The sequence below is a fragment of the Ostrea edulis genome, chromosome 3, assembly GCF_947568905.1.
Source record: "Ostrea edulis chromosome 3, xbOstEdul1.1, whole genome shotgun sequence".
Taxonomy (NCBI): Eukaryota; Metazoa; Mollusca; class Bivalvia; order Ostreida; family Ostreidae; genus Ostrea; species Ostrea edulis.
In genome coordinates this window covers 5330942-5403030 of record NC_079166.1, presented here as the reverse complement: position 1 = coordinate 5403030, position 72089 = coordinate 5330942, and the positions used below count along the sequence as shown (strand labels likewise).

Below are 72089 nucleotides of genomic sequence, written 5' to 3'. Positions count from 1 at the left end.
GTTTAAACTAAAACATACTTAATTGTCTCAAAAACATCTTTAGTCTCGTCATTCAATTTGGTGCTTTTATTTTCAAACTTCCCAATCTACTCCTTTTTTTTTCTCGGAACATCCTTCCTTGAGGACGAGAAGTCGAGACATTCCCGCACATGTGTCAACAACGAAAAATGGCTATTTACGATTTAATTTATTCATTTGATACAGGCAACGAAATTAAGGGGAAATACTCGCTAAATGCGAGTTAAAAATTGAATTTGCAAGTAAAAAATCACAAGTGATCGCAACTTTTTGCGAGTGAAAAAACCCCAATCTTTTTCCCGGATTTCCTCGGTTTATTGGCTGTACTTTGAAGTTTACAATAATCTTGTCTTGTGCATAGAAACTCTTTACAGAATGAATATACAAGTATTGAAAAAGTAAACGTGGATCGAATAAATAACTAAGGCCAAGGTCATCTCAGTCGATGGCCTACTTCATACACACTTCGGATGTCTCAGAGACGTCTGATTTAAATAGCAAGCATATTGATCTCGTCCGTGTCTATATAAAACAACACATGACAGTGTGTCACCATTTCACGCGGTGTCCTTCTGTACTCTATAGTCAAACACTTCGAGTTCGCGGGGTTTTCTTTTCAACTAGAATTTTTTTAGATGAAATTTCCAAAAGTTTTGAACATATAGTTTAAATTGGCGCAAACAGTCTTCAAGATTTCAATCCACATGATGCTGTTAATAGGTGGTAGATCTCTGGACAGCGAGTACGCCGCACAAGTGTACCATATGACCCGCACCATGTATGTTGTCTGATAATTCATTGAATTTTAAATGAAAGAATTCGCAATCTTATTTTTATTATTGCACTTTAAAGGAGATTTTAAAAGATTTTCCCAAAATTTTGATAAAGAGACATGCTTGTTTTCTTAAATTCATGTAAAACAGTAATCGATTGAAAAATGCTAGTAAAAGCTCAATTTTGCTAGTTGGAAAATAATCCACTAGCTAAAATTTGCTAGTGGTGAAAAAAGTTAATTTCGATCCCTGTGATAGACACTTTCTTATATTCAATTAAAATAAACTGGGGTTTTTTTTCAAATGAAAATAAATTCAGTTTATATATATTTATCCGAAATATAACTTGACACCCATTAACAGAGTAAATGTCGTAAAACATCACTTCCGACAGCGACTATGTATTCGAACTAAAAATAGAGATTTTGTCATCACGCGGTTCAAAATTGCTCGCAAACTCTTTACAGTTATTTTTTAAAGTTAAAAATAAGATATCTTATTTGTTTAAAATAAAGTTTCTTGTTTATTTTATCAACATGACCAGTCGGACTAGTAAATCGACATTTTACCCGACCGGACCTATCATTTAGTAGACTCGGTCGGTCGGACGTGCCTTAGTGTCAAACCCTGGTTAGTTATGAGTAGAAGAGGATCCTTATTGTTTTTCAGGTCAAAAGGTCAAGGGTCAATCTACTCTGGACATAGGAATATAATGTCCGCTCAATATCTTGAGAACCCTTTGCTTGAAAGACATCAAACTTGGCACACTGGTACATCCTAAGAAGTAGATGACCCCTATTGATTTTAAGGTCATATGGTCAAAGGTCAAGGGTCAAACTGCGCATGGGAATATACTGACCATTCAATGTCTAGAGAACCCTTTGCTTGACAGACATCAAACTTGGTACACCAGTACATCTTCAGAAGAAGATGACCCCTATTGATTTTGAGGTCACATGGTCAAAGGTCAAGGGTCACACTGGACATAGGAATATATTGTCCATTTAATATCTTGAGAACCCTTTGCCTGACAGACATCAAACTTGTTACACTGGTACATCTTCAGGAGAAGATGACCCTTAATGATTTTGAGGTCACATGAGCAAAGGTCAAGGGTCAAACTGGACATAGGAATATACTGTCCGTTCAATATCTTGAGAACCCTTTGCTTGACAGACATCAAACTTGGTACACTGGTACATCTTCAGGAGAAGATGATCCCTATTGATTTTGAGGTCACATGTTTAAAGATCAAGGGTCAACCTGGACATTGGAATATACTGTCTGCTCAATATCTTCAGAACCCTTTGCTTGACAGACATCAAACTTTAAATAGTACACTGGTGTATATTCAGGAGAAGATGACTCCTATTGATTTTAAGGTCACATGGTCAAAGGTCAAGGGTCAAACTGGACATAGTAATATACTGTCCACTCAATATCTTGATAACCCTTTTACTTGACAGACATCAAACTTAGTACACTGGTACATCTTTAGGAGAGGATGACCCATATTGATTTTGAGGTCAAAAGTCAAAAGTTGAACTGGACATAGTAATATATTGTCTCCTATATTTTAAGAATTATTTGTTTGATTGACACGTACCAAACTTGGTACACTGGTACAGCATAAGGAGTAGGTGACCCCTATTGAATTTTAGGTCACATGGTCAATTCACTCTTGACATAGGAAGATATTGTCTGCTCAATATTTTGAATTGATGATAATACTATCAATTAAATGAGGTGTGTGTATAACCCTTTTCAATTTTGCACCATGAGGGGCATATGTGTTTTACAAACATCTCTTGTTTTTTTTTTTCAGAATATATATTTCACGTTCATTATTCTCACATGTTGCTGTAGAGTGTAGATTACATCATTTTTTTTACATTGTTTTCTTTGGACAGAAAATTTCCATACAGCAATATTATAATTGTTGTTGAGTGATTTTGAAGTACATTTTCATGTAACACTGAAGTTGAACATTCTTTTTCCCTGTTGTCCGTCTGTCTGTAAACTTTCACATTTCTGACTTCTTCTCAAGAACCACTGGGCCAATTTCAACCTAACTTGACAAAAAGCATCCTTGGTGAAGGGCTTTCAAGTTTGTTCAAATAAAGGGCCACACCCCCTTTCAAAGGGAAGATCTAATTACAAAATTGCAAAAATAGGGTGGGGTCATTTAAAAATCTTCTTCTAAAGAACCACTGGGCCAGATGATGTGAAAGTTACATGAAAGCTTCCGGACAAGTGTAGATTGAAGTTTGTTCAAATCATGACCCCCTGGAGTAGAATAGGGCCACACTAGGTGATCAAAGTTTTACATGTACAAATATATAGGGAAAATCTTCACAAGAAGTAGGAAAATAACAAGGCCAGTAAAATACAAATTTACGTAAAGGCTTCCTGAAATAGTGCAGATTCAAGTTTGTCATAATCATGCCTCCCAGGGAAGGTTGGCCGAGGCCACAATAGGAGATCAAAGTTTTACATTCAAATAAGTATAGAGAATTTTCAAGAACCATTAGGCCAGAGCAGTTTACATTTACATGAAAGCTTCCTGACATACAGCTCTGAAGTGCAGATTCAAGTTTGTAAAAATAAAATTTCCAAAAGGTGTCGATGTGTTTGGTGTAATTTTTGTTCGTTCTGCACAAACTAGCTCATTCAGCTTGACACAGCCTAGGTAATTTACAGCTGATCATTTGATAAACACTTACTTTGTAGAAATAGAAATTATGATTTTTATCTATTTATACATTTATTGCTATTTCTATGAAGACCTTTTACTAATCACTTCTCTAAATATTTTTGCAGATTTGTCAGAATGTTATGCATCATTATCAACAGAAAAGAACTTCATAGGTAGACCAAAGCTGACATGGGATGAGATCCTAGAACAAGACCTAGAGTTTACAGGATTGGATAGGATCAATCCACTGGGTCGCCAAGTGTGGAAGTACAAACTTCAACCTCGACAGGACAGCCAGGCCTCACCCTTGCAAAAAGATTAATTTGGCCCGGATAGTCAAAATGAGTGATGATGATTGATATCAAGGTCTGACACTGGAAGCTCAGTAAGGGTAGATGCTGGCAATGGAGCTGTTTAGCAATAAAACAAACAAGTTTAACATTAAACATGTTTGTATACTTTTTTGGCTCACCTGAGCCAAAGGCTCAAGTGAGCTTTTCTGATCACCTTTGCCTGTCGTCTGTCTGTTTATAAACTTTTCACATTTTCATTTTCTTCTCCAGAGTGAACCACTGGGCCAGTTTCAATCAAACTTGGTATGCATCATCAATAGATAAAGGGTATTCAAGTTTGTTCATATAAAGGGTCATGCACCCTTCAAAAAGGAAATAATCATGGAAATGCAAAAATAGGGTGGGGTCATTTAAAAAACCTTTTCAAGAACCACTGGACCAGGAAAGTTGAATTCACACGAAAGGTTCCTGTTTTGTGCAAATCATGGTCTCTGGGGGTAGGGTGGGGTCACAATAGAGAATCAAAGTTTTACATTCATATATAGTGCATATTCAAGTTTGTAAAAAGCTCACAGGGGTAGGGTGGGGGTCACAATAGGGGATTTAAGTTTTACATGTGAAATATATACAAGGAAAATCTTTTAAAATCTTCTCCTCAAAAACTAGATGCAGAACCGTAGCTCTTTGAAAAGAGAGCTTCAGATGAACCCCTTATAAAAAAAACTTCAATTTATGGCAGAGAAAAAAAGTGCATGTTTAAGTCCCTCTATCACTGCATTCCTGCATCGCTGTCTCATGAATTTAATATTAAATAATTCCCAACATATTTTCCCACTATACTTGTTTCCAAACATACTTTCAAATATTTTCTAAACCCACATATAACCCCAAAACAGCTTCAAGTGATTTCAATTTCTTTGTTGATGTATAGCCATGTTAAGTAGCCAGTCAATTTGAACCCCAGTTCATTTCCATACTCATACTCATTTTGAAACATAATGTCTGTGTGAACTAATATCCTCACAAATATTTTTAGTGAAATATTTAGGATGAAATCATCCCAGTTGGGTTAAATACTTATTATTCAAATACTGTAGGTTTGAATATTGAACTAATCTCACAGCTTTCTTAAGTTTGGTCCCCATCCCCACCAGTCTGTTTTTACGCTTAACTATTGAAATGGGGTGTAAGGGATCAGACTAGGCTTTTATAGCATTATCAATTTTCAAAAGCTTTAGAAAAATTATACAATTTTAGGTCACTTGAGTAAACTCAGATGACATATTGCTATTGATCTGCATCTGTTGTAGTCCGTCGACATTAACAATTGAACATTTTTAACTAAATTCTATAACTGAAAGATGAAGATACCGCACAGCGATCAATCTACGATTCAAATAATGGAATTCTTTTCAAATTTAGTATGAAGCACACAAATTTACATTAAACCTTCTTGACATAGTGCATATTCAAGTTTGTTCAAATCATTTCCCCGGGAGTTATGGTGTGGTAACAATAGGGGGTCAAAGTTTTATATGCTAGCTGATATAAAGGAAAATTCTTTAAAGATATCTCTTGAACTATTTAAGCTAGGTCTTTCATATCTTGTATATACAATTTTTATGGCAAAACAAATCTGACCTATTCAGTATGTCCTGAACTACATTGTGTTTAAGGTAGATCTTTCATATATATTATATATTATGAATTTCTTATGATAAAACCTTTCATCTTGTTGAGGAGCCTCTCACCTCTGGTTGGCGCGGGTTTGAATCCTGCTCGCACCGGTAATTGAGAAAGTTTCCCAGTTTACTCTCGGAAGGTCGGTGGTCTCTTCCCAGGTACATTGTATCTGGGTTCTCTCTTCCACCAATAAAAACTGGGCACCACCAGATAACTGAAAAATTGTTGAGTGTGGCGGAAAACAGTTAAAACAATCAATCATATTATGTTATTTGACCTTGTGACCCTGAACTCTGAGTTTGACATACTTTTAAGAAAGTATAACGTATTAAGTATATCCAGGACTATTTTAGATAGGGCTTTTATGTTTTGTATATTGATTACTTATGGCAAGGTCATTCATATCATACCAAGACCTACGACTTTTTACCTTGGTCTTATCCAGAACAGCAATATCATGCTAGTCATATCTTTGTCTTATATGATTTCATTTTAGTAATGTTGTGTTCTTTAGAGCTAGGTTTGGGTCACATTATTCATGAGAATAAAGATTGATAAAATAGCATTTAAAAATCAAAACAGCAGGGCCAAGATGACTCAGGTGAGCGATGTGGCCCATGGGCCTCTTGTTGATTTTGATATTTCTACCTATATCATTTGTATGAAAAATGGAACTCCTTTTTTTCTTTTACAAATACATGTATTATCATATGGATCCATCTTTGTTGATTATTTAATCAAAGGACATATTCAATTCATTCAATGTATTAAATGTAAATTTATGGATATGTCTGTGGTTGAATTACTTATGTATGTATGTATACATTTTTCTCGCACATGCAATTACATATATGATGTATATATATTTACTAATTGTACATGTAATATCCCCTGTTATATAATAAAATATATGACTGAGAATAAAAGACCTGCTGTTTTCATTGCTACCATGAAACATTAAAAGATTAGAATAATTCAAATATCTTAATGAATTCTATAACATATGAATTTGATATTTGTATATGATTGTCTCACTGGTGTTCAATGTGAACTTTGGTTTATTGTTTCAGTTTGCTCGATCTTTTTATCAAATTAAAATTTAAGACAAATAAGGAATTATTTCCGAAATTGGTTAATATGGTACATTGTAGTAAAATAATCAAGAGTTTATTCATATGAGATAGCTAAATTTCACATGAATAACCAGTGACTGATTCTTGATTGTCAACATTTTCACCGAACAGTTCAGAAATTATCATGGTACATGTACATACTATTAGGGGATCATAAAATTCCTTAAAGAGTGACAAATTTTTAAATATCACCTTTTCAAGGAGAAAAATCCTCTTACGTATATGAATACTATGAAGAGATTAAAAGAGAGGTGGCTAGATCACTTGTATGGTGAGATTCATTTGTGGCAAGAACTGGTATGATGTCTTGAGTCAGAAAGCACTGGAATCCACTAGGAATAGTTTTAGATCTATGGAGCGCCAAAATAACAAACTCAGATATTTGAAGATATCTTTAATTATTTGAAGATATTATTAATTCATTTCATGCACGCAACATTGCAATCAAAGATCTCTTCAAATAATTAATGATATCTTCATTTGAATTGAATTATTGATATCATTATTTATTCCGCTGAATTGATGCACACAATAACTTAATTGTTGCTCTCCTCAAATGAATTATAATTTAATGATACCAACAATAGAATTAATGCATGCTACAATTCAATTGAAGAGAGCAATAATTCATTAATGCTAACATCACTTAATGTGCGCAATAAATGGATTATTGCTCTCTTCTATTGAATTAATGATATCATTAATTAAATTGATGCGTGCAATAATTATGTTAGTGAGAGTAATTATCTAATTGAGATATAATCCTTAATTAATTCGACATATCCACAACTGAATGAATGATTTCTTTAATTGAATTGTTGCTCTCTTTTTAAAAACAAAACAACGATGTGCGCATTAATTACTTATGAAATAGCCCTGTATATATAATTAAAAAGATCTATTGAATTAAAAGAGATAATCAAGTCATTCATACAGAGCTCTAAATTAATTTTTGCAAGCAATATTTCCACCACATGGATATTATTGGACTTCAATTATTTGAGCTTATGTAAAACATTAAGATTTTAAAAATCATCCTGGTGAATTTGTATTACAAAAGTCATGAGAGGACACGTCCAGTTTTTGAACAAAAACAGAAAGTAATGTATTCCCTTGAATTTGGTCATCCCTGTCCTCAGTGTGTTTCAGACGTGTTTAGTGGGAGGGGGGGGGGGGGTCCAACACGTTTAGCGGATATTTAGTTGTTGGCATGTGGCGGGAGCGAAACCAGGAATTATCCAAGGGGAGGACGTAATGAGTGCCTAAAGCACGAAATCTCTAAACAAAAATATCTAAGATGAAGGAAAATCGTGATTTTTGGGGGTTTTCTATTACAATTTTGTCCTCATATTTCAAAGTGAGATGATAGTCAAAATTGACATAATTTCCATGTACATATCATAAACATGTAGATATTTTTGTAACAGTATATGAAGGAATCTGGAGCAAATCCTGATTCTGAAGTTATATAAACTGGTGTTATACACCGGATTTTCAAACAATTTATGGTTTTTGCAACGTTTGATTAAAGTTTTCTGTAAGGTCACATCTATGTAGTTACATTTACACAGAATGTTCATGAAAATGTTACCTTTTGGAGTGGAATTAAGATATCGCGTAACATTTTTTTTTTTTACAAAGATATCTAATTTTTATCTATATCAAAAGTCAACAAAAAACTTAAAAGTAATACAAAAAATGTATATAATTATTAATACTTGTTTTTAAATCTTTTAGGCACTGCATTATACAGAATTTTGATTTTATTTATCATACTTTTTGGTTGAATTACTACCGAGTCTGGCTCGTACAGCATGTATTGACAAACGAGGGAGTCTATAATCATAGAAGTGTATATATATATATATATATATATATATATATATATATATATATATATATCAGGGAAATCGTTGTGGCCGAGTAGACTTGCGCACTGGTTTGACAATCTTGCTTGGCGGTGGGTGCCGTACGTCGCTGGTTCGACCCCGGGCTGGGGCGAAAATTTTCAGTACCTAGTTGTGATTATTTAGTGTTTTATATATATATTATATATATATATATATAATGATAATTATTATAAGTTATTATTACAATTAAAGTTATCATTATGGACACTACTACCCCTCCCCCGACCGGTCGCGGTAGCTCAATGGTAGAGAGTTCGCTTCGTAACCGGGAGGTCGTGAGTTCAAGCACCGTTCATTCGCAAACCCAATTTTAAGACGTTGAAATTGGTAGTGATTGCTCCTTCACCAAACGCTCGACATTTAGAAGTGAGAATCACGGATCTTTTAGATGTGACCTTATAAACGTAGATCCCTGGTCGTACATGTAGTAGGTGTTCGCACGATATTTCAAAGAACCCTCACTGCTACGACCTTGAACCCTATGGATACATTGGATAGGTACTCCGCTTAAAGCTGGTTACGTCTCAATATGAATAAAATATTCTCGACGGGACGTAAATTATATAAGCAATCAATCATCCAATCAATACTATCCCCCCCCCCTTTTTGTTGTTGATTTTCTTAAGGCGATAATTTCAACGAAATGTGTGGATTCCCTGTCTATCCCATCCCAATTTCCATTTATGTAATCGTTTCACACTTTTTTGTAAGTTTTAGAGATTGGCCTTATGTATTTGGCGTGGTGAGAATGATTGTTTGGATGTTTCAAAGTGTTTGATTGCCCGTGTGTATCAGAGTGTTTAACTGGCCGCGTGTTTCAGAGTGTTCAATTGCCTGTGTGTAAAGGAAAGTGTTCAATTGACCGTGTGTAAAGGAAAGTGTTCAATTGACCGTGTGTAAAAGAAAGTGTTCAATCCCCTGTGTGTAAAGGAAAGTGTTCAATTGCCTGTGTGTAAAGGAAAGTGTTCAATTGACCGTGTGTAAAGGAAAGTGTTCAATTGCCTGTGTGTAAAGGAAAGTGTTCAATTGACCGTGTGTAAAGAAAAGTGTTCAATTGCCTGTGTGTAAAGGAAAGTGTTCAATTGACAGTGTGTAAAGGAAAGTGTTCAATTGACCGTGTGTAAAAGAAAGTGTTCAATCCCCTGTGTGTAAAGGAAAGTGTTCAATTGCCTGTGTGTAAAGGAAAGTGTTCAATTGACCGTGTGTAAAGGAAAGTGTTCAATTGCCTGTGTGTAAAGGAAAGTGTTCAATTGACCGTGTGTAAAGAAAAGTGTTCAATTGCCTGTGTGTAAAGGAAAGTGTTCAATTGACAGTGTGTAAAGGAAAGTGTTCACTTGATAAGCAAAAATTCAAGGAGTGAATAAAACTATATTTCACAAATTTCGACCGCAGCAATGTCTTCTATGTTGTTTTTAGTACCAAATAGTAAATTTTCGTACTAAAATACCAATAACTGTAGAAGTGTTCAGTTGCAGGTGGGGAGTTAAGGTGTTCATTTGACACGCGTTACACGTATGTGTGTGTGTGTGTGTGAGAGAGAGAGAGAGAGAGAGAAAGAGAGAGAGAGAGAGAGAGAGAGAGATCTGTATTTGCGTGTGTACATACACATATATAAATGTTCTTCGTGTGTTCTTTGTGGTTCTTGTTTTTCATTAAATATTGCCATTTTTGGTGAATATATATATGACCAGTAAAACACAATGTACAAAGCAGATACATGTAAGATTGTGAATGAATTACTATAGGATTAAACATTCTTTTTGAAGAATTTATCGATGTGTAAACTCCAGACATCAGTTTACTCACAAGCTAAATAAAAGTTTGTGAGTGAAATGTCCGGAGTTTACACATCTATAAATTCTTCAAAAAGAATATTTGAATCTTATAATTTCAATTCATTCAATTTATTAACAATTGCAAAAAATTGAATAGTTTCACCGCACTATGTTATTTGTTTTCAGGCGTGTATGAATACATCGCGTTTTCAGATTTATTGCTGTATAAACTCTTGTTCAGCTTTATTTTTGTCCAATCAAAATAATTGTAATAAATAACATTGGAATTATAATCTTATAAGCGCAAACAGATTAATTTTATTGTTAGAATCTATGTATCTTATGCATTCCTAAAATTTTGTAGTGTAAACTTTAATACGGTATATTGCGCTTTATAAGCTAAAATCAAATCTACTATTTTGATATTCTCAAAGTTCTCGGAATATCGTTCATATCAATCAAATAAAAGTCAGGATGGAATTCCAGTGTACTCCATTTCATGAGAAATTACATAGATGACGCTACGAACTTCGTATAACATTCGGTGATTTAAATGAGAGACCCTTTAATTTTATCGCCATTTATCTTCCGAATGCACGCAACAGTTACACAGTTAATGAAAATGTAAACAAAAATAAATCTTTTTAAAATTCCTTCATACAAACGAAATTTTAAGAGAGACAATAGAACTATATAGCTGTAAGATATGATTCTATAATTATTTCATTCATCTGATGGTCTAAACATTATACATTTGCTCCGTTTTAGCTTCACACAGTTAATCGCAACGTTGTTTTTGCCGTTGTGCGGCATTCCAGATTTTACTTTCATTATCATCAAATTCAGTATCAAAACAAAACCAATAATTTCAATATATTTTGAAAGTTGATACTCTTATGTGTAGTACAATTTTTCCCCCTACAATGCCGAACGTCACAAATTATTGCTTGACTATACATATATACATATAACTTTTGGGAAGAGCTTTCGTTTAAGTATAACGTCAAAATTAACGTCAAAGTGAGCGACGTCGCCAATTTGATATGGGGTTTTCCGTTGAATATATTAGAGCTGTTATTGAAGATAAAGGATAACAATGGTCATATTCATAAATGGCACATTCTCAAGTACCAGATTTAGCATTTTTGTGAGTTTCCAGGACAGGGCAGATTTTGACCAAAACCGTACCTTGTCCTTAGACGTTCCAAGTCAGTTGAATTAACTTGCCATTAACAGAGAATGAAAAGGATGACGAAAGCGAACAGTGGTCTATTTCCTATCTCAATCATACAGAGAACACCAAATATAGAGAAAAAGCAGATATAATAGCTCTAGATCAGGTGCCTTGGGGAGTATAACATCTACCGTCATTAAATGGTCCAACAATCGGTATGAAACATGCCAGACAATATTTGACCTTATGATGGGTTGTATTGACACACTGGATTATTATAACAACCATAAAATTTGCGAAATGTTGACTTTAAAGGAGACTCTTAATACCCCCGCACCGCTAACTTGTTTTTGCAATAGTCTCCTTCGATTTAAAAAAACTGACCATACGCAGAAAAAGCTCTTGCATATCGAATCAGTCGAGAAATATAAACAACATATGCAGGTGATAATGGAATATTGCAACATGAATATGCTCTGTTGACGATCAAATCTTACTCATATATACAATGTTCCAGGAAAGTGTATTAGATTAAGAGGTTTTGCTATATTTAAGGGCTCAAACAATATGTTAGTAGAGGTTTGGTTTCAGTTTGAATCAACAGTGTACATTGGTTTAAGTAGATGTGTTCGTATTACCATGTATACGCGAGATCCACTCAAAGTCCCTAATTGCGATGCAAAACGTTCTTCAAATTAAAGTTCATTTACTACAAATATCTGCCTCCCCAAATTGTTACTCACTCTGAGATATAATTGATTCAACGTAAGATAAAGATTTGATAGAGGTAATAAATGAATCAAAAATAGAATCCGAGTTATCAACTACAGCTCGCTAAAACAGACAACATCCGAGCTATAAATTACAGTTCTCTAACGATAGACAGAACCCGAACTATAAATCAAAATTCTCTAACAAAAGACAGAATCCGAGCTATAAATTACAGTTTTCTAACAATAGACAGAATCCGAGCTATGCATTACAGTTCACTTACTGTTTAATAGAAATGTGGAGGCAAGGAAATCTGATTCTTCCTTATCTCCGATCTCCACCAGATGAGAACATCTCTTCTCACACTCCAGCTGTAACATGTTTTGTTAAATATCAGTTCTATATAAAAATAAACAAACTACATATAAATACCAGAACAGTTCCTTGGAGGATTCCGCAATCTCTGCTGAATGGTAACACCAGCCGTGAGTCATATGTTTTATCTCGCGGTCTCCTGTTTTTCGATAAAATGTACACACTGATTTTGATTGCGTAAACTACATTAAGAATGGAAGATACCAAGTACAAATCTTCCAAATCCCATCAATAAAGTATTGAAGATACAATAATTTTAGAATGTTTCACTTAAAGTAAAATGAAAGTGAAGTTTCAGAAGGAAACACATGATTGCAGGAAATGTATACCTAAAAAATAATTTTGATAAGCGGATGTTGATTTAAGTTCATTTCACTCCTCTAATGAATTGAAATCGAAAGTGACAAGTTTTGAAATGATTTGATGATCAACAAATACACTTCTAACAAGGGTAGACATATTGTAAAAAATTTCTTTTACAACTGCTCTCTACATAATATATATATATATATATATATATATATATATATATATATATATATATACATATATATATATATATATATATATATATATATATATATATAAACAGCTTAGAAAGTTTAATTTTGTTTAAATTAATTTTCCTGGACCGCACACCAGAATTTTCTGCATGCCTACCAAAGTTTGTGTGACTCTTCCATAACGTATGGCATACAAAAACAGGACATTCGTATTTTCCGACAGTTTCTTCAATAACTGGTCTAGAAGAAGAATCTGTTCTTCCTCTGGATCCCAATTTCCAACCATTATATGCAAAAAAGAGCCCTTATGGCGGCGAATTTTTCTTCAGAGTAGTTGAACATTGTGCCATGTGTCGATGGGAAAATTACGCTTATGAATTTTCAACTGATTGTAAATAAGATTTCATTAATGTACGATGTATATAATTAATATGTGTAGCATAAAATTGATGCCCGTGTAAAATGTATTCAGCAATCCATGATAATTATTATCAATCATACCAATTCCTAAGCATAACCTACTATATTATAATATAGTTTGTGTAAGTGTATGAAAAATTTACTACTATTATTGTTTGGCTATCTCTACATGAAAAAAAAAAACCGTTTCCCTATCGAGCAGGTTTACGCAGTAAGCATCAAATGATTGCACGGACGCCTCGATCGCCAAATTAAGGATTATCTTCCTCATGCATAGCTCTTATCCTTGGACGAATTTGGCTTCACTTTTTTTGGCACGCTGTTTTTGGCTATATTTAGCTCTAAAACTCCATAGTTATCTCGGATTTCAAACATTTCGGTTGAGCATCACTGAAGAGACATTATTTGTCGAAATGCGCATCTGGTGCATCAAAATTGGTACCGTATAAGTTTTACATAGATAAGGTATACGCAAAGACTAGTAACCAAATGTCCATCAATGTCTAGCATCCAATCTGAAGCTTAATTTCTACTGATTGACATGGGTTCACATAGCAGGTAAATTTGAAGTTGGTGCTTATTTTCTCGGTCTTTAACTGAAAGAATCATTAATACGATATAACATGTATCATACTTTTTCTAATCCAAAAACAAAAATCAATCGCACAGTCTATTTCAAAACAACATATATTACAGATGTTTAAAGGTATAACCTTACCAAACAGTGTTTAGATAGCTATCCATGTAAACATTTACTCACATTTTCATCATCAGTCGCTTCACTCACTGTATTATTGGATATTTACATAGTCATGTGTATGCATTGGTGGTTAAAACGTATTGTATACGGTGGGATGATAAGACTTGATACGATTGCCACCTTCGAAATAAATGATGTCTGTGGTGAATAATAATTAATAAAAGTTGCGTGTTAAAGATATCTAACACTACTTTCACACTCAGCTGATCGAAAAAGGTAATATGCGACGTCCCTGTAGCACGTGGCTACCTAACTAATTAATGGGATCTTTTTTAAAGTCGGGCCTTAGGTTTAAATCTGTATTGCGATGACATATCGCAATGCCCCGGCGAACTAACTTTCAGAATCAATTCCTACATGCCTAAGAAAGATTCTTTATATGTACTGTAGAGTTATGTTTAATTGTTTTTGTTCTTTATAATTTGAGACGGTCCCTAAGTGCTAAATATTGAATTTAGTTGATTGTTCTTGTTTTATGGTTGTAAATTACAGGAAACCTACATTTTGCAATACTAAGTTATTCTCAGGTACTTCATTTTAGACTTTGATGGGTGTTATTCTATTTATTACTAGATTATTGAAATGACATGTTTTACGTATTAAGTGTATTGAGGAAATTCAGACTGAAATATCACACGTGCTTTACCTTTCACTGTTTAGTGTTACAAGTAAATATTGTTATTAATACACTTACTGATTCATTCAATGACTGTTTGATATACTTTTAGTATTGTTGAGGTAGATACATTACTTATTTCCATTCGTTTGTCAACTTTAGCATAAACCTGTATGTTATTATATAGATCGATAGTTTATGGGTTGACCTCTACTTCCGGGTCAAATTGCTGTTTTGGATTTCACCTCTATCAATAGTCATATCCTGTGAATTTCAGCACGTTGACATTGTAAGTAAACAAAACGCTATTTTTTTATGTTGATACATGAGATGTTGAATGAAAAGTAGTATTTAAATTGTATAATTGTAATTATATGTGAGATTTAACAATGTGACTATGTTGTATGAAACGTTTTCCGTTTACTGCAAACGAAATATGTCTTTAGTAAACGAAATTGTTGAGTGAATCGGTTAGACGGATTTTAACGGAGTATAAACAGAACGAATCCGTTAATTTTCGGTTTGTCTGCAAATTTGGGTTTTTAAAGAAACGTTTGGGATTTTCCTAAAGTTTTAAGATGTAAGTTTATTTAGTTATTTGGGAATGTAATTGAGTTAAAACTGACTGAAATATTGATAAGGATTTTGAAGGGATTAAGAGATCATATATTTCCATAATTTGGGAATCTGATCAATATAGATTTTGTTAATCAGTGTAAGTAATTGTATTAAAAGTCACATATTATGAGTTATCTTTGAATCAGACTTTACAAAAGTAAATTTTTGTGAATTTACTTGAGTTCTGAATTGATTTGGGGAGAAATTGAGAGGGAATGGATTAATTCATGCTATTTTGAGGAGGTTATATAATTCATCTATCTTGTAATAAAAGGGATATTGTAATCCAATACATTGTGCAACTTGAAGCAGACTCTTTATTTTTATTTTGGTACTTAAATAGTACCTGATGTCATCAAAACAATTTATCAATATTTGAACTGCACCATCCTGACAGATTGTTCAAAGCAGTTTAAAGTGTAGCGTCCGGACGTTACAGGACGTTGGAAACCTGCAATATGTCGTTTAAGTATGAAGTATTGTCATGTATTGAAGTTTCCATATTTTCATAATTAACATAAATAACATTTATGAATATATACTTTTTCTTTGGTTTCACCCTTTTCTGTTCGGTCTTTACAAAAAAAAATTGCAAAAACCGTTTGAGCTTGGATTTATGTTGTCGGTGTAATATCTATTGTGTTCATTGATATACTGATATTTAGGTTCTCTGATCTGTTGTTCGTGAACAGTCATACGCCATTTTAAGGTGTCCCCTGTCTGATGTAACTATCGCCGCATCCTGCACAGGTAATCAAATATGGTTGGTAATAACATATGTCGTTCCCATTTTATGTATATTGAAGAATAATTTTTGACCCTTGTGTTATGTTGCATAAGTCTGTAACATTAGTCCTCAACATCGTACCTTACTTTTGTCTATAAAGCATTTCATTAAAATCATAAACTTGTTCTCTAACATTATAAATTTTAAAATAGTATTTGTCCAACTTTCATTTTTATTCCTCATAAGCGTGTAATAAATCAGAAAAGATAAAAACAATTCGATAGGTTATATGAGGAATATGTTCTGGTTCCAGTTCACAAACATTATCTTTGTGTGGAAGGTTCATTATTCAACTGTATTCTAAACGAACTTGGCATTCATTACATATTTCGTAATCGTATTTATCGCCCAACTGCCCTTTCAAAAGACGAAATTCTTGAAAATGATACTTCAGGTTTACACACATTTAACACATCAGCCAATGGGATGGGTGGATATCAGTTACCATACCTATACTGGATTGCTAACATTCACAAAACACCGCGTCCTATCTTTGCTCCTCGCGAAAATATTAACAACTGTGAATAAATTCAAGTGTACTGTACCACAACATATGTTTGAAATTGTATAAATTCTTTGGATTATAAACAATTCTATACATATCAAATTTGAAATCGCTAAACTTTTTTCCAAATTAAGAGCATGAAAACATATTACTTTCTTTAACGTTTGACACAACCATTCCTCACGATAAATTAAATTCTGGACTATTTGGCACCAAACACAGTTGATTCTTCAGCAAAAGTGGAAAAAAGAAATCTTCATATCTAGTGATCAGTCATCCAAAGAATGAGTTTGTTAAGCACCACTCTGATTTTACCTACAAGTACTCTGAAACTGAACGGGGAGCGTACATTGAACAAACGAAAAGCGCACAGTGAATGCACAGAGAGCGCACGGTGAACGCATGATGTTCGAATGGATAAATGGTAAAGTAGAACGTTTCAGGGAATGTACCTGGTTCCAATGCAGACAGCGCTGCACTCTTGCATAATATACGTCAAACAACTTGGTTTTCTGTCTCATTTTTTTTCGAAACATGGTTCCAGAGTGTTGTGTTGTGTTGACCACTATTAAAACGTTGAAGGTCTGCACTTTTATAAAAACACTCTATGGATGAAATAGCGAACATTGATCAATGTCATAATCCCTATAAGTAATGCAAACTAGATAGTTGGGCAAACACGGACCCCTGGATATACCAGAGGTGGGATCAGGTGCCTAAGAGTAGTAAGCATACCCTGTCGACCGGTCACACCTGCTGTGAGCCCTATATTCTCATCAGGTTATCCATAGTTAAAACAGTGTGCCAAGAACAACCTAACAATTGGTAGGAAACACGTCAGAAATCATTTGACCCAATGATAGAATGTATTGACAAACTAGATCGTTATAACGAATAGAGAATTAGCGAAATGCTGACTTCAATCGACACTGTTCGTCATCATCACCTTGCATACTATTGAAACCTCTGTACCATCAACTTGTTTGCCAGTATCTTGCCTCGATTCAAAAACTGACCATACGCTGAACAAGCTCTTGTGTATCGAATCAGTTAAGAGATATAAACACCATATGCAGGTGATAATGGATTATTCCTACATAAATATGAGAAGTTGACAATGGAGAAGCTGAAATCACCCGGTTTGTCATACAGTTGAGTTGTTAGTTTGCCGTTAATGTCTACTTCCAATTGAATATCTAAGTATGAAGCAGAAGTGGACGACTCTGTTATGTCCTTTATTTCGAGCTCACAGGGATATATCGAATCGACATATAAATGATAGTTATTATTGTTAATAAACAAAACATCGATATATCTGAATGTCAAATTGAAATTGACAGGGAAAAAAATGTTTTTGTCACTTTGAAGAACATATGAAGAAATATTTGATTCCTTTATTTTTCACATGTATTTTTATATTTACAACCGAAACCCGGAGAACGAGGACGAGTTCTTGTATGCAAATTTCCCTTCACCACCATGTGTCCTTATCCAGAGTCTTTTGTGACCCGAATGGCATGTGCGTGTTACCATGGCAACAAAGTTGCATAGCAACCAAATTATGATGGTTTTACATTACTTATGCCAGATTAAGTCGATGTGCCAAATTCAACCGAAGTCAATGTTATAGTTGATAAAATATTAATACTGATAGATAATTTATATTGTATTGTTGCTATGGTAACAAAACAGCAAACTTGATGTTCACATTCTTTTCAAGTAAATCTCATTTTGTTATACATCATGCATGTTCTTCAATCATAAAAACTCTTAATTTGTAACAGATAATTAAATCAACGCATAGTTTTTGTTTTTTATTTTTTTTCAAATGTGCATGATTTCTATTTGTGTATTGTATATGTATCACAAATTGCATTGTATATCTTTAGAATTCATCAAAATAACTACCATATTTAAAAATGCATATTTGAATATTTTAAACTATCCTGTAAATGTTTTCACCTTGCCAATCGAATTAAGTGTGACATTGAAATTGAATCATTGATCTTAAAAATTGTTCAAGTTAAATAAACTAAATAGAATATATAAAGATTGTAATTAAAAACTATCATTGATTCATGAGGAATTACCACCCCTATGTTCGCCACTTAGATTACGGCCAGTGGGTTCCGATGATGAATATTTCATAATCGTATCCTATTATAAATGGTATACCTTTATTTTAGAATCATATATTACAAAATAGACAAGATAAGCACACACAATCTTTTTTAATTTTCTAATTTTGCCCATATATAGTCATCAGATATAGCTAATCGTCTTCTCAATAGCATAAAGGCAACTAAAATATAATGTGATATGCTGTCCTGATAGAAATTCTTTCCGGTTGAATGAACCACACCCTTTCATATCCTTTGAGGCAACATAAGCATCAAACATACACTGGTGCTTCTGACTTGGTCCCCACCAAAATGGCAATATGACACTTCCTACAAAATCAATAAATAGTATTCATTTTAAGAAAAGTACCAAGATGGATATATGCAAGCATACCAAAATCTCATGTCCCATCTAAAATGTATTACTTGTTCTCCCCATGTCATCTGCATCTACTACTACATGTAGTTTTAATATGTACTCCTTAAATTATATGTTTGAAATCTTATTCAAACCCTTTTCTAACGGTGGGTAATAACTTACTTAAATATATGTATTCTTATCTGGATTTAGTTTTATCTAAACTCTAAGGTAATTATATGACCTCAATTAATCAACACATGTTGAAATAAAAAAAAATATGCTAGAGTTCCTCATTGACAATATCTTCGTAGTCTTTGGTGATCAGGTCTTCCAACAGTCTGTTGGAATTCCCATGGACACGAATTGTGCTCCTTTGCTAGCTGACCTGTTTTTATATTCATATGAAGCAGAATTTGTTCAAAAACTTCTACGTGAGAAGAAAACATCTCTCGCTGTGACCTTCAATTCGACTTTTAGATATATCTATGACGTTTTGTCTATTAACAATGATAGCTTTCATTCATATATCGATTTGATATATCCCTGTGAGCTTGAAATAAAGGACACCACCTAGTCGTCCACTTCTGCTTGATACTTAGATTTCTTTTCATTTACATTTTAAAATACAAATATTTTACCTACTTATACTCAGTTGAGTCAGTTTTGACAAGAAATAGCTAGTCCAAAAGGCCTGTTATGAAAATGTTGGCAATCTGACTGTTTTGTCTCCATGTAAACATTAAATAGGAACTGTAGCAGCTACATGTAACTGTAGTATATCAATGATTGGGTATGCATTCTTGTCCCAGCATTTTCTTGACACTGATTTTTATCAGCTACCCACATACCTATGTATTAGCGATTTCTAAATTGTTTTATGTGTCAACTAAAGCTGCAAGGTACCAGAAAGATGATGCTACTTAGGTCATAATCTACTTACACCAGTAAATCACCCTTTCATTTCATTTCTTTATTTCTCGACTAATCCAACTTTAGTGGGGGGCCCAACTGAATATGGATGGCCTTTTGGCTTGTGTCAGTACTTTCTCCATAAGTACATAAGTGCATTTTTCTAATTACTTTGTTGCAAATAATTTCATTCATTTCCATGAATACAATATTATGTGATGATGGCATTAAAAAAGATTTGCAATGCAAAATCAATACCGATTAAAATTCCCAAAACATCCATTGTTTATAACAACACAATTTACAGGGGTGGGGTATTGCTGTTGTTAAAACAGGTTTTGGTTTTGTATCAAAATTATAATATGGGTTTATGTGTCATACATGTAGATGAATGACTTATAAGATGCATGCATTACAAAAAGTACTGCCCAAATTCCAATTCGGGGTGGGGGTGGGGTATTATTTTGTTTTTAAAAGCAAATTGTGTGTCCATCTTGGTTATATTAAGAATATGAATTTAAAGTTGTCTTCTTTCTGTCAGACTTATCCTGATTGTTTTCTATTAGATTAAAATTGTACATTTTAAATTGCAGTCTGTGAAGCTCTCAGTCAGTGCAGAAAATAAATTAAACAATCTTCAATTATATGTTCAAACTTTATCTAAAAATGAGTTTGTAAACAATGACTAACACACTATATTTGTGTTTGCATATATATCAGTATTTTTCTGTAAACTATGGGCATGTACAGTTGAATTGTTCAGTTGAGTACAGTTCGTTCCATGAAAGGGGATGAGAAATTTAAAAAAAACAGGTCATCAAATATTCTCCAACAGTTTCAGCCTCTGTGATTTTCTCGGTGGACACATTCCAGCTCAACAATCTTTAAACAAGTTCCAGCCATGTTGGATCCACTTAAATTTTAATGATCCACAACTGTGTTGTCATAATGATGATGCTGAGTCTTGTACATGTCTCAAAGAAAACATTTCTGTCTTAATTTCATATAGAACATCCAATCTTGAATCTTCACCCCTGACTGTCAGAGCTACAAATGTATATTAACAATAAGAAATATTTCTTGCTGATTAATAAGTTTAAATAACATCAGAACTTCAAAATGAAATTAAATTGACAGATTTATGAATATTTACAAACGTTAATGTTAATGTGATAAATCTTATTCACAAACACCTATCGGCACAGGCATATTTTGCTTGAAGTTTATATTCAACGGTGAATTGCATGTGGAATTGGATATATCTATATATTTGTTTACTGTCTAGTTATTTTACAAACTGAGGCAAAATAATTATAGTAAAGTACTTACGGATCTGAATTGTTATGACAACAGCATTGAACGCATTTAATAACACCTGTGCGTTTGAGGGCATATATTTCATGTTAAGGCGTTGCAGCAAATTAATTCTATTTTTAAAAATTACACACAGCATAGCTTAATTAAATAGAAATGAAAATTAGATGAAAAATGAACATGCAAGGTGAAGATAACGAACAGTGATCAATCTCATAACTCCTACAAGCAATAGCGAAAATTTTAAAATCAATTTATTTTCTTAAATGAAATATGACATCTCTAATTTTTTGATATGTTATTCTAGTAGATACGATACACATCAATGTAAGAACAACTCACCAGTGGTAGTGTTTCTGCACAAAATTGAAACATTTTTCTCTCATTTTCAGTGGGATTTTGGGGTATTTGAGGGCATATGTTTCATGTTAAGGCGTTGCAGCAAATTAATTCTATTTTTAAAAATTACACACAGCATAGCTTAATTAAATAGCAATGAAAATTAGATGAAAAATGAATATGCAAGGTGAAGATAACGAACAGTGATCAATCTCATAACTCCTACAAGCAATACAAAATAGATAGTTGGGAAAACACGGACCCCTGGACACACCAGAGGTGGGATCAGGTGCCTAGGAGGAGTAAGCATCCCCTGTTGACCGGTAACACCCGCCGTGAGCCCCATATCTTGATCAGGTAAACGGCGTTATCCGCAGTCAAAATCAGTGTGCCAAGAACGGCTTAACAATCGGTATGAAACACGTCAGGCAGCATTTGACCCAATGCGAGGTTGTATTGACGAACTAGATCGTTATAACGACCATAGAATCTGGGAAATGCTGACTTCAATCGAGACTGTTGAAATCCCTGTACCATCAACTTGTTTGTCAGTAGCTTATCTCGATTTAAAAACTGACTATACCCAGAACAAGCTCTTGCATATCGAATCAGTTGAGATATATAAACACCATATGCGGGTGATAATGGAATATTGCTAAATAAATGTGGGAAGTTGACGATGGAGAAGCTGAAATCATCCGGTTTGTCATACAGATGAGTTGTCAGTTTGCCGTTAATGTCTACTTTCAATAAAATATCTCAGTATGAAGCAGAAGTGGAAGACTCTGTGGTGTCCTTTATTTCGAGCTCACAGGGATATATCAAATCGACATATGAATGAAAGCTATCATTGTTAATAGACAAAACGTCATAGATATATCTAAAAGTCGAATTGAAGGTCACAGCGAGAGATTGTTTCTTCTCATGTAGAAGTTTTTGAATAAATTCTGCTTCATATGAATGGAAAATTGAATATTTACTGAGGGGCACGTCTTTGCAAAAAAAAAATTGGATGTGTTGTTGCCATGGAAACACGAGTCAGAGCCCATTTTTAAAGGTGTCATGATTAAAGGACTGAAGTATGTATACTTTGTTTAAAATTTTGTCAAAATCCGTGTCGGTCGTTTTCCACATGTTCTGATGCTTACTGAGAATCGCTCTTAAATACACTGCTTTATAGGTACCTATACAATATTAAACTGACCTGATAGCAGACGTAATTTTAGAATTATCCAATTAAATTCATATCGTTTGTTACAATGTTTTGATTTTCATTCAGACTAACCGCTTATGATGGAATATTATGAAACCCGATGTTTAAAAGTATTTCTAAAGTCATTTATAAGCAAAACATGAACATTACAAACGAACTACAATTGATTTTATTGAACTTGGTGGCTTTGATTTGCATATTGTTATATGCTATGTTCTATGTTATGTTTATTATGGTTATATTGGTATAACGTTATTAAGTAGTATTTACAAATTTAACGCGCTAACTTACATAAACGTATGACGTTATCAGTTTGAGACGTTACTACGTCATCACAACAACAATAAATAAAAGACAGCTGTTTTGAGAGAGAAGATCAGTCAACTACAAAGAGAGAGACTCGTTACACTTCAGAAATAAGACAGTGGTAGGTACCAAATAATACTAAGTCTAGGTTGCATGTAACCACATATTCATTAAGAGTGACATAACGTTTTATAGTAATTTACAAGCCCTTTTAGTGGTAGGAACGTCCTGGATTGGTTCGTCACTGTATACTTAACTAAATAGCGTTGTATCAACCAAACGAGTTACCATTGTATGTGTATATACAATTTGACCACGGGATCGCCGCAATAAATGTTATAAACTTTATATAGAATATCATTCTTATACTTATAACTATCAAGTGAAGATATTATTTCAAATTGGACTATCAATTGGTCATCGTTCGTCATATAAATTGTGGTCAACAAAGGCAACCATTTCTACCTTGACAATTTATTAGAATATAAACAGCGGCCCATGATTACATGATTATGTAAGTACCCCCATACCCTTGGTTTCGTTACAATACATATGATAAATGTATATCTAAGTATATTCACAGTCACATATTAATAACTTCTTCAATATTTCATTGTAGCTCTATTTTAAGAGAGAAAGAAAGATCAGATTTAAGTATGGTTCCATGTAAAAATCAGGCAGAGGGTGAAAAGTCGATCGTCAGAGATTGAGCCGATACTTATATATATAGTAACATTGTTTATAGGAAATCATTTGGTGATAATATTTTTTCATATGACGCACCTTCACAGAGCTGTGTTACTAAAAATATGATACCCATGTTTTGACCAAAATTTACCCATAAAAATGCTATATATTCTTAAAAGTTTTGTTAAATGAAAAGATCATACATTTTCAAATGGCTTATTTAAAATGAAGAAGAAGGCTACTGTTTACTAATTTCTGTTGTCGCAGTGAGTGTGTGTTATGTGTTATCATGGTAACCGTTGCTGTAGTTAACGAAAGGATTTTCTAACGGAAAAACATTCCAACTTTAAGACCATTTTTCTCGAAACAGCAAACACTTTCAAAAACGTTTTATAATTAGACGGATAAAGTAAATGCTATTGAATAATTTTTAATCAATATTTTTTTGAAAGTTTTTACTGTATTCGGAATAAAATATATGAAGATTGTGAAAAATGACGGGAAAATAATATATTTTCATGTTTTTAAGTTTTCTTCTACTTACAAACTATTCAACAAGTACACTTTTCTGTCATGTTCTAGTAATTATCATATCTTAATATCTAAAATGATCTTCTTTATGTGTTTACATACCATAATGATATGTCTATAGATGTAAATGCTAGAAACGATGCATAGCATTTTGGGTCGGAATCGAAAGTCCGTTTATTATTAACCCATTTCTTTCAGATTTCCTCAGGTTATTGTAAACAACTTATTAGACCGGCCTTTATAGGATATTTTGCACTGAATGACGAGTTCAACTTGCAAATATTTTTGGCTGGATAGTTTGGAGTGGGTGGATAATTGGCAGATTAAAGAACAAAATGCTTGATTGGCAATTGTTTTTCATTTTGAAATTCACCTATCAACAACTGTTGTGAGGCTGGTCAACGACGTATGTTGTAAGTTGCTCGAATGACAAAAGATTGGTATTATAGTTCCCAGTATAAAGAGAATGAATGTCCATGCTCTTTCAAAACGCATATCTTCAGAAAACAAAACTGAAAATACATTCAACATGTTCAAGGGAATCCTTTATGATAAAACAAAGATATAATTTATCAACTTTTGTGTTTTACCCTAAATAATTCATTGAAAATATCTTTTATTTGAAAAATCATTTTGAATTCATTTTTGCTCTACGTAATATGAAATTTAAAACATTTATTTCAAAGCATCTGGACATTCAAAACTTTGGCTAACAATTCTAGAAACGTGATATGGCTCAAATTTTAAAATAAACTTTAGCACTTGATTTCCTTATGAATCCTTTGTAAGAGTGGAACAAGAACTTTTAGTGAAATGTACGTTTTTACAGTCGTATACTTTATATGGTTGTTCAGGAAAAAATAAATATGAGAACAGAAACTGCAGACATTTGTGTAATTAATATTGCAAAATTTAGACAGTTTATATTGGCTTTATATAATTTTATGAAAATACATGCAAGGTGAAGATAACGAACAGTGATCAATCTCATAACTCCTACAAGCAAGACAAAATATATAGTTGGGCAAACACGGACCCCTGGACACACCAGAGGTGGGATCAGGTGCCTAGGAGTAGTAAGCATCCCCTGTTGACCGGTCACACATGTAATGTAGAAATGGGATTTTTTTTAAATTCAATAATGTAGTTTAAAAAATGTAAGTTGACTCATTTATCATGTTTATGGCAATATATTTTACCAAGTATGATTACAGGTTGCTTTCAGATGACAAAACAACCGTGTTGTACATAATCCATGTAGACATTAGTGTCTGTAAAGTGAATTGAAAATGAATTCTTAATCATTTCATCAATACATTCCATTATATATAAGATTTTTTAGCAGTTGCAACTTTTAAGTTTAGATCCTTTATAAGCTGTATACTGATAAATGTACACGGAAGAGTTATTTGAAGCTTAACATTTTTATTTCAAAATCATACTTTTTTAAAAGTGTAACCCCAAACAAGGCATAAACATGATAAAGGAGTAAATGAGCACAGAAATATATTTGTTACGAACATATTTACAAAGCAGAGGCAGATCCAGAAAAAAATATAAGGGTGGGAATGGAGGGGTTGTGACTCATGTCTGTACCTTCTCCATCCAGAAAGGGGTGGGTGAAGAGCCCAAAAATTGCATGAAAATAGAACATTTGAGCTATTCTATGATGCATCACATTATACATGTATTTTTGCATGTCAACACAACGTTCAACCCATTGGTGTTTAATTTTTTCATAAGTTGTTTCCCTTTCGAATTTAGGTACATTAGGAATTTCAGTTGAAATAATTTGAATAAACACCATATATAAGAATGCTTTCATGTTTATTTCACAATTTGTTGTTTATTTCTTCATAAAGTTTTGATATTTTGTTTGGCTTCTATTTTTTTTAAACTGTCTTGATGTTCAACATTGAATTTAAGGACTCCTTTGCTTTCCTTTTGTAATATTGTCATGTACTTTCACTTGGTTTGATTGATTTTCCTCCTGTCACCACTTTAAGTATGTCCTTGGCCTTTGCAGAGACCTATAATATAAGATATATATTGATTTTCAGGACACAAGAATTTACTTATTGTTCTCTCCTCAATATATAATGTATATTTCTTTAGTTTTTGAGAATGTTTGAACATTTTATATCATAAAACTTTAAAGTACACACCTCAGAGCCTAGTAATCATAGTACACATTGATATTTAAATTATACATTCTTCACAAAAAATGCATAAATTTGTATCGGCTTTACCTATTTTATACCGGAAATTATTGGTAGTAGAGATATCGTGATTAAGTCTGTATTGACACCATTGTAATGTGTTGTCATTGGTCACCAGGAATGAAGGATAGTAAATCTATTTCCATTGTACGTCAATTATTTCAAAATATTTAGCCCACTTTTGCTTACCCTTAGGATTTACTACTGATTTATTTAAGATCTCATCATATGTTTGTATCATTTTCTAATAAGAGCAAAGACTTTGATATTACAAGGAATCAATTGACATAATAAAACTCCATTCCTACTAAAGTTACATTTTTTAAAAATCAGATATGATAGTTTGTTTTACACCGTTGCATGTTACATAATTTGTTTTGATATCAAATTTAGTTTGAAGATTATCTAGTGACAAAAAATTCATTTTCATCCAGTAAGTCCAATAAATGTGTATGCCTTATTAATACCCAGCCTTATGGAAGACAGAAAAAAGTTCATTTTTGTACGATTGAATATAAGTAACAAAGTAAGATTTTTCACCCCTATGGAAGCCTCTAGGAAAAGGAGACGCATTCGATCAAGTCATTGCTGATTATTGACAACAGGGAAGATGTATCAATTGAAATTACGATTATCATCTTTGCGGAAACGACATCCATGAATTGATTTAGGTACGTTTCCGGGCGATTCATATTTTACATAATATAATGTTGTACCGAAATACGACTGATGGAATCAACATTTCCTACATAAATCGTTTTTGTCTTACCCAACTTTAGTATTCCTTATACGAATTGTGAAATCAATTACTCATTGTTGTCTCCACATTTTCATCCCATCAAATGGGTAGTTGGGCCACCACGGAACCTTGGACAAACCAGAAATACAGTAAGTTACCTAGGAGGAGTAGATATCCAATGTTGACCGGTCACACCCCCTGCTTTGAGCCCTATTTCTTGTATTTTGATTGAAATATTGCAGACTGTTTAACACCCAGAAACGTGATTTACAGTCTATTGAAATGATATGCATTAAGTTTTAAAAGTGGTGTTTTAGCAACGACACAACTGCTAGACCAAAACATTGAACGTTTTCTTGCTATAAAAATCAAATAATCAATGTTCGTTGGATCTATAAAGCGTAACTATTTGTTCTACACATAGCTATTAAACTACTGCAAGATTCTCAATCATTAATGTCATGTACTCATGACAATATTTACATGACAGGGAGCGGTCTAGAACATATTCAAACGTGGGTTGCGACCCAAATGGGGTTGTGACCCCAAAATGGGAAAATGATTTTTGTTAAGAGTTATTCAACAATCGGAGGCGTAACCCCCTTTACATTCGCCACTTCATTACTTGATATACAGGGTATATACCTTTCTATAATGCATTAATTTAAACATATGAAGAGACATTTTATTCCTTTATTTTTACCACACATTTTTTATTTACAATTGAAACCCAGAGAAGGACGACCAGCTCGCGTATGCATATTTCCCATCTTGACCATGTGTCCTTATCCAGACTCTGTCCTTCTTCATTCTAATCACTGCTGTTGCTGAGGAAGACTCGTGCTGGGAACTGCCAGATTTACCGTCAGCAAGATTGTAACCAACTAGTTTTCCATTAATGACAATTTGTGTGTTAAAATATGACCCAATGTTCGTCAAAATAGTCCATGTAAAAGAGTAGCTACCATCTGTTGGTGCTGTAAATATCCCTGTGTTACTGTTATACGCAGATCCAGAGTTTAGAGTTATTTTCCCGAACACAACTACAGCCTGGCTACCGAGAGTTTGAAGAGAGGACGAAGTTCGGGCATGGAAAGCAACGATTCCTGTTTATAAACATATTTAACTGTGTAAAAAATTAAGTTATAAAATTACATAGAATGGCTCAAAGGAAAATGATTCATTAAATTGCATTAGAAATACGTGTTTAATTGCTTGCCTGCATAGTTCAGTCAGGAATCCAAACAAACCAAGAGAAAAATAGATAATAAAGATATAAGCAAATGTATGTGTTCTTCTAATAATAATCAGATGCATACCATGATCTCTTCCTTTGCAACTTTTTGTTTTGTATCCCATTCCTCGACAGACAGTGTTGTATTTGTTGTATTTACTGATGAAATCCTGTGTGGTTTCTTTTGCATACAGTTCAGTCAATATAACCACTAAGACTAATATCAGCCTGAGCATAACCATGGGAATCCTGTAGAAATAATTGAAATATAAGATATAGTCGTTTCACGATTTATTTAAATAATTGTTAGGCGAGTGCAGTATGTAATTGTTTGACGCATCTAGAATGTATCTTGGAATGTGCATCGTATCTCATTTACACTTGTATATAATTTACAGAAGGACAATCAACCTACAGAGTTTCAAGCAAGAAATATAACAGAATGATCCAAGTTAAGGAAATATGCAAAGGTACATTAGTTAGGTATACATGTGATATATAATGTTATGCTTTAAAATATAAATTGTTTTATTTTTGGGTTTTTTTTTTTTTGTATACAAAGGCAAATAAACATTAAATAATAAGTAAGTGTAAATTATATCGTGCTATCAAATTAGATATACAATCATCTTACATGATTTTGACACAATCTCTACTCTACAGCAAAGTAATGATAAGGAATATCATGTCTCCCAAAGTAGGAGTTGGATATTCCAAAAGTTCCCACAACACAGGCTGCTTATAAACCACTTCATTTGCAGTGTTTAGATTGTGTAAAATTGTAAATTGATAACAGGTGTGTATAATTTTTGAATTGTAATGGGTATACCCGTGAAGTGAAATATTCATGAAGGACAACAATAAAGAACGAGGTCCGATTATAGCTGTACTCCATCCTGAAATCCTCACATTCGCGTTTGTTTCCCTATAAAGTAAAAGTTCGAGGACAGACAAGTGTAAGCATTTAAAATGTATATTTTATGCAAGAAAAAAAAAAGAAGAAAACGAACAATACTCAACAAAAAAGTTTTGATTATGAATAGTCATCAATCTCATAAATGATTACCGTCAAGCGAAAACCACCCTTAAGTGCATTGTGACGTTTATCGAGAAATCAAGCGGTAAAGTCGACGTCACGTTTTTACGATATGACGGCATGATTTTCTGCAACGTTGTTTTTTCAATCACATGTTAGGCGCTTCCTTGAGTAGTCATGGAACTGTCAGTATGCACTTTAAAACACACAAGTTTCATTTATCTGTTATATATATAATTATTATATATTATATCGGTTTAAGTGTTTAGTATTGATGTTAATTAGTGCTATGCATATACTGGATTTTCGTCGAAAATAAAAAATATATTTACAGGTATTTCCCTTTCTTCGGGAAATACAGGTAAAATGAAAGTCTATAGAAATGAAAATATTTCACCTGACATCCTAAATTTATGTGTGACATATACCAAACAGTCATATTTTTAAACAGACATATTTTTAAAGCAACGTTTATATGGGTTTACGCCCCCCCCCCCTCCTTCCCCTATTTGAAATATTAGATCGATACAATATGAATTGCATGTATATAAAACAGCCGTCCGATTGTTGTGCTACCTGTTGGTTTACTTTCTGCGGTGTTTACAAGTTTTACAATATGTACTATTCCTTGATTGTGAACGTACATATGTATCTTACAATGCTGTAAATATGTACAAAATAGCATCGAATCCTAAAAATAGCCGATAAAGTTTACCATTGCGTAGCTATACAGCGATACGTTTAGTAATAATTATGTCGCTCACCTTTTGTTCGTACGTAAAAAAAATGTTAACAATTGTATTTTGGCAACACTAACCTGAAATTATAAAATGTTTTGCAAATACTAATTTATTTCCGAAATTAGAAAAAATCATCTTGTAGATTCAGCGTTCTGCCCTGTAGCTTTACTCTTTTACACACACACATCTCTCAAAAAAAAAATGCTTGACAAATAATTGAAAATATTTCTAAAAACCCGATGATCAATCAAATTATTGTATTTCACTTATGACGGTTAATAAAATATTTTGTAAAATTTTTAGGATCTAGACAATATCAACAATGAATATTTTCCCATGAAAAAATCTTACTAAGCAGAACGCAGGTGCGTGTTTTATTTACGAAAACAGTGATGACGGTGAATCAGACGATATGTCAACCGATTTAGAGGCCCGGGTACACATGTTTGGGGAAGGGATTGCCAACTTACCCCATGATCCTTGTACAGAAGATGTGAAATAACGATCTTTAATTGAAAAGGGATGTGGGTGTGCGAAAAACTGTATTTCTACATTTAGTTATTCAGACATCAGAGAACACGCCATTTCCTTAACTGAGATGACAAAAAATGAAAGACTTTCATATTATGGCGAAGTTTATAAAGTTGAAACATAAATTGTAATTGGAATTTCCACTTCCAGATATTTTCATTACATAAATAATATTTAGTCCCCTCCCTAAATCAGTTTTCCCTTGAATTTTTTAAAGTCTTTAACTGGTTCGAGTCATCAATGATACGACCACTAAGCCCCCGTGACTGGTTCGCGTCTTCATGATATAACCACTAGATCCCTGTGACTGGTTCGAGTTTTGAATGATATAACCACTAAATCCATGTGACTGGTTCGAAACTTCATTGCTTTAACTACATGTACTAAGCCCAGGTGAATGGTTCGAGTCTCCAGGGAGGAAAAGGAAAAACAGCGACAATTGTAAGATTTTCTCTAAAATTATTTTTTCATATCCTCGATATGAAAATGTCTTGCATGGTTTCCGAAAAAGGATTAGATCTTATGTAGTAAAATTACCATACTTCGTATGCCAAACTGGGTAGCTCAGTGGTTAGATATGTAAGGGCCCCGGTGTTGTAACATATATTTCCCCCCGCAGACCCCCCCCCCCCCAGAAAACGGGCCCGGGATAGGTTTCCTCAGTATATATTTCTCCCTATGTACAAAGTCATTATAGAGTTTCCTCTCGGGCGGAAAAACCTCCCTGGTATAGAAAATCCTCCTCCTATTTCCGGATTTCATTTGTTATAATTTAATGAAATAGATATGCTCTCATTGATATTACGATATTCATAAACAATATGCTTCCCCAAAGACTTTAACGATGTTGACCAATGTTGATATTGACTATCAGTAGGACCTTTCGTAAAAAGTTGACTAAAAGATATACAATTAAAATATCTGAAAAGTAAAATACATTGACTGTACAAATAAAAGTAATCTATTTTTCTCATTCATCTCAATTCAAAATTTTGAATTTAAAAAGCATTAACTTCTTTCCAACTTCACTATTTCAAATGTTAGATACTATGAAATAACGATAAAGACTTGAGATGTCTGAATGAATTTTGATATTCCATTATACGATTTGAATAATTTCGTTTTAAAAAAAACCATGAGATGATGATTGTTCACGATACACAAGACAAAAAAAAAAGATTATAAGACTCTCTTATGAGTAGCCATGAAATATAAGGTGATTTCACCCGAGGGTTGCAAAAAAGCTGTGAAATCCGAGGCTTTGCCGGGGGTTTTACCGCTTGTCTGCAACCCCGAGGGTAGAATCATCTTAATATTATTATTATAATATAATATTGTTAATGACAACTCATAAGAGAGTATTTTTCTCTTATATTTCTAGAGTTTTCCATTTTCCTTGTGCCTAGCGACGCCATTTTGAGAATTTTCCAATTAATTAATTATTGGCTGTACATTAAAAATAACACTAGAATCGATTTCTACGACCTTCATTTTGGCAACTAGGTTGTCGACAAAAAATCGGCCGACGAGTTTATGTGAATTGTATTAGAGTTATTCCTCTTTGAATAAATCAATAATCAGGATGATGCGTGACTTAACTCGACAGTCCATCAGTGGGAAACATTTTGATAGATCTAATCAGAATATGAACCCACAACTGCACGTATTTTTCTTAGAGGAGCATTGATATTAATTGAGCAGAGATATTCCAAGTGTTTTTTGTTGGTGAATATGGACATGGATAGACTTTCGTGTTCCGCGCGTAAACTTGCAAGGACTCGAGTCTGATTGATATTGAAGGCATTTATTTCACCTGAGAAACAAACAGTAGACGTTGACAGAGTGAATGTGGAGGTAGGCCTAGAACTAATAGACCCTGTGGGCTGGGTTTTTGTGAACTGGCATAATGCACCGGATGATATAGGTGTATGAGGAATTTGTGATTGTTGTTGAATGTTCAGTAATTGTTCAAGGAATGTGTACTTTTGTGTTCGGTCGCATACACCTGGAGATTATCAGGGACATTATAATATGTCACTTTTTTGTACAAGAGCTTTGCAGACGCTAGTGTTCGTCAATCGAGGCGAGGTAAATTGCAAGTTAGTTGTGTATTGATTATGACGTCACGGGATATGTAAGATAAACGTCACGTGATATGCAAGATAAAAATATCTTACATACCTTTCTTTTATAGAATATCTGTATCTTACATACGTAGATAGGAGAAAAAATAAGAATCCCTGGATCTAGGTAAGCAATATACCTTTAGTAATAGAACTGGAAACGGATACATAGCTTAAATGTAAGAAGGGGAAAGGGTTACTGTCATTTCGGGGGACATTTTATACTGGGATGGTTTTTCCTAGGGGGATTGGGCCTGGGTTAATTCTTCCAGTGGGAAAACTCTATGCTACAACACCGAGATGAATGCCGGGTAGTTTCACAAATGTGTTGACACTTCTTTGTTACATTTGTAGAACATGGTACAACGCATAAAAGTGAACGTTACATTTTTACTTGCAACTACCAGGTACTATGAAAATACGCTACCTCTGAAATAAGGATATTGATATACCAAAAGATTTTTTTTTTGTAGAGACGAGACAGGATCTTAATGACTTTGTGCCGTCCATTATCTTGTTTTCCATTTAAATATATATGTATTGTGCAATATATGTATTGAATTTCCCTTTGAAATATGTCAGTGGTATGCAAGGTGAACGTAACGAACAGTAATCAATCTCATAACTCCTACAAGCGTTCTTTGTGAAGTCTTGCGAATTATCTCTCCTAAGTGGAAATCTTTTGTATCAGGAGTTATCTCCCGTATTTGCTCGTGAAAGTCTTGCGGTTTCACATTACTATTCCACATGTAAAGATTCTTTCATACAAGTTTTGCATCAACTCATGGAATAGTACACTTTATTTGTCACACTCACTCGCTCACTTGAGTTATTCATACTCTATTCCATTATTCAACTCATGCATAATCAATGTGGAACAATTCAGTATGTTGTGACTTTTTGTGAGGTTTAGCTAACTGTTCAGACAGCATACAGATGTGAAATGTTGTGAAAAAGTACTTGATGAAAAACGTCACCTATGTATCTAAATATTTCATAGTCAATTGAAGCTTTATTCTACTATTCAAGAGATATTTCACAAATAAATGTATCAAGGTAAAAACAATATCGATCATTCCATTTGCCATTTCTAAACAGTTCAAGACAGTCTTTTTCCTCTGCTTCCGTTGGTAAACCTACACTCGGTTCACCCTCATTCCAGGCGGTGAAGGTTATGGGTACATTGGAGTAGCTCCATCGATATTGACCTTCAATATCGACATCACTTCCTCCCGTCCAAGCTGTACAGTCGTCAAATAGGCTTATTGGACAAGTGTCTGAAATAGATATAAATGATAGTGACCTGCGATTGGTAACATGATGGAATGTATTAGAAGTTATGTTTATGTGGTAATAAATTAAATAGTTTTCTAAAGAATAAAAATTCGACGTTCCAAATAAAATTAATTAACTTATTGACAGAGTACGAACAGGGTAAAGAAAACAAACAGTGGTCGTTCTAATAGCTCAGACATACACAGAACACAACACCAAGAAAGAGCAAACAAATATCATTGATCCATTTATCAAGATGAGGTGCCTATGAGAAGTGAGTCTTGATTAAACGGAGTAATTTATCGTAAAAAAAAAAAAAAAAGCAGGTAAAGTATGGATATAGCAGCCTTACATTTCGACCTAATGATATCTTACATTGGGAAATGATATAATTAAAATGGATATAGACTATGCAAGATACAGTCTTTAGATACAACGAGGTACGGTCTTTAAACCAGATCGTTCAAAGCTGATTTTTCATTAGCCTGTTTCTGTCTCAAACTTTATCATACACATAACAAAAATATGAGAAGTTGACGATGGAGAATCTCACATCATCAACCAAATATGAAACAGATTGAGAAGATTTCATTCTGTATTTTATTTCGATATATCAAATTGACACATGAACTTCTTGGAATAAAAATGGTATGAAATGATAGGCAAACACAATAAACAGTGATCGATTTCATATCATCTATAAGGAATCTTTATCGTGCCAAACTCAGTTTTTGAGATCTTATCTGAAGGACCGCCCCAATTATTTGTCTCTTACGACAAGCAAGGAGTATCGTGAAAATATACATTCTACGAAATAAATCAATATTTGTCATGTTTACGCATTGTGTATTCTGGGGGTGGGGGGGGTGGGGTGGTGGTAATGAAAGGCGAAGATAACAAACTGTGATCAAACTGCTAAAAGCAATACAAAATAGAGTTTGTCAAACACGAACTCTTGAATACAATAGAGGTGGGGTCAGGTGCCTAAGAGGAATAAGCATCCCCATCGACCGGCATAACCATCTTGAACCTTATAAGTTGATCAGGTAAAAGGAGTAATCTGCAATCAAAACCAGTGTGCCCAGAACTGGCCTAACAATCGATATGAAACACGTCAGGGAGCATTTAACCAAGCAGTAAGTTGTCTTGACAAATCAGATCATTATTATTACCATATATTTCGCAAAATGCTGTCTTTAATTGAGATTCTTGGAACCCCCATAACATCAACTTGTTTGTGAGCTGTCTGTCTTGATTGTAAAAACTGATGATCATACGTAGAACAAGCCCTTGTGTATTCAATCAGCTGAGAGATGTAAACACCATCTGCAGGTGATAATGGCATATTGCTACATAAATATCGGGAATTAAAGGCGGTCTCTTTTATTTTCAGTCCACGGGGATATATCGAATCGACGTATGTATCAAATGATTAAACAGATAGCTCTTACAAGTTTATTGTTATTTCGGATTTCAAAAATTTCGATTGAGCATCATTGAAGAGATATTATTTGTCGAAATGCGCATCTGGTGCATCCAAATTGGTACCGTATACGTTTTACATTAAACGTTGGCGATATATCTAAATATCGAATTGATGTCCACAAGATATTTTACTCATGCAGACGCTTTTGAATAAACTTTTATTCTAAATAATATAAAAACAGGTCAGCTGACCAAGGAGAAAAATCGTGCCATGGAAATTCCGACACACTGTTGGAAAGCATGATCATAAAAGACTACAAAGATTTTGACACTATTAAACACCAGCTTGATTTTTATTTCAATGTCAGAGTAATTTTGCGAGGAATCAGAGTGTTGTTAAAGTAATTCCACCCTCCTGTGATGTCATCAGATTTTGCAATGTCAGTGATGTAAGGTGAAGATAACGAACAGTGATCAATCAATTAACTCCTATAAGCAATGCAAAATAGATAGTTGGGCAAACACGGACCCCTGGACACACAAGAGGTGGGATCAGGTGTCTAGGAGGAGTAAGCATCCCCTGTCGACCGGTCACACCCGCCGTGAGCCCTATATCCTGATCAGGTAAACGGAGTTATCCGCAGTTAAAATCATTGTGACAAGAACGGCTTAACAATCGGTATGAAACACGTCAGACAGCATTTGACCCAATGCGAGGTTGTACTGACGAAGTAGATCGTTATAACGACCATAGAATTTGCGAAATGCTGACTTCAATTAATGATTTATTTATATTTATGTATGATAGGAACATTGATTTTGTTTGAGTCTTTTCCTATAGTTATTGTAAAAATCTTGTTAGAAATAAACTATTTCAAAAGTCTAAGTTATAGATGAATTATCAATGATACGTTTAAAAATATTGAATCCAAGGACAGTAACTCCGTTTCTTTTGATTTCTTCATCAAGTGTATTATGTGATAAATTTCCTTTATTTTTTAAAGACATTTTGTATATTTTTGTGAAGACCCAGTTTCCTGAAATTGTTATGAATGCTACTATCTCGTCATAACCAGTTTGTATGGAATCTTAATAACGCTGTTTAAGAAAAATTGCAATTGTCTGACGGTGATATATGATTCTGTTTATGTACGTCTCACATCTTCAAAAGTGTGATGACCTATGTATCTTATTGAATAATTTGTTGGTTTTAACTCTAAGGAATGAAAATAAATACACTTTTTAAACTTGTATCAGCTAACACTGCGAGTATGGAGTTACCTTAACAAAGTAATTTGTCGGGATGGCTGGTCACTATATAAGAATGTTTCCGGTTTTTTTTTTTCGTTTGTGTTGAAGAAGCAACTGCCTATGATGTCAAAAGTCTAGTCTTTAACTTCTCATGAAGAATGGTCGTGTGTAGTGTAAAGTGATACGTTTGGATACGACTGATTTGAGAGTGTTTTACGATTTCAAATTTACTAAAAGTTCTTTAGAATGTTTTAGATTCAATCGATCTGCGTGAACGGATCAAATAATCTAATTTTAATTAGATTGGATTAGAATTCATATTTCATTTACACCACTGCAAGCAAATGCTGTGGTACAGTGGTTGAAACAAGAACAAGAGCATATAGGTGGTAAAGTATAAGGCGACCTATATGTAGAGAATGCAAAGTTTGTAATTAGCAAGTTTAGATGCAGAAGTATAAGTATATCTGTAGGGAATACTGGGTGTAGACTTGAACTTTAAGTATGTTGGCATACAGGCCTGAACTTTTTTTTGACGAAGAATGATGCTTATGACGGCGTCAATTCCTGTCGTAGTGAATTTGAGTTTATAGAGCTGGCAGCATCATTATAAAAACGTGGTCGACAGGGGATGGTTACTGCTCCTAGGTACCTGATCCCACCTCTGGTGTGCATAGACGTAGCTTGGGTTCGAATATTACGGAGGCAGGGGGTCTGGGGGGGCACAGCCCCCCAGAAGCTATCGACATTTTAACAACGTAAAAGGTGGGTTTTTTTTTCCCGAGTCAGCTGCCTCGGTTGCCTCAATGGAAGCTACGCCAATGGTGTGTCCACGGGTACGTGTTTTCTCAACTCTTTTTTATATTCCTTATAGGATTTATGAGATTGATTATTCTTCGTTATCTTCCACCTTCAATCTAAGTATAGAGCTGAGGACCACTGTATGGAATTTTCTGTAAAAGTGCAGTGTAGAAGTCTATCTTATAAGAGTACAAAAATAGGTCAAGTAATAAAAAAAATCCAATTTGTCTCCATTACAAATGACTGTTGAAAGATATGTTTACTAAAGTAAATGTATAAATGTTATACGGATCTGCAAGTGAAATGATACGCATGCGCAACAAAGTAGTGTTAGCGTGATGCGATAACAATTTCATGCATTTAATTATTCCTCTGAATACTCATAATTTGCTTAGTTTGTGTATCAATCGACTCCAAGTCATGAAACTGTATGAAAAACTTATTGAATACATTCACGTATGTAGTGATGGGTATTTTAGACCATGAGTTAGTAAAAATAATGGGCGACCCCCTAGGGAGTTTTGCAAACAAGTATATTTTGAGAGTACATAGTCCCTAGATTATAAATCAGGTTGTTTGATATTTCTACGTGGGGGCGTTTACGAGTTTTGGGGCAAAAACATGAAATTTGAAAAAAAAGTATAGCCGAAAACTGGAAAAACTCTTCAGATCTCATATAGATGTCATTGACATTTTCAAACAAGTATTATGTGAAATTATGTAACCCTTTGATTGACAAGATGTTTGACATAAATAATTGGAGACGTTTATGACTTCTGGGGCTAAAACATGATTTTTTTTCTTTAAAAATCTCCGAAATATGGAAAAGTTTTTCAGATCATATATAGATAATATAGACATTTGAAAACAATTATTTTTTGAAAGTATGTAAACCTATAATGGTGAATAAGATTGTTTGACATTAATGCAAGGGGACCTTTTCAGGTTTTGGGGCAAACTCATGAAATTTGTAATTAAAGCATTGTTTAGAATTGGAAAAACTTCGAGAATCTTACAAATATAATATGGACATTTGCAAAAATGTATTTTGCATTAAAGAACTTAATCCCTTGTTTATATATCAAGTTGTTTGACATTAAGGCGAGGTATATGAATTACTGAGTTATTTGTAAGAGATATTCTTGCATGCAATATTGATCCAGAATTTGTAATCGCATTGCAAATAGTAGTTTCAAACTCTTGAGTCTGTGAGTAACTTCTACAACCAGCCGCGAAAAACACTGCATGAAAAAACGGCTTTACAAAGCAAGTAAATGCAATGTAAATTTTATATTTACATTGCCTTTGAATAACTTTACTGATTTAAGGCAAAGTTGGTAAACATTAACTTTAATTTGACTTAAAGTTAATGTAATGTCCCACATTGTCTTAACTTTACTTCAATGTAAATATGAAATTTCATGGACTTTAAGGTTCATTAAACTTAGTATTTAATCAAGTAAAGCAGATATATGATGTCCTGAAATTTCACCTTTACTTGTCATAAAGTTACCTTCTGCTGACTTTACTAGACAGTAAAGTTCATCATTATACATCTTTAATATTCCTAACTGGCTTTTCTTGGAAGTAAATTTCATCTTTAATAATTCTTAATTGACATTACTTGAAAGTAAATTTGATCATTACTTAAAAGTAAATTTGATCATTTGTCATCTTTCATTCAACTTATCAAATTAAGATTAATCAAAAATGAACAAAAAATGAGATTTCAATAAGCTTTTTTTATTCAAAGTAAACTATCAAAGATATTTTCTGGTACATATAAAAATATTTATTCTACTATTATTAAGTACAACATACATATACTTGTATAAGGGAAAACTAAAATACAATTAAGTCCTTGTCACATTACCCTTTTTTTCAAATTGTCATTACACAAAGAAAATTGCCTGTAATCAAAATTATCATTTTTCAGTATTTTGATTTGAAGATTAATGTGAGGAAAACATCAAATTTAAGATGAAAACATTTACAAAAGTTACTATAGCAATAATTTCAGACCAATTATTCAAAATAGTGAATAAATGTATAAAGAACAATCACATATTTCAAACACAATCACTATATTAAAGTTTGATTTGTTCCAATATCACATTTAAAAACAATAATATTTTCACATAGTTGATATAATAAATTTGTATTTGTAATAAAAACACCTTTGTAAATTTCAAATCAGAATAATATCAAATGGATCATGGTACAAATATTGTGATATGTATTTATACAGAAAATAGGCTTATTGTCCAAGTCCCAATGAAGATCTCGTCTAATTATCCAAAAGAACGCATCTGCAGTCTTGGGTTTGTCTTTGTCTTTTATAGATCCCCCATTCTTGTTTCGACGAGTCTATTTCTTCTTGCAAGACAAATTTCTAAGTATGTTTTAAAGGAGTTGCTTTCCTATGAATATCGGTATGTCAAGAAGCCCTCATCATCTTCTTCATCGCTTGGCATCATTCCATTAGCACACTTGGATTTTGTAAAATATGTAACCTTTTTCTTCTTCCCTTCTGTCCACTTTCTTTGCCAATGGCCTATTTCTTGGTTTCTGTAATTAAAAATGAAAAATTATATTCATACGGAAAATAAAAACTGTACTATATTTGGAATAGGCATGGGTTGTTTGTTTGTTTTATGTCCCGTCGAGAAATTTTCACTCATATTGAGACGTCATTGGTTGTAGGTTTTTAAAGGTCATCTCCGAAAGACCCGTGATTCTCACTTCAAAATCCTGAGCATTTGGCAAAAGAGGAATCACTACTTATGTTTACATCTTAGGTTTGACATGGCTACGAGCGGGGCTCAAATTTACCACCTCCTGGTTACGAAACAAACACTCTACCACTGAGCTACTGCGACCAGTCACAATTACTCAAATATGTAATCGATCAATAATCAACAACTTAAAGAAATTTTGTGCAATTGATTACAGTCAACTTTGCCCTGTAATCGATTGCAATAGATTACTTTAGAGGATGTACTTGATTATTTACTTTAGATTTTTTTATGTGTACATGTATGTAAATATAGAAATGGTGACTATCGTATGTTAATAACTTTAATATCAAACATGTACACGACTCATGTGCATTGTATCAAATCTTCAAGTTATATTCAGATGATTGATTTGTATTGAATTACTTTGAGAGCTTGTAATCGTTAAAACAAAGAGTATTTTAACCATGTACCTGTCCTCCTTTATTATAATGTTCTCTTATTCCAAGTTACTATTGTAAATCAAATCTCAGTTGAACTGAAATAAGAATTTGGAGTAATATTACATATATATATACTGGTATATTAGATGAATACAGATAAATATGACACATTGTTAGCCTGGGCAAGATCAAAAGTTCAATGTCTGATAAAAAAAAAATCACAGTTTTCATGTTGACCCAAATCGATTATCATGCAATAACACAATAGTACTAAATAAGACTATATACATTTTCTAATTCTTATTTTAAATGTTCATCAAAATGTAATAAATGTAATTTCCAATGAGTCACTTCAATCCTGCTCACTTTCTTCCTGCTGAAGTGCTGCAATTATTCATATCATGTATTATAATAAATAGAATATTGGATGGGTGACCGAAACTTGTGAGATTTTTTACCCCCTTCCCTCCCCCAAACTATTTCAATTAAGATTTTCATCAGACATTGAGCTTTTCATCTTGTCCCTTAACTTGCTAAATTACAAAATAAAAACTAATGGTTATTTTTTAATGTTTACCTTCATTATACCAAGACATTGGACTTAAATGTAATAAAGGAAAAAAAGAAATCAAATGTATGAACGAACCAGGAATCAAACCTGGGACCCCTGCAATACTAGTCAGGTGGTCTAACCACTGAGCTACCTAAGCCGATATTCATGGTCCACATAGCTCTAACTACTACAAATATTTACTTTACATTATATATAGAATATCAAATTCAAAAGTTACTTCATTGAAGTGCTAAGCAGCTCCACTCCCTTCATTTTTCAATATTCTAGTTTGTGATGGCTATTGAAAAAAGAACCTGTTAATAGAAATAGAAGATGCGATAATATTATATGATGATGTCAGATGAATATTTACATTTTTCCACAATACGGCTAAGAAGTAAGTCATTTATTAATCCATTTTTTTCGCTTGTATTTGCACTATATAGAATTCAGAGGCGGATCTAGAACATTTTCACAGGGTTTTAAATGTACCTTTTTCGTCCCCAGAGGAGATAATGGCAAGTGATATTTTAATTTACATTTTTGTTAAAAATATTCAACAAAAGTGGGGAGCTACACCTTTCCAGATCAGCCACTGTACATGCAAGATAATAGTAATACAGAACTGTAGTGGAAATGGACAGGAAATGTATGAGTAAACTCGGATTAATCAATCATACAATATACTTATACCAATCCACTACGTTATACCAACCCTGCGTTAACACGTCCTCCGAAAATAACTAACGTTCGACATATAGCCAATACTATACATGTATTAGACTGTCAAAAGTCTTTGTTACAGTGAGTAACTCTCCTTTCTAATAGTAATAGTAAGTGCTTGTTTATAAACAAATTTCAGCTACCTACCTGGTCTCCCGAAGTCGATCGATGGGGGTCTCCACCTCAGTAGATAAAAGCCCCTTTCTATTTCTTCTTTCCACATTTTAATAAACAGCGCAATTCGCGCAAAGCACGTTTTAAATTAATTGGATTACAATGCACCAAATATGGTGAGGTAAACAACGTAGTTGCTAACTCGTTCAAATATTAATTCGATGAATCCAACAAAAGTTCAAACCCATGTGAGATTCAATGAGGAGTGTAGTGGGGAAAAGATTGGGATTATCCAAATTTATATCATTTAGACATTTTATAAGATCTTACCGAACTTTCACAGGAATATGCAGACGTATTGAATTAAATTGATTAATGAAGTAATAAACCGAATTACCAAAGGAATGAATGTGATTGCCGAACCGAAATGCATCATGGGATGTAAACAAGATAATCCGCCAAAATGGGAGAACAAAGACAAAGGGAGAAAAGTAAGTACAAAAGCGTGCTATTCCATGGTGCTACTTTTTATTCTTTGATATGAAGCTTCAGATCATTTGGGTCATATTGCTTCACAATCTAACTGATTGTAGTTGTAGGCCTGTAGATTAAGGGAAATACTGACCCCAGGATCATGAGCATGAGGCCCAGGCTATGCTGAATTTGTATATGGCCTACTTGCATTGAACGATTGGTGCTAGATGTAAACGGTGTACACACTCAGTGCCTAGAGAGTCTGAGACGTGTAGTGGGCTCAATGTTTCTTCTGTGACTTGTGACTGAGTGCCAACTTGCATCAACCTAATGTGTGGTTATTTCATCAAGGGCGGATCCAAATTTTCAAAGTTGCAGGCAGTGAGGCTCCTTGAGAGGTGAGTCACACTTTAAAAAAAACGCGGCAAAGGTGATGACATAGTACATATATATTAACAACACCAATTTATTACTTAAACTTTAGAATAGCCACTTATCATTGCTTATGGTATCTTATCATCAGCTGAACATGGACATGACAGTGAACTTGACCGGTGATATGTATCATATATGTATAGTAATGTTACATGACCACCTGAGATACATATAGGTAGTAATTTTATTTATTATGGTTTGGTCATAGTTTGAAAGAAGTGCACGACTGTTGTGTATGTAGCCACACTCATATGAAATAAGTACATGACGGTTGTGCAAATGACTGAAGCAAAATTGGTAAATGACAGCCAAGCGAGTAGCCAATTACATCATGTGTCCAACAGTTGGGAGTATATCTCACAGATCATCATCTTTACAATAGCTACAGTGTGGTTGAGTGAAAAGAATTGATGATTTACATTTTACAGTCATATGAAGTTGTATGTTTACTTTTATCATAATGTCCTTCTCAGTAAAATGGAAATTATCAAGTAAACAGGTGGTGTTTTATTGCAGTGCCAGAGATCATACATGCATTATGGCCCTCCAGTCCTGAGACTCGCAAACTAGTGTGTAAGAGAAAGCATCTGATCCAACAAGAAGATCGTGTGGACACTGGCAGAATTGTCATTTTGAAATGGGTGAGAACTAAGTATCATATTTCAGATGCACACTGTATTCTCTGCAATACACAGATTTTACGGTCCAGTCCTCAAATGTTAATTCTAATTTGTGTATGTTTATTATGTTGATAATGCTCCATAAATAATTTATGGTTCATAGTATATATGTCATGGGGTTAAAATACAGTTGTCCGAGGTCTGGGATCTAAAGTTTATGGGGTGGACTAGTTAATTTTCACCCTCCGTTTGCCTCCAATAGTCCGTCAGACCAGCAGTATCAAACAGAAGAAAAATATTTTAAAAGTATAACAATAAAAACATTTTGGAAGGAAGCGTGTACTTTTAATGATTGAAAACAAATTGAATGTGTTTTATGAAAGTGAATTTAACGAAATTCTCGGACTAGTTATAGATTAAAAGTTGATTTTTTTTTTACTTAATTTTTTTTCTTGAACAGTTATCTGCCCTTTAGAAAATAAGAAGTGGAAAAACCCCAGATTTTCTAAATATTTCCGTGGTAAACTTATTAATTTGAAATCATATTTTGATAAAAGAGTAAGTTTGTGCAACTTTTTACCAAAATATCTGGATTAAAGTCGAATCGTATTATAAATTATTTGAATGAAATATGTTTTCCCACATACTTCAATGTAAACTTTAAGGCGTGATTTATCGATTAGTAATCAAAATTTTGAAAAATCTTGTGGTAGAATATTTTGATTTTACCGACCCTTCAAAATGATACAAAGATAAGAAAAATCCCACCATTCATTTATTAGATACAAAATGGATCAGTTATGGATGGTCTACCTTAAAGTTATGGACTAGTGAATTTCTCAGATCAGTGAATGTTTTATGAAAATTCAAATATCTGGTCATTGTATACTATAATGTTGGACAACTTGTTTATTAGAAGATTGATATTATGAAAGATAATTGTAATGTGGTGTCTTATTTCACAAAATTAAAGATTTATGTTAAAAAATGTATATCATTGATCATTAATGTATGTTATATATTTTTCAGCAACCAATGCCCTCAAAAGATGCATATCCGAACTCACATTGGAGATACCTGATAGCAGCTTTGGATAAGAGTTGCCTTGGAGATGATTATTGACGAAATACCTAGTTTTTGAAGAAAAAACCCCCAATGCATTATAGGAAATACGGAACTTAAATTAAGTCACATTAGCACTATATCGTGCCTTTTTGTTAGACACTAGACATATTTAAGAACACTTGTTTTTTCTGCAGTGAAGCACTAATGTATCTTCATGTGAAGTTCATCGCGAATGATCAACCGACATATTCTGATATACTCGACATTTAACAATTGTTTCTGTTGAGTCTGTGAAATTATATTTACAAAAACATTAATCTCATAAAATAAATTCACGATCCAGTGATCGAACCACTAGACCGTTACAATGATGTGTATTTTTGCTATGCAAACATTATGTGATATTATGTTTATGGATTCCTGTATTGTTGGCATTGTTGGAAACACAGTTGGCAGTCTAGAAAAAAATATGTTTATGCATAAATGTTTCAGGCAAGGACAACGTATATCCATTTACTTAACGTAAGGCACTGTTTTTGACTTTATCACGGCATCATGTACATGATACCGCTTTGTGAAGTCAGCACACACTTTTTTAAGTGTGAAGCTTGACACATAGAGCACATGGTATTGACACAGCCACTTCATTACCAAATACACAATACCGCTTTGTGAAGTCAGCACACACTTTTTCAAGTGTGAAGCTTGACACATAGAGCACGTGGTATTGACACAGCCACTTCATCACCAAATACACAATACCGCTTTGTGAAGTCAGCACACACTTTTTCAAGTGTGAAGCTTGACACATAGAGCACGTGGTATTGACACAGCCACTTCTTCACCAAATACACAATACCGCTTTGTGAAGTCAGCACACATTTGTTCAAGTGTGAAGCTTGACGCATAAACACAATAAATTTATCCAATATACATGTTGATACATATTCATAATTTTTTTTCCCATTTTTAACATAATGTGTCCACCTTCATGATTTTGTTCATTATTGGCACACTTTTTCATGCAGTGCTTTTTTGTTATTTTATCTTCCAAAACTGCATTGTACAAATATTAATTCTATTTTTTTTAAACATATTTTACCTGGTATTTGTATAATCCATATTCAAATTTAGTATTAAAGTTAAAAAAAAAATCTGCGAATTTTTGTAATTGTTACAAAAGCATGAATTAATCTTTGTTATGTTGTTTCACCATTTTGAATTCTGTTATTTTATTGAATATATATGTACTAAGTAAATATACAATGTTCAAATAATTGACATGAAATTGGTGTAGAGTAAATGTATACTATGTTCAAATAATAGACATGAAATGGGTGTGTGAATTATGTGTTCAATTTAGAAATATTAACTGAATTGAAGATGCGCAAGTAAATTATAGGGGGGGGGGGTAAAAGTTTTGCATACAAATATATGGGGAAAATCTTTAAAAATCTTCTTCTCAAAAACTACTGGTCCAGGAAAGTGGAAATTTACATGAAAGCTTCCTGACATAGTGCAGATTGAAGCTTGTCTAAATCATGGCTTCCGGGGATAAGTTAGGGCCGCAATAGGGCATCAAAGTTTTGAATAGAAATATATAGAGAAATCTTTTAAAATCTTCTTCTTAAGAACCATTGAGACAAATAAGTTAACATTTACATGAAAGCTTCCTGACATGGTGTAGATTCAAGTTTATGAAAATCATGGCCTCCAGGGGTAGGTTGGGGCCACGATAGGGACTAAGGTTTTACATAAATGGAAGTCTTCAGATATGGCCAAGGTGACTCAGATAAGTGATGTGGCCCATTGACCTCTTGGATTTTACTGTGGAATTTGAAACTCATACATTAGTATCAATATGACGAAATTGAAAAGTGGATAAATAGATATGAAAATGCTGATCTACCAAATGAAGGCATATGTGTACACACACAGATATGTGTGTGTGAAACTGCGCATAGCCCTACCCTAAACATATCGTATAAGGGACATTTCCTACGGATGGAAATTTGCGATTCCACCCAGAAAAGGTAGCAGAATTTATTCTGCGGTTTTATAACATTTCTATCTCTTTAGAGAGAGAGAGAGTGCGATAATTTTTGTGGATTGTCTCTATCCGCAAAAATGGACAACTGCAGAAAATGCCCATTATATGGTTTATTATGATAGAACCTAAGTACATAAATAATTGTATTTTAGTACTAGAAAAGGTCGTCTTTCCGTAAAGTTTATAAACAAACATGACCTTTACAAATTTACGTCTAGTAAAGGTAATATACAGATGACCTTTAAAGATTTACTTTCTGTAAAGCCAAGGTAAAGATGAACTTTACATATTTACTTAAAGTAAATTTAATACAAAAGATGAACTTGCTTTTGAATCACCTTTAATAAAATTTACAACTGCAGTAAAGTTTTGTAAAGCCGTTTTTTCAAGCAGTGAAACCTAAGTCGTTAAAACAGGTAGTGACAGTTCCATCGTCAAACGCTCGGCATCAGATGTGAATGTCACGAGTCCTCGGAGATGACCTTAAAAACGGATGTCCCGTGTCGCAGTAGATGTGGCACGCTAAAGAACCCTCACTGGTCAATGGCCGTAAGCGCAGAGTAAAGGCCTAAATTTGAAGCCCTTCATCGGTCTTGATGACGTCTCGATATGAGTGAAAAACTCTCGAGAGGGACGTGAAGCAAGATACAATCAATCAATCTACAGTGACATAACATGTTTGATAGTGTAATTAACTTAGTACTTCTCGTCAGATGGTGCATAGTCATTTTAAACAACTTAGGTATTATCCATTTGCCATCCATAGCTGATACACATATGTCCTGAGAGTACGATTTGGGAAACTTTTTTGCCATTGAAAATAAGATGGGTTGTCTGATACGACTTGAGAGAGACATGCAAAGAGATATTATATACACATGTACATGTATTCAGAGATGATGGAGAGGTGGCCTTGGTAAGTTATTGCATAAAAATTTTGTGGCAGTCAGAAATCTGCCGTTTGATTATTATAGCAGATTCTTTGACTTGTAAGAGCTAACTCAAATCCAGTAGCAACACATGCAGATTATATAGTTCGCCTTTGGAGTTTTCCGAAATTCAATTTTGCTACCAAATTTTCTTTGTGTTTTCGATTTAGGTTTCAAGTTTTGTAATCACGGTTATATGAATCGGGATAAATGACAAGTATCTCTCTCTGAGCATTGTCATACTCTCAACCACATAATTCTACACGATATTTATCTCATATATTCGGATAAAGTCAAATGCCTTTCCATGATGCTCAAGAATTATATCAATTTTAGGTTCTGACTGGTTTAGATCATCGGACGCAGTGTACATTTTTCTACAGGTTGGATAAAACATCCCCCTTTAGCAACCAAATCAATATACTGAACTTTACTTATAAAAAAAAGCCATTGTCCCGTCAGAATCCAGGTTAGAATAGGTTCTCAGTACCCCTTTGCTTATCGTAATAGGCGACCAAATGGGACAGTCCTTTGGATGAGATCGCAAAACCCGAGGTCTCGTTTCACAGCAGGTGTGGTATGATAAAGATCCCTCCCTGCTCAATGGCCGTAAGTGCCGAGCATTGGCCTAAATTTTGCAGCCCTTCATCGGCAGTGGTGACGCTTCCATATGAGTGGAAATTCTCGAGCGGTCCGTTAAACAATATACAATCAACCAACTAATTTATTGTGTCACTTTTATTCTATACAGAGTTTTTTAAATGGCTTCTACTGTTTTTGTCACACTCTTTACCACTTTGTGTTTTTTCCTTGTACTTGAGTTCCTTTGTTACAGAACAGCCATTTAGGGGCGGGGAAAAGTGTCGATAGTTAACACAGGTTGAGTGAATGTCTCTTAGTCTTACAGTTTACTTGACTCGGCGCAACTTTGTCAATGCTCAGTTTTACTTCTAGTAACACATATATTTGTAAATTATTATAACACCAGCGATAGAAACCATGCAAGTCACCATTTAAAGCTAGTAAACACTCTATTCCTTTATTATTCTTGGGACTTTGTCTTATGTGACATCTTTATAAGTAAGTTGAAAATTGAAAAGGTGTTCAATATTACGTATGACAATATATTTATCTATTTTACAATTGCAGATTAATATAATTCATTAATCTAAATTATTCATAAATTAGTTTATTGTTTGTAATATGTCATATTCTCAATAGTCGAGCCATTATTTATCAGGGTTTCCCCCATTTTTGCATTGTACACGCAAAAGTAATCCATGTGCTTTTTTATTGATTATATACATTTACGGGCTTCCATACATGAGATATATCGTGTGAAACTTGGAAATGTGGACAACGATTTTTATGTTGAAAGTTATATTTACTAACTCAAGATTGCATATATACCATATAAAGATAGGGTCTATGGATTATAGTATTTAGGAATGAACCGTTTTTCAAACTGTTTATTTAGTATTAAATTTATATGTTAATAGGTATATTTTATTTTGGGAATGTAGTATACACTGTATAATTTCGTAAGACATGAATTTTGTAGACATTTAAAAATATGTACCACTTTCCATAATACACTGTTTTCTATTTTTATACGTATTTCTCACAAATGTCCTCTATGGGTAGTCCCTATCCCGTTGTTTGTGTTTACAATGTGTCGTCTTTATTTCGGTATGGAACACCGTAGCAGTCATGTTGAATTGCCAAAAAAATTATACATTCAAATAGCCATATCTTGAAAACGCCCCAACATAAATTTATCAAACAACCTTCATTTACCTTTATTTTATACACACTTTCAAAAAATCATAGTGTAGAAAAATCCCTAGAGGGGGAGGTAATGTGTTACTGGCCTATGGTCTAGTTCCACCCACGCATGTTGACAATTTGTTTTGCGCCTTACTGTGAGAGTTCTCAAAATCTGGGGTCCCTTGGGTGTACGTGAAGCAATATGAAAAATAAAATGAGATTCAAGTACATATTCAACCCCCCAAGTCTAACTCGTAAATACTCTAGTCCTGCAAAGTGTATCACTAAGAGCAGTCTTTAAGGAACTTTAAGGAATTCAAACAAGATGTTAGTAGAGGTTTCATGTCAGTTTCAACCAACGTGCACCACATAGGTTTAGGTAGATATGTTCGTATTGCTCTGTAGAGTTGTTTGCCCAACTCTCTGTTTTGTATTGCTTATAGGACTATGCGATGGGTGATGTTTCGTTATCTTTGTCTTTCACTGTGCATGTGACTGGCACTGCATGGTCATGGGATCAATTTAACGTCAAATCCTCACATTTTTTGTACATTAGAGTTTATTTACCACAACATCTCACTTCACCTTATTGTTTAGTGGAATTTGTTTCTCACTTTATCATGTATGTAAAATCTTGTATCTAATTCAGGTAAAAGTTTTATAAAAGTACAAAGGGAATGAAAATAAGAGAAAGTTCACTGAAAATCGAAAGAATACGAGCTATAAATTACAGTTCACTAACAATAGACAGAATCTGAGCAATGATTTACAGTTCTCTAAAAATAGACATAATATGAGCAATGATTTACAGTTCTCTAAAAATAGACAACACCCGAGCTATAAATAACAGTTCTCTAAAAATAGACAACACCCGAGCTATAAATAACAGTTCTCTAAAAATAGACAACACCCGAGCTATAAATAACAGTTCACTAACAATAGACAGAATCTGAGCAGTGATTTACAGTTCTCTAAAAATAGACAACACCCGAGCTATAAATAACAGTTCACTTACTTTTGAATAGAAAAGTGGAAGCAAGCCAGTCTGACTCTTCTTGGTCCCCAATCTCCACCAGGTGTGAACATCTCTCCTCACACTCCCGCTGTAATATGTTTGTTGAATATCAGTTCTATATATAAATCAAATACGAATATAAGGTGAATCCTAGAAGTAGCATGTATCCCCTGTTGGTAGGTCACACACGCCGTGAGTCCTGTATTTTGACCAGGTAAACGATGCAATATGCTGCCAAGATTACTGTGAAAAAGAACGGTCTAAAAATATGATGAGACATATGGTTCCCTAGGATAAGGTAAATTCACAATAGTGGATACAAGGTGAATATAACGAACAGTGATCAATCCCATAACTCTTATATGCAATATGAAATAGATAGTTGAACAAACACGGACCCTGGACACACTAGAGGTAGGGTCAAGTGTCTAGGAGGAGTAAGCATTTTCTGGATCAAATTTTACATCGAAATATATAGTAGAAAGTATTTTTTGGAAACTCCTCATGGATCGCTTGGCTGATTAGTCATATTGATGGACAAGCATCCCAGGGTAATGCAAGTTCCAGTTTATTGAAATCATGACCTTGGGGGGTAGGATGGAATCACTAGTAGGGGAGTGGATCTTTACATGACAATGGAAATATGTTTTCCAATCTGGAGAACAGCAAAATCATGGTTAGTCATAACAAAATACAAGAATTCTCAGTTTCTGCAAAATCAAGTACCTTTAAAGCATTACCCGAGTGGTCAAATGGAGCCTCAGTAGGAGATAAAAAATTTAATAACAAAAGCTAGGAAAAAATCTTTATAAATATTCTCAGGGTAGCTAAACCAGGTTCAATCATGAAAAGTGAAGATAATGATCAGTGATTCAATCATATCAATATATAAACATCTTCATTCAAAGCCCACAGGAGGTATGTTTGCACAATACAAATTCGACAGATGTTCAAAGTTTTAATCTAGACTTAAATAACAGATTAGAAACCTCCCCAAGTTTCATTTTATCTTGCATTTCCTTGGTGTTTTTTTGTAAAAATGCACACATTAATTTAAATGGCATGCATGTATACCACCTTAAAGAGATTCACACTTCATATTTGGAGAATTTAATTTCTTTAAAAGTGTATTTTTGATTTCTACATTGAAGTAGACTTAGGAAATAATTAAAAAAAAAACTGGGGTCGAAATGTTTGTTACTGAGCGACAGTGTTCTGTGTTAACACAACAAAAACACTGCAAATAATTTTTTACAGAAAATAAATACATAATCATGTTTTCTAACAATACAGATAAAAATGAATACAAGCAATCGGAATAAAAATAATGACCTTTTTGTACTTGATATGCGAAAAAAATAATCAAGGTACGCAAGAATTTGTTCTGCGTATAATCAGTTTTTAAATGCAGGCTACTGACAAAGGACTTGGTGGTGAAAGGGTTTAACAGTCTTTTTTAAACAGCATTTCACAAATTATACGGTCGTTATAATGATCTAGTTTTCCAATACAACCAATCACTGGGTCAAATACTATCTGACTTTTTTCATACCGATTGGCATACTGATTTTGATGACGGATAACTCTGTTTACCTGAACAAGATAAAGGGATCATGTCAGGTGTGACATGTCGGCAGGGAATGTTTACTCTTCCTGACCCAACCTCTGGTATATCCAGGTGTCCGTGTTTCCCCAAATCTCTAGTTTTATATCTGGTGCATCAAAATTGGTACCGTATAAGTTTTACATTATGGCCCCTGGGTCGAGGCCTCTGCTGGTGGACTGTTAGTAACCCAGACTCTCTACAGCCCAGTAGCTAAGTACTTCGTTACTAGGTTCAAAATACGGATGTATATTCGGTTGCTGTTATAAAATTTAAAATTCATTTCAAAATTAAGGTTTATCTCCCTCACGCATAACTCTTATCCTTTGACGAATTTGACTCCACTTTTTTGGCACACTGTTTTTCCCTATCATAGCTATAAAACTTCATTGTTATTTCGGATTTCAAACATTTCGGTTGAGCATCACTGAAGAGACATTATTTGTCCAAATGCGCATCTGGTGCATCAAAATTGGCACCCTATAAGTTTTACATTTTAGGAGTTATGAGATTGATCACTGCTCGTTATCTTCATCTTTCATGCAAGGTGAAGATAACGAACAATGACCAATCTCATAACTCCTATAAGCAATACAAAATAGATAGTTGGGCAAACACAGACTCTTGTACACACCAGAGGTGGGATCAGGTGCCTAGGAGGAGTAAGCATCCCCTGTTGACCGGTCACACCCGCCGTGAGCCCTATGTAAAGGAGTACGAAACTAGAATACATATTAGATGAAACAAAACCTGTAATATCATGCACTTTTTGACCAATCAACCCTCCCATCACAAAATTGAATGCCTGTCAAACCTATTCAAAATTCCAATCGACATATTTCCCCCAACTTGATAGGGTTCAGTAATAGATGCTTAGTATGTTTGTACCAGTGGGATCAGTATTGAACCACTAAAACTTAATTGTAGCATTCTACGCAGTTGTTCTCAAAAGCCAAAGAACTAACTTCTGTAAGAATGAAATATATCAAGTTCAAATTTCTCAAATCATATTAATACAATATTTTTAAAATATGTTTCACTTCAAAGTAAACTACAGTGAAGTCTGGAAAGGCGCTACATGATTCAAAATTGGCAAAATCGACTAAATTTCAAGAAATGCTTAAGATTTGTTTACCTTTGTTAGAAGTGTATTTGGCGATCATCAAGTCATTTCAAAAACTTTTTACGTTCGATTAATATTGACCATAGGAGTGAAATCAAATAAAATCAACATTAATTTATTAAAATTAACAATTCAGGCGGGAACATCACATATTTTAAACGGTAAACATGTCGACGAAAAATTTGCTAATCTTTGTTATATATGTCTCTGGTTTTACACATGAAGATTCTTGGGAAAATGTTGAAAATCTTCTCAGGAAAATCGTAAGGGGAACATACAATTTTCTCATGGACTATTGGGATGAATAGTCATACTATTATGCATGCAAAGTGTTTTTCAAAATGATGGATGTACAAAACTCGTTTATATAAATAGAAATGATATAAATCCTACTGCAGTATCGAAGCAAAATATGGAATGATCTCGTCATGGGATGATTTAATGTGAGAATTCCCAGCTGTTGAAATAAAAGTTCAACACTTCTCAAGATTCATACATGCAATGTGTTCTCCAGGAAAAGGCGCTCATTACTACGTGTAAAACTATCAAAGGCCAGAATATTGGAAATGTAAATTGTGTTGGAGATCCGATAATCTTTTGACACTCATAACAGTACAAGAATTGGTCCGCAATTTCTCTAAATTCCCTTTGTCTAGACACACGTGTAATATATGCATCTGATATGAAAGGGTTCCATATGTGTGTACAAATATGGTTGCTTTTAGTTTTTATGTCTTTTTTTTAGAAATGACAGAATTCTACAATCGAAAGAGGTACGACATTAATTGAGTTGCATTTTTAAAATATTAAGTCGGTTGTTTTATGTAACATGGTCCCGGGATTATCAAGTGTTATGTGAGAAAATTAATGGCAACTTTCAAATACAAGCCATTAACTGAATGTTGATTTTTCTCCTTTAATTCAATTCCAAACTTCATACGCTTTGATTTTTGATAGGTGCGTATTTATTTTTAATTTCACGGGAACAGGTATTTTTAAAGTCAAGATCCATGTGTTCATTTAATTTAAAGTCTGAATTCACCTATATTTTAATCTAAAGTCTGAATCCGTCTGTATATTTAATTCCAAGTCGGGATCCATGTGTATCTTTAGTTTTAACAACCATTTCTATGACACGGATGATTCCGTATAAAATATAGTAGGAAACATAAAAATAATAAAAGCATAAAGCTGAATATTGTTCATAGAGGAAAAGGATATTTACCTTGGCGTCTGTCCAGTTGACTTTCTTTTCACCTAGGTAATAGCAATGATCCTGGTACTTTATCCAACTGGCTGCACAACCTGAAGCTTTCATCATCATAAATTAAAATATATATATATATCTATCCATCTATCTATCTATCTATCATCTATCTATCTACTGAAACTGTTTTTATTTGATTTAACGCCTAAATTTACACAAAATATTCAATGACGTTGTTCATGTATAATATAAAAAGCTTTACAAGAATAAACAATACATCATATACACGCAAACACTCTCTACATATCCTAAACTAAAAACGTGTACATTAAAACTGTCTAAACAAATGTGTTTTCAATTTGGCTTTGAAAGTGCGTAAAGATTTGGACTGTCTTATTTCAGCCGGTAAACTGTTCCACCGTCTCGGACCAATGGTTCCGAAACTTCTATCACTGACAGTTTTACGCCTGTTAAAAAGGAACAATGTAGCAACTCTCAGAAGATTGAGCAGAGCGCAACTTTTCATATGGTACCTGTTTCGTTAAAAGTTCTGTTAAATACAATGGCACTTCGCCCACATGACACTTATACATGAAGGTCAATAATTTAAATGATATTCTAGAATCGATAGGTAACCAATGTAGGTCAATGAGAGCATCCCTAGAGCTTTAAAATTGCTTACGATTTGATACCAGTTTCGCACCCATGTTTTGGATTTTTTGCATTTTAAATATTTCAGTATGTGCTATGCCGTATAAAATCACATTACAAAAGTCCAAATGAGAAATTACTAAAGATAAAACCAAACTTTCTGTAGCTTCCTTTGTCAAATATTTGCGAATACTTTTAATCCTAAGATAATTGATCATAGCTATTCGGCATTTCCTTTTTATATGTTCCTTAAAATTGAGAGTTTCATCCAAATATGCATCTAAGTATCTTATATAACGTTCTGGTTCAATTTCATCACCATTAAAGTTAATAAATTTTGTGCTACATTTATTCAGTTGCCTCCTGCTGCCAAATAAAATGACTTCAGTCTTTGATGTGTTCATTTTCAGTTTATCTGCATTTATCCAATCGTTAATGTTTTCAGCAAATTTTTAAAGTTCTCGAATGGCTTTAGTTTCGTTGTAAATGGAGGTAGGGTTAAACCGTTTATTTGCAGTATGATCATCCGCAAATCCATGGACTGAAATTGTCGGAGGAATAACTTCGAACAATGTACCTGCATACGTAAGGTACAACCTAAGGAGCTCCCCTGCAGAACACCACACTGTAACTGACGCAGTGATGGAGACGTAGAATTAATGCACACTCGGCAAATGCACGGCCGTACGTATGAATCGACCCAAGTCAAAGCCGATTCAGTAACACCGTATTGTTTTTGAGCACATCAATAAATATTTGATGATCCACTGTATCAAATGCGGCGCTGAGATCGATCGCTATGAGAGCCATAACTTCCCGTTTCTTCATTGCATCTAACAAGTCACTCACGAGACTCAACAGAGCGGATTCGCAAGAATGAAAACGGCGATATGCAGACTGGTTTTTTTGGAAGGAGTTCATGGTCGTTAACCTGCTGGTTTAATCTGTAGAGCGCGGCTTTTCCAATATGTTTTAACAGAAACGGCAAATTACTAACTGGTCTATAGTTCGTGTATTCCAGTTCAAGACCCACCTTCTTTTACAAAGGTCTAACGATAGCTTGTTTCCATTTTGATGGGAAAACACCCTGCCTCTGCGATAAATTCACAAGTTTAGTTATAGGTGGTAACAATTCCTGTAAATGCCATTTTAGAACACTGGTTGGTAAAATGTCCGATTCGCATGATTTCTTATGTATTTCACCAATCAGTTTCGTTATTTCGTCATCCGATAGTTCCCGAAAAGATTCGAGTGGTGGCACATCTTTAGTAAGAGGTTCAAAGTTACTGAAATCTTGTAATGACTGCCTAATTTTGTCAATTTTGTTTATGAAATAATCTGCGAATTTCTCTGCGAGCACGCTATCGCTGTTTTAATTGGGCATAGGGTTGTCGGACTTAGGACCAGTAAGTTCAGCAACTAATTGATGCAGTTTTTTCGAATCTCCTTTGCTGTTTGGGACTTTTTCACTGAGGGTTTTATTTTCATCACGATAAAGTTCATAATTGTATGTGTTCCGCACTGTTTTCATTGCTTCGTACTGATTAGGTTGTTTGTATTTTCTCCAGACCCCCTCTGCTTTGCGAGAAACGTGTTTCAGATGGAGTATATTTTCGGTGAACCACGGTTTAGGTTCTCAGGTGATATTTGTTTTTTTCGTTTATACATGTAGGAGCGTGCTTATCTAAGATTGAACCAAATATCATTTCAAAATGCTCTACAAATCAATTCACATCTTCACATTCGATCGAGATTTCATTTAAATGTTGCCCAAACGCTGACGTGTCGATATCTTTAAAAATTCTCCGAGAAATCGTTTTATTTTTTATGCTTTCCTTTTTAACTTTTGTAATGATTTTGACAACACAATGATCTGAGATAAATATACCCGGTTGACAAGATCGTATTTCTATACCACTGATTACTTCCGTGATGACCAGGTCAAGGGTGCTCTAAACCGATTGCGAAAAGTGAAACCTTAAAATCTGAAATTACAGCGATTTCTTCATGTATATACAGATTAAAATCACCCAGAATCAATAAATTTGAGTAGTTTGGTATAATTTCCTCCATGAACAGATAGAATTATATTACAAATTGCGCCGGCGTCGACATGGATGGGGGTCTATAAATTCCGACTATGTTTAATGTTATGTTCTTGAAAATTAGTTTCCATATACCATATTCAAAACAACGATTCACACCAAATTTCATCTTGCGCATATTCACACCAGTTCGACATGTTATTACGATACCGCCACCGATTCTGATTTGTCGATTTGCTACGCTGATTTTGTAACCGTTTTGATTTAAATCACATGTTTCAGATAAATGCTACTTCTCATCGGAATATAATGTTTCAGTACAAAGTGCAAAGTCCACCTTTTCCTCTCTTAACAACTGACCGATGATAACGTCCTTATTCACCAAAGATCGGCAATTGAGCGTAATTGCGCGTACCTTCTCTTTAACATTGTTCAATGTATTACATATGTTTGGATACGGAAGATTGCTAAGTTTACACCTTTTTTACCCTTGTCTTTACGGTATCTAGGGCGACCAGAACGTTTACTTCTGTATCTCAAAATTCCAAATCGTTTTAACCTGACTAAAAGATCTTTGTCAGGTAAAGTTAATTGCCTTTGCACTGAGCGAAGACTCACCAGTTCTTCTGCTCTTCAATATAGACATATATATCTATATATCTATCTATATATCTATCTATCTATCTATTAAACTAACTATACATCTTATTATATGTCTGTATATCTATATCTACAATATATCTATCTATCTACATCTCCCGCTATGTAACACCGCTTTGGAATAATGTATATCCGCTATACGTGGCGATCCGGGTTAGAATAGGTCCTAAGTACCCTCTTGCTTGTCGTAAGAGGCGACTAAATGGGGCGGTCCTTCGGATGAGACCGCAAAAAACGAGGCTCCGTGTCATAGCAGATGTGGCACGATAAAGATCCCTCTCTGCTCAATGGCCATAAGCGCCGAGCGTGGACCTGAATTTTGCAGCCCTTCACCGGCAGTGGTGACGTCCCCATATGAGTGAAATATTCTCGATCGGGACGTAAAACAATATTCAATCAATCAATTAATCATTCAGATTTTCATTAAACATTTTCATCTGGATTGTCTGGATAATACAATGATCTATGTATAACAAGTTTATTCCATGCAAATTCCGAGGATTTTTGCCACAATAGAATAAACCACGGTTAGCTAGTCTTTGTATTTGAAATTAACAGACGTCTTTGAATTTTTGCAAAAAGTGTTAGAATAGTCAATGGGTCGGCACGATATAAGATATAGTCAAAGATCATGAGTATCTTGCACCAACCCATTATATTTCACGCTTTTCACTTCTGTTATCTTCAAATACCTGGATTGCTGATTCCACCATTGTTGTTCAATTGTGACGAAAACCCTTCGAATTTGCATGGAATATACAAGTTATACACGGGTCATTGTTATAGACATATATCATAGGGACCCGATATTTTTTTTATTTACGAAAAAAGCGCTACTAAATGACGACGCAAGGCCAAACTGTAGATTGTTAGCCACGAGCAAACCCCATCCAATTATACTGTCAGGATGTTAAACGTCGGTGTTAAATTGAATTAGTTCACAAAAGAATTGGCTGTCTCGTCTTCAAACATATTTTCTCGGGAACAGGTTCGTGAACACTCTAACCGCTGTTCATATGACCGATTCTCACCAAACATTACCTTTGTACAATTCTTAAATGTTTAGATGATTTAGCAGTAGATTAAAATTTAATTCACATTTTAATCTGAACTTTATATAAATAAGCTCCATAGATCTTTGATTATCAATTGATCTTGTAATTTGAGTAATGATTCTGTACTTTTTCCTCACGTAATAAATTTAAAATAAAATTGAATAGTTATAAAACGTTTAAGTTTGAAATATTCCGTGTGTATTACCTTTTCGAAAACGTCGTAGTCCGTGGTCATCTGGGAGGAATACTGTCGAACTCGAGTGGTCTCCTCTTGGAGACATTCTCAGTTGTAGAATGCATTGCCTGCTGTCCCTATTGTAAAGATACCCTAGGCAACACGGCTGCTCTGTACACAAAGCTGCACACTGAGGGAGGCTGAAACTTCCCGGGGAGAGGAGTGTTTGTGATGAATTCAGTCCTTCATTACTGTTAGACTGGGAGAAGAGTACATGATTGTACTCACAAGTCACAGGCAAAGAAAGGCAAAGCATAATATACCACCACTCCAACGAATGATCCATCTAATAAAAAATCAAAATATACAACCAGGTCATCAACATCCAGCAGCAATTTATATTCAAAGATTGTTTTAAATGAGGGATACACAGTGATATCGAAGTGACATCAATTGACTGTATAGAAAGTCTTGCATTCAGCGTTAACAATTCATCTCATGGACCCAAGTCAGCTTCGATACAAATAGATTCAGAAATGTATAGTACTTATCTGAAAATCAATTAAAAGGAAAGGCAACCCTAACCACAATGTTGCTTTATTGAATAAAGTATTACTTATTGATGTTGTAAATGCCAGTTTTTAACAATAAAGATCCTTGCTTAACGACTAAATCAATATTAATCTGTCATATATTTTAAATTACCCACCGCTAAATAAAAATCGGCCATTGAAGTTTAATTTATGACACCACACTGTCGGTTGCTGTTTATTTCATCAGCAACACTGTAAACATGACAAGTCGCGAACACTTCAGTTTGGAGCTGTAGAGATTTGAGCCCGTTCTTTCGCAAGAAGAAATTAAGAAAAGAAGACGTTCAGTCGAGTCGCAGACTTGACAGACGGTACATGTTTCTTCATAAATGCAATTGTCTCGAACCTCAATTTGTCATTACACAAATGATGGATCCACAGTTTATATATTTGTTTTCTTTTCAAATGACTTGATTGGGTCAGTAATTTTATTGAAAAAAGCTCACTTACCCCCCCCCCCCTTGCATTAGTGTAATTAATTGCTTGACAGGAAGGCATTAACCTATTTATTCCTAAAATCTACCACATGTACATCTTTGATGATCTTAAAATCTCATCAAAACCGGAACAGACGGTGTCACGGCAAAATTATTGACTTTTGTGGTTTATAATTCAAAAGAAACCACATCATAGCAGCATCTATAGATAGCAGGGATTTCAATGTTTTATTATATGATCACTGTTCGTTATCTTCACCTTGCATGATTAATCCTATCATTCATCATGTTAAAAATATTTTGGGCTGCCTTCCCCTTTAAATATGTTATTGATAAGCACTATGATTGTACAGGCATCTTGCAGTCAGAATAAACCACGCCTCCTAAATTAGACTTTAGCTTCATTGTACATAATACGTTGAGTAATGCTCAATCTAAAAAACCCACCTTAAACCAGTATATAAAACATGTTTTACTATATATTTCGCTATGATATGCACTTATCATATGAACGGTGAAGTTATCAAATGATTGGTCAAACACGTCCCCTGGATATACCAGAGGGGAATCAGGTGTCAGTCTAAGCATCCCATTTTGATCGGTCACACCTGCCGTGGTTCCTAAACGTAGAACATTAGAGGTTTTTTTAAAGTAAGATAATTTTCACTTCTCTGGCCGTGTTGGTTCGAAAAGATTTTAAAGAATTACCCTATATACTCCTACATGCATGTACACTTCGATGCCCCGTTGTGGCCCCCTCCTACCTTACATTTGAATTTTTACTATATCAGGAAGCTTTCATAAAATGTAAACTTTGCTGGCCCAGTGATTCTTGAGAAAATTTGTTAAAGAATTTTTATATATATTTCCCATGCAAAAGTTTCATCCTGCATTGTGGTCCCACCCTTCCCCGGGGTCATGATTTTAATGGTCTCAAATCTGCAATATACCAGGAAGTTTTAATGTATCAACCTTTTCTGGCTCAGTGGTTCTTCAGAAACTTTTTAAATGACCCCAACTCTATTTTTGGATTTCTGTGATTATTTCCCTTTTGAATGGACAACACGCTAAATATAGGTCAAACATTTTCCCCGAATTTTGTTTATTATGGATAATTGCTCTGAAATTTAGTCACAAGTTTTTTCCCGGAGGAATACAAATTCGGTTTGCATTTTAGCTGAACTGGTACATTTACCGTGACCTACTTTATCAACTTAGAACTAAAATTAGGCATACATTTGTTTATGTTATAATTATTAGACAGTTGTATTGATTTACTATGTTTTAATCTTAAGATGAAGAAATAAATTGCGATTCAAAGCATTTCAAGTCGTTCTGAAAGGTGGTTAATTGTTTCGAAGTAGTAAATTATTCATTGTCCCTGGATGTTCCAAACGATCAATTGGTCGCACTTAAAATTCACATTCATCAAACGTCATATTGTTCAAATTTCGACATTAAGTATGTTATAAAATTTCTTATGGATCCTCAGAACGGTCTAACAATCGGCATGAAACACGTCAGACAGCATCCTCAGAACGTTTGTGTAGAACCTCTGAATTGTTAATGGATTCCAATAAAACTATGCATGACTTCATTTGAAGTATTATTACTGTTGAACAGGGACGGAACTTAAATGACAAAATGTCTCTTTACCATTAACAATTAACCAGAGTTTCCTGCCTTGGCAGTCTCATGATACCACGGACGTGATAACAGAAATTACGCAGACAATGTACCTGTCTTTATTCTTTAATCTCTATTTCAGCAAAATATTGATCTTTTTATTATCATAGGAGAAACTTCAAACTTATTCTGCCACAACATATGCCAGGAGTGGTGCAAATTAAATATACATTCGGAAAAAATATAAAGAACGTTTAGAAATTTGAAATCAAAACCCTTTCTCAAATGAACAAGATCAAAACGTATAATTTTTAAACACTTTACACCACCATTCCTCATAAAAAACTAAAGACTAGCATTGTTGACATCACAAACAGTTGCTTCATCAGCAAAAAGAGAAAAAAGAAATATTAATATAAACATTAAGTTCCCATATTTATGTAGCAATATTACATTATCACCTACATATGGGGTTTATATTTTTCAACTGTTTTGATAGGTAAGAGCTTGTTCTGCGTATGGTCAGTTTTTAAATCGAGGTAGGCTACTCGCAAACAAGTTAATGGTGCAGAGGTTTCGAAAGTCTCCTTTAAAGTCAGTATTCCACAAATTCTATGGTCGTTATAACAATCTAGTTTCCCAATATAGCGTATCAGTGGGTCAAATGCTGTCTGACGTGTATCATACCGATTGTTAGACCATTCTTGGCAGACCGATTTTGACTAAGGATAACTCCGTTTACCTCATCAAGATACTATATTATAGAACTTACGACGGATGGATCCGGTCAACCGGGAATGCTTACTCCTCCTAGATACCTGATCCCACCCCTGGTGTGTCCAGGGGTCCGTGTTTGCGCAATTCTCTGTTTTGTATTGCTTATAGGAGTATTGATATTGATCACTGTTCGTTATTTTCACCTTTCATCAAATGGCATACATCAAAGGTAAGATATCTTTTGATATTGTCAATGGAATAATGTGAAGAGCATTCTTCTATTTCTAAACCTTCAAAAAGTTTTTCACTCCATATATTTTTTATTTAAGACATTCGTAAAATTAAATTTCGGTCCTCGGTCTTTCAATGGATAAAAAGTCTTTCGAAGAAAAATAATGGGTGGATCTCAAAAACACCCTAAAAAAGAAAAGGAATCAGAAGCGCATTCCAATTTCAACAATACTGTTCTCTTTGTTGTATAAATAACGTCACTAAAAATCAAGTCCTCTGTAATTATGAAAAAGATTAGGGCACAGAAATACAATTTTGAGAGCATGCAGAATTGCAAATTATATATCATTGACATTACTAGATATAAAATCATGGAAAACGTTAAAAGTTCATTCACTAACTGTAGTTAAACTCAATATACTCTAAGAATTGGTATGAAACACGTCAGACAGCATTTAAGGTAGCTCACTACATTAAAGCTGATACTCTGTATGACATTACGTCACAAGATGGTGATTTTAAAGCTTGGTGAACTTATTTGTATCGATCGATTTCTTTGTCTATCATCGTAGTTCGGTGTTTAAAGCATTAGGCTGGTGAATCTCAGATCTCGAATTCAAATCCCCCAGAGTCTTTTTGTCATATACGGTGAAATACTTTTTTTGAAAATCATGTTTTTATCAAAATTGTATATTTTTTGGCCTTTTTGGCATATATACTTATTGTATGCAAGGTGAAGATAACGAACAGTGATCAATCTCATAACTCCTACAAGCAATACAAAATAAATAGTTGGGCAAACACGGACCTCTGGACACACCAGAGGTGGGATCAGGTGCCTTGGAGGAGTAAGCATCCCCTGTTGACCGGTCACACCCACCGTGAGCCCTATATCCTGATCAGGTAAACGGAGTTATCTGCAGTCAAATCAGTGTGCCAAGAACGGCTTAACAATCGGTATGAAACACGTCAGACAGCATTTGACCCAAGGCGATGTTGTATTGATGAACTAGATCGGTATAACGACCATAGAATTTGTGAAATGCTGACTTCAATCGAGACTGTTGAAATCTCTGTACCATCAACTTGTTTGTCAGTAGCTTACCTCGATTTAAAAACTGACTATACCCAGAAGAAGCTCTTGCATATCGAATCAGTTGAGATATATAAACACCATATGCAGGTGATAATGGAGTATTGCCACATAAATGTGGGAAGTTGAGGATGGAGAAACTGAAATCATCCCGTTTGTCATACAGTTGAGTTGTCAGTTTGCCGTTAATATCTACTACTTTTAATAAAATATCTAAGTATGAAGCAGAAGTGGACGACTCTGTGGTGTCCTTTATTTCGAGCTCACAGGGATATATCAAATCGACATATGAGTGAAAGCTATCATTGTTAATAGACAAAACGTCATCGATATATCTAAAAGTCGAATTGAAGTTCACAGCGAGAGATTTTTTCTTCTCACGTAGAAGTTTTTGAATAAATTCTGCTTCATATGAATATAAAAACAGGTCAGCTAACAAAGAAGCACAATTCGTGCCCATGGGAATCCCAACAGACTGTTGGAAGACCTGATCACCAAAGACCACGAAGATATTGTCAATGAGGAACTCTAGCATATTTTCTACTTCAACTTCAGAGTACTTGTATATCATCATATCTTTAATATGTAAATCAATAGAATTATTTTTCAAAATTATAAAAATCAGACAAATTTAGGGGGAAAAAACTTCCAAAACAATGTGATTGTGAAATAAAATGATGGGAACATAATGATTTAGGGTGATTAAGCTCAAAACAATATTTGGTAGTCCGTACCATTGTTGATTTCGGATATGGTAAACAGTGTCGACAACGAAAAAATAATATGAATGCCACAAGAACACGATTGAACATTTTTTTCCTTTGATTTCTATAATTTTGAAGAAATAAAATCTATTTTCATCCCGACCCGACCATTGTACAAACTTTCTACCATCGTCAGTAGACACGCTTACAACGAAACCATTTTCTCATTCAGTACAACAGTGTATCATTTTTGTTAACAATGAAGATTATTGATACTTGTCGTTTTTTCGTGGTGTGTGCTATTTGTTTACGTAATATATGTATCTTGATAAAGAGGTGGGTTGCATCGAAAATTTGAGTTTTAAATAAACAACAGTGTTCTTCACCACCAGGGGGAGCGGGTGTTGTCCTCAGATAGAGTTGATGTTCTATCGACATGGGGAGCGGGTTATGTATCCTCATACTGATTTAATGTTATTAATTGCCATGGGGAAACGGTTGTTGCATTTTTAGACAGATATGATGTTCTATAGACAAGGGGAACTGATAATGTATCTTCAAATAGAATTGGTGTTTTATCGTCAGGGTGAGCAGGTGATTCATCCTCAACCAGAGTTGATGTTCTATTGCCAGGGGAGCGGGTGTTGCATCCTCAGACAGAGTTGATGTTCTATTGCCAGGGGAGCGGGTCAGGTATCCTCAGAGATTTAATGTTCTATCGCCAGGGGATGAGGTAATTCATCCTCAGACAGATTTGGTGTCCTTCAAGGCCAGGGGAAGAGGGTAGTGTAGCTTCAGATAGATTCGGTGTTCTTCCTCGCCAGAGGTGGGTGTTGCATCCTCACACAAATTTGATGTTCTTCATCACTAGTGTCTAAGGGTTCTGTGAAGACTTGAAAAAGGTAGTTTGTTCCATAGAGTAGGATATTAGGAGTTAATAAAACTGAACGTGATTTGGAAAGAATTTATGTTTTCAAGAAAAAAAATTAGAGCCTGTTGAGTAGAAGTTGGATTATCAGATGAGGAATTACAGCCAAGTTCTAAAATACACGGGTAAGTTAAGGAATCCCTTATATAATATCACAGTGCACTTTATGCCTTTACTTCTCTGAATTACCAATAAATGACGTCATAATGGAAAATGACGTCAAGTCACTGCAAACTTGAGCTGTTATGACGGGGAGAGTGTCAAAAACTTTAGACCTTATTTCAAACTGCCTATAAGATGTCAGAACACTATAGCAAAATTCACGTGTCTGAATTGTATTTTAATATCTTGTATGTCCGAATATTTTTAAATAGTTTGTTTGAAATTCAGCGTGTTTTCGCTGCTTTCTAAAAATATAATTTTGAATTGTACTCTGTTTTATACCACTGATAAGAGGTATAATTTTACTATGTGTTTATAAAAGAGTCTAGCACAGGTAATTTATGAGGATTCATTTGAGATCTATTACGGAAATCGTAAGAGGAGTTTGTTCTTTATCCGAATTTTGCTTGGTTAAATGTTTGATGGCTTTGTTTGAATACAGATTACCATCAAATGTGTTGGTAAGTGTGTCCGTAAGTTGAACTCTTCATGAAATACGTGTATTTTGTACGCAAGTTATTCTGCCATTTTAACCAAGCACATTTCGGGTACACAAGGATACGGTGAGTTCATTTATCAAACAAAAAGTTTAAAATGATTGTTAAATGAGCTGCGCTGAAGCGATTTATGTGAAACACTTCAAACAATTATAAATGACCGTCACGTGATCAACGAAGTCATGTGATATCATAACAGATATGGTAATATATAGCCGAAAGAATCTTCTATATAAATTGTCTGTACTTAAGTATATAAATTACAAATGAAAACCAAAAACCGACCTCGCAATCCAATGTATGTTTTGAACGCATTTCAAACTCCGGGAAGCCTTAACATAGCTGCGTACAGTTAAAGTAATGAATCACACAAACAATGACAATGTTGTGACAAGCTTTGCCAGCTGAAACAAGTACATATTCATCACATATCCAGTCTGATTTAATAAGAACATTTATTGACATGACAAGTAATGATACATTATTCAATGGTCTACTATAGAAATGAGCTCAGGAAACTATAGGACCGGTAAAACCAATTCTTTGGCATTGTATTTCAGAATTAAGAAATATAAGCTTCCTATTACCACGTAACTATTTTTATTTGCTTTAAACCCCGCCCAGGACCTAGGTCTAAAACCATCAACCACTGTGCACTGGTCCGGAATTCTGCCTGTGCTATGTAGGGAAATTGACCATCAAGAATACAGGTTTATTTGGATTGTTTTACGCTTCCTTCTATTTTACTTTCTAAGACGTTGTTCATAAACGTCGACGTCATGACGCTATTTGCATATTGTTGTGAACAACAACGCTATGTTTAACTAACGCTTACAAGATATAAGATATAAGGAGAAATGAGTTTGTTCTGACAATATTGTGGATATCTTATGTATTTAATTTGATCAAATTTGTAGACAAGGCCGATTTTGCTCCTTAACGTACCTAGCTCTTTAAACTTCTAAAACAGGCGGTGATGGCAGTTTAAAAAAAATTGTCATCGTGACAACGCCTCACTTGACGCTGAACTTCGAAATTTAAGGTATCGTGAATACCTAGATGTTGGCGAAGACGCGCCATTGCTTATTCTTGAATATCACATTGTCACATTCAAACTACGAAATAATCAATATATCTACGAAGTCCAGTGACTGCTTCGAGTTTTCAATGAGATATCCACTAAGCTTCAGTCACTGGTTCGAATCTTCAGGGAGGAAAACGAACAAATATCAAAGAAATACGCGACGTTTCTGATATTTTCTCTATAACTATTTTTCAACTCCTTAATATGAAGAGTTCTTCTATGATTTCCCTAATAGGTTTAATTTTATATTGTAGTAAAATGACCATACTATCTTTACTATACTTTCATGTAAAATACTCGATTGACATATATATGAATCCTATAAGCAATACAAAATAGATAGTTGGGTAAAAGACGGACTCCTGGGTATACCAGAGGTGAGATCAGGTGCCTAGGAGGAGTAAACCTCCCCTGTCGACCCGTCATACCCACCGTGAGCCCCATATCCTGATCAGTTAGACGGAGTTATTCGTAACGAAAATTAGTGTGTCAAGAATGGCATAACAATCGGTCTGAAACACTTCAGACAGCATTTGACCTAATGATAGGCTGTCGTGACGAACTAGATGTTGATAACGACCATAGAATGTGCAAAATGCTGACTTCAATCGAGACTATTGAAACCCCTGTATCATAGACGTGTTTATCGGTAGCTTGCCTCGATTCATAAACTGACCATACGCAGGAACAAATTTGTGCATATGGAGTCATTTGAGAGATATAAACACCATATACAGGTGATAATGGAATATTGCTACATAAATATGGGAAGTTGACGACAGATAAGCTTTAACCATCCCGTGTGTTATACAGTTGAGTTGTCCGTTTGGCATTAATGTCTACTTTCAATAAAATATTAAAGTTTGAAGCAGAAATGGACGACTTTGTGGGTCTTTTATTTCGAGTTCACAGGGATATATCGACTCGACATATGAATGAAAGTTATCATTGTCAATAGAGAAAACATGGTCGATATAGCTAAATCTGATTGGTCGAGAAACATTTGAAAAAAATGAAATTGTTACCTTCTGAGAAGAGAACGCACATTTTTTAGTTTGATGGTATCTAGCAACAGATAACAGTACTTGACAAAAGGTGATATCATAAAAATTATCACATGCGTCAAATTTATGCGCGTACGTTTCGCCGTAAGTAGATTATTATACGAGGTCGTTTGAACTTTTGTTCGATAAGCATGACAGAGATTGATCAAATGTCAACAGACGTAAGTCTTTCTGCTTTATTGTTTAAATATCATTCATTATAATAAAACAGATATTTCATGTAGTTGAGGGTAACATTGACAAATTTCATCGCTCGAAAAATCATTGTCATTGAAACAATGGTTTTCTTGGGGTGAAAATTGTTAATGTCATCCTAGACTACATGCACTATTTATATAATTTTAAATATGTACAAAACGAAAAGAATTGCGAGTAAGGTCAACAGGTTGACAATGGTTTTCTCCGGGTGAAATTTTTCAATGTTACCCTAGACTACATACACTATTTATATAATGTCAAACTGGATAGCCCAGTGGTTAGATATGTAAAGGTCCCGGTTTTGATACTGGGTAGTTGTAAGGATTTTTCTCTACTTCTTTGCTACAGTTATGTAACTTACTATGATACATAAGACCTAACTTTACATTTGTACTTGCAATCAGGAGGAACTTGCAACATATGCTAACCTTAAAATATACACTGTAATATATTTCATTCTTGTATTGACGAGATAAAATGCAAGTAAATTGTGCGTGAAGTATCACAAAAAATCATATATCATTGAGAAACATCGAGTTTGTCCATAACCGTTTCATAGTAAAGTGTTTCTGGAGAATTAGAGTATAATTCTACAGTCCATAGGGCATTTCACAAATAAATGAATTAAGGTAAGAGCAAGGTCGATCATTCCACTTGCCATTTCTAAGTAGGTCGATACAGTCTTTCTCCTCTGCTTGTGCAGGATAACCTACACTCGGTTCACCAGTGTTCCAAGCGGTGAAGGTTATGGTCACGTTGGAGTAGCTCCATCGATATTGATCTTCAATATCATGATCATTTCCTCCTGTCCAGGCTGTACAAACGTGATAAACGTATGAAGGACAAGTGTCTAAAATAGATATAAACGATAATGGCCTTCAATTGGTAAAGGGGTGGAGTGTATACCCGTGTTTACTAATACTCGAACGTTATATTTATATGGTAATAAATTAAACTGATATCATATTTCCCAAAATAACAAATTAGACGTTCCAAGTCAGTTGAATTAACTTGCCATTAACAGAGAATGAAAAGGATGACGAAAGCGAACAGTGGTCTATTTCCTATCTCAATCATACAGAGAACACCAAATATAGAAAAAAAGCAGATATAATAGCTCTAGATCAGGTGCCTTGGGGAGTATAACATCTACCGTCATTAAATGGTCCAACAATCGGTATGAAACATGCCAGACAATATTTGACCTTATGATGGGTTGTATTGACACACTGGATTATTATAACAACCATAAAATTTGCGAAATGTTGACTTTAAAGGAGACTCTTAATACCCCCGCACCGCTAACTTGTTTTTGCAATAGCCTCCTTCGATTTAAAAAAACTGACCATACGCAGAAAAAGCTCTTGCATATCGAATCAGTCGAGAAATATAAACAACATATGCAGGTGATAATGGAATATTGCAACATGAATATGCTCTGTTGACGATCAAATCTTACTCATATATACAATGTTCCAGGAAAGTGTATTAGATTAAGAGTTTTTGCTATATTTAAGGGCTCAAACAATATGTTAGTAGAGGTTTGGTTTCAGTTTGAATCAACAGTGTACATTGGTTTAAGTAGATGTGTTCGTATTACCATGTATACGCGAGATCCACTCAAAGTCCCTAATTGCGATGCAAAACGTTCTTCAAATTAAAGTTCATTTACTACAAATATCTGCCTCCCCAAATTGTTACTCACTCTGAGATATAATTGATTCAACGTAAGATAAAGATTTGATAGAGGTAATAAATGAATCAAAAATAGAATCCGAGTTATCAACTACAGCTCGCTAAAACAGACAACATCCGAGCTATAAATTACAGTTCTCTAACAATAGACAGAATCCGAGCTATGCATTACAGTTCACTTACTGTTTAATAGAAATGTGGAGGCAAGGAAATCTGATTCTTCCTTATCTCCGATCTCCACCAGATGAGAACATCTCTTCTCACACTCCAGCTGTAACATGTTTTGTTAAATATCAGTTCTATATAAAAATAAACAAACTACATATAAATACCAGAACAGTTCCTTGGAGGATTCCGCAATCTCTGCTGAATGGTAACACCAGCCGTGAGTCATATGTTTTATCTCGCGGTCTCCTGTTTTTCGATAAAATGTACACACTGATTTTGATTGCGTAAACTACATTAAGAATGGAAGATACCAAGTACAAATCTTCCAAATCCCATCAATAAAGTATTGAAGATACAATAATTTTAGAATGTTTCACTTAAAGTAAAATGAAAGTGAAGTTTCAGAAGGAAACACATGATTGCAGGAAATGTATACCTAAAAAATAATTTTGATAAGCGGATGTTGATTTAAGTTCATTTCACTCCTCTAATGAATTGAAATCGAAAGTGACAAGTTTTGAAATGATTTGATGATCAACAAATACACTTCCAACAAGGGTAGACATATTGTAAAAAATTTCTTTTACAACTGCTCTCTACATAATATATATATATATATATATATATATATATATATATATATATATATATAAACAGCTTAGAAAGTTTACTTCTGTTTAAATTAATTTTCCTGGACCGCACACCAGAATTTTCTGCATGCCTACCAAAGTTTGTGTGACTCTTCCATAACGTATGGCATACAAAAACAGGACATTCGTATTTTCCGACAGTTTCTTCAATAACTGGTCTAGAAGAAGAATCTGTTCTTCCTCTGGATCCCAATTTCCAACCATTATATGCAAAAAAGAGCCCTTATGGCGGCGAATTTTTCTTCAGAGTAGTTGAACATTGTGCCATGTGTCGATGGGAAAATTACGCTTATGAATTTTCAACTGATTGTAAATAAGATTTCATTAATGTACGATGTATATAATTAATATGTGTAGCATAAAATTGATGCCCGTGTAAAATGTATTCAGCAATCCATGATAATTATTATCAATCATACCAATTCCTAAGCATAACCTACTATATTATAATATAGTTTGTGTAAGTGTATGAACAATTTACTACTATTATTGTTTGGCTATCTCTACATGAAAAAAAAACCGTTTCCCTATCGAGCAGGTTTACGCAGTAAGCATCAAATGATTGCACGGACGCCTCGATCGCCAAATTAAGGATTATCTTCCTCATGCATAGCTCTTATCCTTGGACGAATTTGGCTTCACTTTTTTTGGCACGCTGTTTTTGGCTATATTTAGCTCTAAAACTCCATAGTTATCTCGGATTTCAAACATTTCGGTTGAGCATCACTGAAGAGACATTATTTGTCGAAATGCGCATCTGGTGCATCAAAATTGGTACCGTATAAGTTTTACATAGATAAGGTATACGCAAAGACTAGTAACCAAATGTCCATCAATGTCTAGCATCCAATCTGAAGCTTAATTTCTACTGATTGACATGGGTTCACATAGCAGGTA

General features: G+C 34.1%; 2 protein-coding genes across 3 annotated transcripts; both read right to left on the bottom strand.

The window, feature by feature from the left end:
• Window positions 1-34148: 34148 nt before the first annotated feature.
• On the bottom strand, window positions 34149-70758 carry LOC130053142 (collectin-12-like). 2 transcript variants are annotated; one of them, XM_056159804.1, is made up of 5 exons: window positions 70558-70758; window positions 59376-59691; window positions 54778-54857; window positions 50827-50914; window positions 34149-34428 (listed from the first exon to the last, which is right to left on the bottom strand). In XM_056159804.1, the coding sequence occupies exons 2-5, from the start codon at window positions 59689-59691 to the stop codon at window positions 34172-34174; spliced, it is 741 nt and encodes a 246-aa protein (XP_056015779.1). In that variant the 5' UTR covers window positions 70558-70758; the 3' UTR covers window positions 34149-34171. The 2 variants fall into 2 exon arrangements, with proteins under 2 accessions (XP_056015779.1, XP_056015778.1); XM_056159803.1 differs by having other exon boundaries at window positions 54778-54863; window positions 70558-70753.
• LOC130052859 (collectin-12-like) lies at window positions 69270-71396 on the bottom strand. Its single transcript, XM_056158990.1, has 3 exons — window positions 71268-71396; window positions 70558-70645; window positions 69270-69493 (listed from the first exon to the last, which is right to left on the bottom strand). The coding sequence occupies exons 1-3, from the start codon at window positions 71394-71396 to the stop codon at window positions 69270-69272; spliced, it is 441 nt and encodes a 146-aa protein (XP_056014965.1).
• Between the last annotated feature and the right edge of the window lie 693 nt (window positions 71397-72089).

Bases quoted from the DNA above. Each gene is read 5' to 3' on its own strand.
- LOC130053142 (XM_056159803.1), bottom strand. From the start codon at position 59,691: ATGGATCATTCGTTGGAGTGGTGGTATATTATGCTTTGCCTTTCTTTG. The intron at 54,864-59,375 runs GTAATACACACG...TGATGATGAAAG, and splicing joins ACTACGACGTTTTCGAAAAG to CTTCAGGTTGTGCAGCCAGT. The intron at 50,915-54,777 runs GTAAATATCCTT...AACATATTACAG, and splicing joins TCAACTGGACAGACGCCAAG to CGGGAGTGTGAGGAGAGATG.
- LOC130052859 (XM_056158990.1), bottom strand. From the start codon at position 71,396: ATGGTTGGAAATTGGGATCCAGAGGAAGAACAGATTCTTCTTCTAGAC. The intron at 70,646-71,267 runs GTAGGCATGCAG...AACATGTTACAG, and splicing joins GAAGAGTCACACAAACTTTG to CTGGAGTGTGAGAAGAGATG. The intron at 69,494-70,557 runs GTAAGTGAACTG...ACGTTTGTACAG, and splicing joins CTCCACATTTCTATTAAACA to CCTGGACAGGAGGAAATGAT.